The sequence below is a fragment of the Oncorhynchus clarkii genome, chromosome 31 (genome assembly GCF_045791955.1).
Source record: "Oncorhynchus clarkii lewisi isolate Uvic-CL-2024 chromosome 31, UVic_Ocla_1.0, whole genome shotgun sequence".
Taxonomy (NCBI): Eukaryota; Metazoa; Chordata; class Actinopteri; order Salmoniformes; family Salmonidae; genus Oncorhynchus; species Oncorhynchus clarkii.
Genome location: NC_092177.1, coordinates 176,670 through 248,758, shown reverse-complemented (window position 1 = coordinate 248,758; position 72,089 = coordinate 176,670). Strand labels below are relative to the sequence as shown.

The following is a 72,089-nucleotide window of genomic DNA, read 5'->3' as shown; positions in this document are numbered from 1 at the left end:
GAGAAACCGATGCCTCACAAGTCCTCAACTGGCAGCTTCATTAAATAGTACCCACAAAACACCAGTCTCAACGTCAACAGTGAAGAGGCGACTCCGGGATGCTGACCTTCTAGGCAGAGATGCAAAGAAAAAGCCATATCTCAGACTGGCCAATAAAAAGAAAAGATTAAGATGGGCAAAAGAACACAGACGCTGGACAGAGGAACTCTGCCTAGAAGGCCAGCATCCTGGAGTCGCCTCTTCACTGTTGACGATGAGACTGGACAGAGGAACCCTGCCTAGAAGGCCAGCATCCCGGAGTCACCTCTTCACTGTTGACGTTGAGACTGGACAGAGGAACTCTGCCTAGAAGGCCAGCATCCCGGAGTCACCTCTTCACTGTTGACGATGAGACTGGACAGAGGAACTCTGCCTAGAAGGCCAGCATCCCGGAGTCACCTCTTCACTGTTGACGTTGAGACTGGACAGAGGAACTCTGCCTAGAAGGCCAGCATCCCGGAGTCACCTCTTCACTCTTGATGTTGAGACTGGACAGAGGAACTCTGCCTAGAAGGCCAGCATCCCGGAGTCTCCTCTTCACTGTTGACGTTGAGACTGGACAGAGGAACTCTGCCTAGAAGGCCAGCATCCCGGAGTCACCTCTTCACTCTTGATGTTGAGACTGGACAGAGGAACTCTGCCTAGAAGGCCAGCATCCCAGAGTCGCCTCTTCACTGTTGACGATGAGACTGGACAGAGGAACTCTGCCTAGAAGGCCAGCATCCCAGAGTCGCCTCTTCACTGTTGACGATGAGACTGGACAGAGGAACTCTGCCTAGAAGACCAGCATCCCAGAGTCGCCTCTTCACCATTGAGGTCGAGACTGGTGTTTTGCGGGTACTATTTAATAAAGCTGCCAGTTGAACACTTGTTTCTCAAACTAGACACATGATTTTTTTAACAACTTAAATCTATAATCTTCATGTCCAACTATTTGTTTTAAATTGTGACGGACAAGAGGACAGACAGATGTTGATGGATGTCCTCCTAAACCTTTAGACTCCATTGTTCCTCGTCTCTGCATCACACACACAGGTCTTTACCTTGATGCTCTCCATCTTGTCCTTGTCTTCGTTTAGAACAGTGATGAAATCCTCTCGTCTCCGTCTGTGGGCCTCCAACGAATCCTTCTGTTGTTTCTGACAACACATAAAAATAACATGGTCAAAATGTTAGACTACTTCAAAAGAAACAGGTGAGGAAAGCGTTTTCTGTGTCTTAATTGGAAGAATATGGAACAGTTGATAGCAGGGACCCACACCCCTACCCCCATCCGTACAGTCCCAGCCAGCCCTAGCCTTTTGGGGCCCCCTCTCCTTGCGAGGAAAACATTTTAGCCAAATGTCCGTCTCATTCCTCTCCCGGGAACGACTCATCTGTAGCTGCTGTATCCACACTGTTTGGTGAAGTCATTTAAAGGTGAAGTCATTTAAAATGTCAGACTACAAAGTAACAAATAATCTATTTCAAAAGGTAGAAATAAATATATAAACATGTACTTTGGTGGTGGGGGGGGGGGTCAAATAGGTAAAAAAAAAATAATGGTTCTGTTCCGGACACAACTATTGGAAGATAACATGGGTTGATTGAGTTACTGTGACACAACAAGATAAAACCACAGGCCTGCAAGTTGCCCATCCCTGGTATCAGGGAATACAAGAGACCTTTGGTTTGAGACCATGTGTTCCAAATGGCACCCTATTCCCTATATAGTCCCTACGGCCCCGGTCAAAAGAAGTGCACTATAAAGGGTATAGGGTCATTTGGGATGAACCCTAGAGTGAATTATTGTCAGTTAGATTACACTGTGCTGCTTGGCGGAACATGCCTTCACTACCTTAACAGCGAGCGAGAGACGGGAACAGCGAGCGAGCGCCGGGAACAGCGAGCGAGCGCCGGGAACAGCGAGCGAGCGCCGGGAACAGCGAGCGAGCGCCGGGAACAGCGAGCGAGCGCCGGGAACAGCGAGCGAGCGCCGGGAACAGCGAGCGAGCGCCGGGAACAGCGAGCGAGAGACGGGAACAGCGAGAGCGAGAGCGAGAGACAGGAACAGCGAGAGACAGGAACAGCGAGAGACAGGAACAGCGAGAGACAGGAACAGCGAGAGACAGGAACAGCGAGAGACAGGAACAGCGAGAGACAGGAACAGCGAGAGACAGGAACAGCGAGAGCGAGAGACAGGAACAGCGAGAGACAGGAACAGCGAGAGCGAGAGACAGGAACAGCGAGAGCGAGAGACAGGAACAGCGAGACGAGGTGGTCACAGATACACACACACATTTGAAATGTCTTTATTATTTTGGAACTTGTGAGTAATGTTCACTTCATTTATTTTTGTAACTTTTGTTTATAATCTACTTCAATGGTTTGGTAATGTCAACATACGGGGGAGGGGGGAGCAAGATGAGGAACTAGAGGGACACATGTGAAGCCATTTTCCCCCCCATTTCCTTAACTCAAAGATCACTTTCCATCCATGTTCACATGACTTGAAACTTCTATTCGTTAAAGGTTTCAAACAGAATCCCTGAGTCAGCCGCAAGGCCCGCTACCGCGCAAGGCCCGCTACCGCGCAAGGCCCGCTACCGCGCAAGGCTGAACCAAAACTTCAGTGAAAGGCTTGAAGTTAGACACAAATATAAAACCAACTCCGTCATTTATTGGATAAACCAACAATGTTTGAGCATCACTGTGCCTTCAGGGGTCTGAAGGGGCCCCAAAACACATCACACTCCATACTACAACACATCACACTCCATACTACAACACAACACACTCCATACTACAACACAACACACTCCATACTACAACCCAACACACTCCATACTACAACCCAACACACTCCATACTACAACCCATCACACTCCATACTACAACACAACACACTCCATACTACAACCCAACACACTCCATACTACAACACAACACACTCCATACTACAACACAACACACTCCATACTACAACACAACACACTCCATACTACAACACAACACACTCCATACTACAACCCATCACACTCCATACTACAACCCAACACACTCCATACTACAACACAACACACTCCATACTACAACACAACACACTCCATACTACAACACAACACACTCCATACTACAACACAACCCACTCCATACTACAACACAACCCACTCCATACTACAACACAACCCACTCCATACTACAACACAACCCACTCCATACTACAACACAACACACTCCATACTACAACACAACCCACTCCATACTACAACACAACCCACTCCATACTACAACACAACCCACTCCATACTACAACACATCACACTCCATACTACAACCCATCACACTCCATACTACAACACAACACACTCCATACTACAACACAACACACTCCATACTACAACACAACACACTCCATACTACAACACAACACACTCCATACTACAACACATCACACTCCATACTACAACACAACACACTCCATACTACAACACAACACACTCCATACTACAACACAACACACTCCATACTACAACACAACACACTCCATACTACAACACACTCCATACTACAACACAACACACTCCATACTACAACACAACACACTCCATACTACAACACAACACACTCCATACTACAACACAACACACTCCATACTACAACACAACACACTCCATACTACAACACAACACACTCCATACTACAACCCAACACACTCCATACTACAACCCAACACACTCCATACTACAACCCATCACACTCCATACTACAACACAACACACTCCATACTACAACACAACACACTCCATACTACAACCCATCACACTCCATACTACAACACAACACACTCCATACTACAACACAACACACTCCATACTACAACACAACACACTCCATACTACAACACAACACACTCCATACTACAACACACTCCATACTACAACACACAACAGCTGAACAAAGAAAAAGACAACATAACTAACTCACCTCTATATTCTCAACATAACTAACTCACCTCTATATTCTCAACATAACTAACTCACCTCTATATTCTCAACATAACTAACTCACCTCTATATTCTCAACATAACTAACTCACCTCACCTCTATATTCTCAAACTAACTCACCTCTATATTCTCAACATAACTAACTAACTCACCTCTATATTCTCAACATAACTAACTAACTCACCTCTATATTCTCAACATAACTAACTAACTCACCTCTATATTCTCAACATAACTAACTCACCTCTATATTCTCAACATAACTAACTCATAACTAACTCACCTCTATATTCCAACATAACTAACTATTCTCATATTCTCAACATAACTAACTCACCTCTATATTCTCAACATAACTAACTCACCTCTAACTAACTCACCTCTATATTCTCAACATAACTAACTAACTCACCTCTATATTCTCAACATAACTAACTATTAACTAACTCACCTCTCAACATAACTAACTACCTCTATATTCTCAACATAACTAACTAACTCACCTCTATATTCTCAACATAACTAACTAACTCACCTCTATATTCTCAACATAACTAACTAACTCAACTCAACATAACTTCAACATAACTAACTCTCAACATAACTCTAACTCACCTAACTATATTCTCAACATAACTAACTAACTCACCTCTATATTCTCATAATATTCTCAACATAACTAACTAACTCACCTCTATATTCTCAACATAACTAACTCACCTCTATATTCTCAACATAACTAACTAACTCACCTCTATATTCTCAACATAACTAACTCACCTCTATATTCTCAACATAACTAACTAACCCTGTATATTCTCAACCCTCTCTTAAAATATCTAACTCACCTGTATATTCTGGACATAACAGTCCGAGGTGGAGGCCCTAACCTTCTCCACCATGGCCGTCACCAGATAGTTGGTCTGGAAGTGTTTGTTGGTGAACTCCTTCCTACACTGGGGACAGGAAACCGGTGTCTGGGTACCCCTCCAGTAGGTACTGATACAGTGCTTACAGAAGTGATGCATGCACCCCAGCATCACCGGCTCAGTAAAGAGGTCACAGCAGATGGCGCAGGTCAAGTCTTCTCTGAGACTGGACTGGCTCTTACTGTTGGGAGCTGCCGCAGACATGATGGGGACGGTCTGTTCTTTTAGAAATGAGGCACTTCAGTTCATAGACAGGCTAGAGGCAGACACAGGGCTGGTCGCTAAGAGACTGGAGGGTGAGAGAGAGAGACCCTGTCAGATAATGCTTCTTTTGTGTCACACACACACACACATCAGTACAGTAGCTGTACACCTAGCTACATTGAATCTCAATGACATCAACTGTCGGGAAGCTAATAGTTTAGCCTTCTAAACTCGTCACCATCTATAATGGAATTGATCAAAACACAAATGATGTTGTTTTCAGCCAGGCTACAGTAACAGCCTTCAGGGAGAGTGCACCCACAGCAAGCAAATAACATTTGGTCTGTTACATAGCTAACCTTTAGGGTAGGGCGGGGGTGTCCAGTAAAGAAAACATGCATTTACAGCTCATTAGTAGGCTGGACAATAAGGACGAATCTAAATTCACATAAGGCTGAAAAATTGGCAAAGGAACGTTGTCTGAGCCGAGCCCATAGCAGAGGAACGCCTGTTTAGACTGAAGAGACGCTTAGATACATTTCCCCTAAATGCCACCAAAAACAACATGTGTTATCCCATTATTATTTTACCACTACAAATCTGTTCTGGGGACAAAACTGGAAAAGAACTCGAGTAGAAAGTAAACCTGATGGTGCCAAGTTTGCTTATGTCTGCATAACGAGGAAGTGGGGGAGGGGGGGGGGGGGGGGGGACTATTTCTGGTCTAAGGATCGATGACAGCAGAGTAGCTGTCCAATCTTAATTATAAAGAGGAGAGTATCCTGACTAAAATGCTGTACGAGCTGGAATAAATACAAATCTAAACATTGCAGAATATTTAGTGAAATACAGAAGCATGCCTCTTCATAGGAAAACAATGGGGGGGGGGGGGGGGGGCTCAACGTTCAAAGGGCAAAAGGTATTTCGGAGCTGGCGTTTGGTGACAATGGAGTACGCTGCCCTGCCTTACATCATTAGAAAGATAAGATCATCATGTTTAAAATGGTGGCCAATTAAAACAAATATAAATTTACACATGGAGTTATTTGGCCAAATAGACATTTCCCCTATAGCAAAATAATGGGACGAGCTCAGAGTAACAGGAGTCATGTTCTTCACATCTTTACCGAGCAGTAACGTGGACAGGTCTCATTGCCCACAGTAGTAAAGTACTGCGCCCTACAACACACCGGGAACAGTCGGTTCTGACGGCGAGTCGGCGCGCAACTACTAATACAGGAGTTGGCAGGGTGAAAAACGGCCTTAAAATAAAGGCCTTGGGGTTGTTCTTTCCGTGTTTACTTCAAAACTACGGCAAGCAAGCTGGGACACATGGTAATATTATGAAGAGACGAAAATTAAAAAAACACATGTTAAAAATGTGAATGTGTCCAGCCTGTCATTAGTTACCTAATCACAAAATCATTTGAGTGGTTTTCGTAATAACACGTTAGCTGGTCACAGTTCTCTAAACTCGAAAGTAAGCTGGATATTGACTCAGTCAGCTGATATTAACGGGAACAGTTCAGCTGGGGGGGATAATAACTAAATACTTATCAAAGGATACAGTACTAAAGGTCGTTTTTTTTTTACACAAATTAAAACGTGTCAGTTTGTCAATGTCACGGGGTTGGTGTAATAACATGTTCAACTACTTTGTGATGCCTTTAGATTGAAAGAAAATTAACTACGAAGGGAATAATGTTGTACTTTCTAATTTAATTCTCAAACCCCGGCCTTGTTCGGTCTCTTTCGTAAGTTTCCCCCTTAGGTTTTCCTATTTGCACCTCTGGTTTTGAAACCTTGTGGTTATAGTTAGCTGGCAAGCATACTCCTAGTTAACTAATGCACGGTATCTAGCTACATGTTTTAAAAAAAACAACACACTAGCAAGCTACTATTTGATTATTTGGTATGCAAGCTACAACTTGTGTATAAAGAGTCGAAGGAATGTGACCTACTGTCTCTGCAGCCCGAGGTGGAGAGCTTTACCACGAGCTCTTCGCCAGATGTTAGTTAGTTAGTTAGCTGCTACTGAGCCCCGCCTCGCCAGGAAGTCCAGACTCGGGGTTGCCAGGTCTATTTACATTTATAGCCCATACCTAGTCCAAAACCCGCCCACAAGGCCTGAAAACCACTTCCATTTCAACTCCTTTAATGCGCCTAAAAATCGTTTCTGTGCTTTGTCGCCGTTATTTATTTGATGCGCGTTAATGTTTTATGGAGAAAAAAAGGGTAGGAAGTAGATATCTCTATTATGACAATTTACACAGCCTACCTTCAACTGGTAAACAAGTTGTCAAGATGTGTGCGCATGCGGCGCTGTCTCCTCTGAGTCAGGTGACCTAGCTACCTGCAGCAGTGCTGTCACAACACACACTCCTCCTGCCCTAACTTATTCACCCAGTAACAAACTGCCTGATAAGCATCAGCAGCAGGTCACAGTGAAATATATATATATATTTTAAGAAAAATGGCGTGGCGGCCACGGTGTAATTTAGAAGTAGGCAAAAAAAAAAAAAAACATTTTCACCCGATACATCGTTTTCTAAGTAGCTCAATGTAACAGAGGACATGATGTAATGTGCACGCCCCAAAAGTACAAAGGCTTCCGTGATTGTTTTTTATTTAACTTGACTAGGCAAGTCAGTTAAGAACAAATCTTATTTACAATGACGGCCTACACCAGCCAACTGTGCACCGCCCTACGGGACTCCCAATCACAGCCGGTTGTGATACAGCCTGGATTCAAACCAGGGTGTCTGTAGTGACGCCTCTTAGACCGCTGTGCCACTCGGGAGCCCAGGTTCATCTGACGGGGTCAGTAAACAGTGGGAAGCAAATGATCCAGTTGTGTCATTTCACTTCTCATGGCTGGATTTTGTTATACATTTGGACCTCTGGCTAGTTTGAAAAGAAGATCCATTCAAAGCAGTGTTTGTTTCAACATCAACGTTTTTAATTTATTTTATTTTTTATTTCACCTTTATTTAACCAGGTAGGCCAGTTGAGAACAAGTTCTCATTTACAACTGCAGCCTGGCCAAGATAAAGCATAGCAGTGTGACACAGACAACAGAATTACACATGGAGTAAACAAACGTACAGTCAATAACACAATAGAAAAGTCTATGTGCAGTGTGTGTAAATGTAGTAAGATTAGGGAGGTAAGGCAATAAATAGGCCATGGTGGCGAAGTAATTACAATATAGCAATTAAACACTGGAGTGATAGATGTGCAGAAGATGAATGTGCAAGTAGAGATACTGGGGTGCAAAGGAGCAAAAAATGATGAGGTATTTGGGTGGCCTATTTACAGATGGGCTATGTACAGGTGCAATGATCTGTAAGCTGCTCTGACAGCAGATGCTTAAAGTTAGTGAGAAAGATATAAGTCTCCAGCTTCAGTGATTTTTGCAATTCGTTCCAGTCATGGCAGCAGAGAACTGAAAGGAAAGGCGGCTAAAGGAGGAGTTGACTCTGGGGGTGACCAGTGAAATATACCTGCTGGAGCATGTGCTACGGGTGGATGCTGCTATGGTGACCAGTGAGCTGAGATAAGGTGGGGATTTACCTAGCAAAGACTTATAGATGACCTGGAGCCAGTGGTTTTGGCGACGGATATGAAGCGAGTGCCAACCAACGAGAGCGTACAGGTCGCAGTGGTGGGTAGTATATGGGGCTTTGGTGAAAAAAATGGATGGCACTGTGATAGACTACATCCAATTTGCTGAGTAGAGTGTTGGAGGCTATTTTGTAGATGACATCACCGAAGTCGAGGATCGGTAGGATAGTCAGTTTTCAAGGGTATGTTTGGCAGCATGAGTGAAGGATGCTTTGTTGCGAAATAGGAAGCTGATTCTAGATGTAATTTTGGATTGGAGATGCTTAATGTGAGTCTGGAAGGAGAGTTTACAGTCTAACCAGACACCTAGGTATTTGTAGTTGTCCACATATTCAAGTCAGAGCCGTCCAGGGTAGTGATGCTAGATGGGCAGGCAGGTGCGGGCAGCGATCGGTTGAAGAGCATGCATTTAGTTTTACTTGCAATTAAGAGCAGTTTGAGGCGACGGAAGGAGTGTTGTTTGGCATTGAAGCTCGTCTGGAGGTTTGTTAACACAGTATCCAAAGAAGGGCCAGAAGTATACAGAATGGTGTCGTCTGCATAGAGGTGGATCAGAGAATCACCAGCAGCAAGAGCGACATCATTGATGTATACAGACAAGAGAGTCCGCCCAAGAATTGACTGCCAGAGGTCCGGACAACAGGCCCTCCGTTTTGACACACTGAACTCTATCAGATAAGTAGTTGGTGAACCAGGCGAGGCAATCATTTGAGAAACCAAGGCTGTCGAGTCTGCCAATAAGAATGTTGTGATTGACAGTCGAAAGCCTTCACCAGGTCGATGAATACGGTTGGACAGTAATGTCTCTTATCGATGGCAGTTATGATATCATTTAGGACCTTGAGCGTGGCTGAGGTGCACCCATGACCAGCTCGGAAACCAGATTGCATAGCAGAGAGGGTATGGTGAGATTCAAAATGGTTGCTGATCTGTTTGTTAACTTGGCTTTAGAAGACTTTAGAAAGGCAAGGTAGGATAGATATATGTCTGTAGTAGTTTGGGTCTAGAGTGTCTCCCCCTTTGAAGAGGGGGATGACCGTGGCAGCTTTCTAATCTTTAGGGATCTCAGACTATACGAAAGAGAGGTTGAAAAGGCTAGTATAGGGGTTGTAACAATTGTGGCGGATCATTTTAGAAAGAGAGGGTCCAGATTGTCCAGCCCAGCTGATTTGTGAGGGTCCTGATTTCACAGCTCTTTCAGAACATCCGCTATCTGGATTTGAGTGAAGGAGAAATGGGGAGGCTTGGGCGGGTTGCTGTGGGGGGTGCAGAGCTGTTGACCGGGGTAGGGGTAGCCAGGTGGAAAGCATGGCCAGCCATATGAAAATGCTTATTAAATTCCATTTATCAGTGGTGACCGTGTTTCATATCCTCAGTGCAGTGGGCAGCTGGGAGGAGGTGCTCTTATTCTCCATGGACTTTACAGTATCCCAGAACTTTTGGGAGTTTGTGCTACAGGATGCAAATTTCTGTTTGAAAAGGCTAGCCTTTGCTTTCCTAACTGCCTGTGTATCTTGGTTCCTAACTTCCCTGAAAAGTTGCATATCGTGGGGGTTATTCGATGCTAATGCAATACGCCACAGGATGTTTTTGTGCTGGTCAAGGGCAGTCAGGTCTGTTTCCTGTTTAACGTCTACAGGAAAATCTGGAAGGTGTTGGAGGAAAGTGTGGAGTTGGTGAGAGTCACAACAAGTGGTCTTATTTTTATTTTTTTGTGTGTCTGAGGAGCAGAAGAAGCGTGTTTTAAGACTCAAAAAGATATCGGAGTGGAATGTTTCCCGTGTGGATTTTCGAAGCAGGGCGCCTATCAAGGGGGTTATTTCTGGGATGGTGCAAGAAATGAAGGCAGAGGGTATAACTGAAGACGTCAATCGAGTGGTTGGTGCTCGTCGACTGACCCGTATGTACTGACCCGTATGTACTGACCCGTAGGTACTGACCCGTATGTACTGACCCGTAGGTACTGACCCGTATGTACTAACCCGTAGGTACTGACCTGTATGTACTGACCCGTAGGTACTGACCCGTATGTACTGACCCGTAGGTACTGACCCGTAGGTACTGACCCGTATGTACTAACCCGTAGGTACTGACCCGTAGGTACTGACCCGTATGTACTGACCCGTAGGTACTGACCCGTATGTACTAACCCGTAGGTACTGACCCGTAGGTACTGACCCGTATGTACTGACCCGTATGTACTGACCCGTAGGTACTGACCCGTAGGTACTGACCCGTATGTACTGACACGTATGTACTAACCCGTAGGTACTGACCCGTAGGTACTGACCCGTATGTACTGACCCGTAGGTACTGACCCGTATGTACTGACCCGTAGGTACTGACCCGTATGTACTAACCCGTAGGTACTGACCCGTAGGTACTGACCCGTCTGTACTAACCCGTAGGTACTGACCCGTAGGTACTGACCCGTATGGTTGCTGGAGAATGTAAATCTACTTCATCCATGCTACTGTTCTTTGATGAAGAGTCTCTCCCTTCTCATATAAAGTTTGGATTCATGAAATACCCTGAAAGAGCTTTTGTGCACAAGCCCCTTCAATGTCATAAATGTAAAAGATGTGGTCATGTGTCAAGTGTGTGCAGAAGGGAAGAGTATTGTGTGCCAGATGAAGGGAAATGCTGCAACTGTGGGGGTGAACATGCACCTGAATTTCTGGAGTTTCCTGTTAGGGTTGAAGGAGATGGTAAGGAGTTTCCTGTTAGGGTTGAAGGAGAATGAGATGATAAGGAGTGCCCTGTTAGGGTTGAAGGAGAATGAGATGGTAAGGAGTGTCCTGTTAGGGTTGAAGGATAATGAGGTGGCAAGGAAGGTAAGGAGTTTCCTGTTAGGGTTGAAGGAGAATGAGGTGGCAAGGAAGGGTGAGGAGTTTCCTGTTAGGGTTGAAGGAGAATGAGATGGTAAGGAGTTTCCTGTTAGAACAGAGAAGCTACGTCTGGTAAGACGAGGGGTGGGGATGTGTGTCTATTTGTCAATAACAGTTGGTGTGCAATGTCTAATTTTAAAGAAGTCTCAAGGTATTCCTCACCTGAGGTAGAGTACCTTATGATAAGCTGTAGACCACACTATCTACCAAGAGAGTTCTCATCTACAGTGGGGTAAAAAAGTATTTAGTCAGCCACCAATTGTGCAAGTTCTCCCACTTAAAAAGATGAGAGAGGCCTGTCATTTTCATCATAGGTACACTTCAACTATGACAAACAAAATGAAAAAAAATCCAGAAAATCTAAATTGTAGGATTTTTTAATGAATTTATTTGCAAATTATGGTGACTGGCAAGTGTCTTCACTGACATTTTCAACCTCTCCCTGACCGAATCTGTAATACCTACATGTTTCAAACAGACCACAATAGTCCCTTTGCCCAAGGAAGTGAAGTAAGCTGCCTAAATAATTACTGCTCCGTAGCACTCACATCGGTAGCTATGAAGTGCTTTGAAAGGGTGGTCATGGCTCTCATCAACAGCATCCTCCCGGATACCCTATAGACCCACTCCAATTCGCATACCGCCAAAACAGATCCACAGATGACACAATCTCAATCACACGACACACTGCCCTTTCACACCTGGACAAAAGGAACACCTATGTGAGAATGCTGTTTGTTCATTGACTACAGCTCAGCGTTCAACACCATAGTTCCCACGAAGCTCATCATTATGCTAAGGATCCTGTGACTAAACACCTCTCTCTGCATCACTGGGGACAAGCTTCCTACCATCCAGGACCTCTATACCAGGCGGTGTCAGAGGAAGGCCCTAGAAATGGTCAAAGAATCCAGCCATCCTAGTCATAGCTTGTTCTCTCTGCTACCGCACGGCAAGCGGTACCTGCGCGCCAAGTCTAGGTCCAAGAGGCTTCGAAACAGCTTCTGCCCCCCAGAAGTCCTAAGACTTCTGAACATCTAACATCTAATGGCCACCCAGACTATTTGCTACCCCTTATACACTTCTGCTACTCTCTGTTATTATCATTTTATGTACATATTACCTCAATTACCTCGACTATTCGGTGCCCCCGCCCATTGACTCTGTACCGGTACCCCCTGTATAAAGCCTCGCTAATGTTATTTAGTGCTGCTCTTTAATTATTTGTTATTCTAATCTCTTAGAATTATTTTTATCTGTGTTTTCTTAAAACTGCATTTTTGGTTAAGGGCTTGTAAGTGAGCATTTCACTGTAAGGTCTATCTGTTGTATTCGGCGCATGTGACTAATACAATTTGATTTGATACTGAGATAGATTCTACCACTGGGGCGGCAGGGTAGCCTAGTGGTTAGAGCATTGGACTAGTAACCGGAAGGTTGCAAGTTCAAACCCCCCCAGCTGACAAGGTACAAATCTGTTGTTCTGTCCCTGAACAAGGCAGTTAAACCCACTGTTCCTAGGCCGTCATTGAAAATAAGAATTTGTTCTTAACTGTCTTGCCTAGTTAAATAAAGGTACATTTTAAAAATGGCAAACTATTTTACTACTTTAGACCCTATTCCCTATGTAGTGCACTACTTTAGACCCTATTCCCTATGTAGTGCACTACTTTAGACCCTATTCCCTATGTAGTGCACTGCTTTTGACCCTATTCCCTATGTAGTGCACTACTTTAGACCCTATTCCCTATGTAGTGCACTACTACCAGGGCATTGAGATAGTAAGGTGCCATTTGGGACGCATACTCATTCCTCAATGTATCTTTATCTTTTAATGTGGTTTACTCTGTCTTTACGATATTCTGAGGGTTTACTCTGTCTTTACGATATTCTGAGGGTTTACTCTGTCTTTACAATATTCTGAGGGTTTACTCTGTCTTTACAATATTCTGAGAGCTTACTCTGTCTTTACGATATTCTGAGGGTTTACTCTGTCTTTACGATATTCTGAGGGTTTACTCTGTCTTTATGATATTCTGAGAGCTTACTCTGTCTTTACGATATTCTGAGGGTTTACTCTGTCTTTCGATATTCTGAGGGTTTACTCTGTCTTTATGATATTCTGAGAGCTTACTCTGTCTTTACGATATTCTGAGGGTTTACTCTGTCTTTACGATATTCTGAGGGTTTACTCTGTCTTTACGATATTCTGAGAGCTTACTCTGTCTTTACAATATTCTGAGAGCTTACTCTCTTTACGATATTCTGAGGGCTTACTCTGTCTTTACAATATTCTGAGAGCTTACTCTCTTTACGATATTCTGAGGGCTTACTCTGTCTTTACGATATTCTGAGAGCTTACTCTGTCTTTACGATATTCTGAGAGCTTACTCTGTCTTTACGATATTCTGAGAGCTTACTCTGTCTTTACGATATTCTGAGGGTTTACTCTGTCTTTACGATATTCTGAGGGTTTACTCTGTCTTTACGATATTCTGAGGGTTTACTCTGTCTTTACGATATTCTGAGAGTTTACTCTGTCTTTATGATATTCTGAGGGTTTACTCTGTCTTTACGATATTCTGAGAGTTTACTCTGTCTTTATGATATTCTGAGGGTTTACTCTGTCTTTACGATATTCTGAGAGTTTACTCTGTCTTTACGATATTCTGAGAGTTTACTCTGTCTTTACGATATTCTGAGAGCTTACTCTGTCTTTACGATATTCTGAGAGCTTACTCTGTCTTTACGATATTCTGAGAGTTTACTCTGTCTTTACGATATTCTGAGAGCTTACTCTGTCTTTACGATATTCTGAGAGTTTACTCTGTCTTTACGATATTCTGAGAGCTTACTCTGTCTTTATGATATTCTGAGGGTTTACTCTGTCTTTACGATATTCTGAGGGCTTACTCTGTCTTTATGATATTCTGAGGGCTTACTCTGTCTTTACGATATTCTGAGGGCTTACTCTGTCTTTATGATATTCTGAGGGCTTACTCTGTCTTTACGATATTCTGAGGGCTTACTCTGTCTTTATGATATTCTGAGGGCTTACTCTGTCTTTATGATATTCTGAGGGCTTACTCTGTCTTTATGATATTCTGAGGGTTTACTCTGTCTTTACAATATTCTGAGAGTTTACTCTGTCTTTACGATATTCTGAGAGTTTACTCTGTCTTTACGATATTCTGAGAGTTTACTCTGTCTTTCGATATTCTGAGGGTTTACTCTGTCTTTACAATATTCTGAGAGTTTACTCTGTCTTTCGATATTCTGAGGGTTTACTCTGTCTTTACGATATTCTGAGGGTTTACTCTGTCTTTACGATATTCTGAGGGTTTACTCTGTCTTTATGATATTCTGAGAGCTTACTCTGTCTTTACGATATTCTGAGGGTTTACTCTGTCTTTCGATATTCTGAGGGTTTACTCTGTCTTTATGATATTCTGAGAGCTTACTCTGTCTTTACGATATTCTGAGGGTTTACTCTGTCTTTACGATATTCTGAGGGTTTACTCTGTCTTTACGATATTCTGAGAGCTTACTCTGTCTTTACAATATTCTGAGAGCTTACTCTCTTTACGATATTCTGAGGGCTTACTCTGTCTTTACAATATTCTGAGAGCTTACTCTCTTTACGATATTCTGAGGGCTTACTCTGTCTTTACGATATTCTGAGAGCTTACTCTGTCTTTACGATATTCTGAGAGCTTACTCTGTCTTTACGATATTCTGAGAGCTTACTCTGTCTTTACGATATTCTGAGGGTTTACTCTGTCTTTACGATATTCTGAGGGTTTACTCTGTCTTTACGATATTCTGAGGGTTTACTCTGTCTTTACGATATTCTGAGAGTTTACTCTGTCTTTATGATATTCTGAGGGTTTACTCTGTCTTTACGATATTCTGAGAGTTTACTCTGTCTTTATGATATTCTGAGGGTTTACTCTGTCTTTACGATATTCTGAGAGTTTACTCTGTCTTTACGATATTCTGAGAGCTTACTCTGTCTTTATGATATTCTGAGGGTTTACTCTGTCTTTACGATATTCTGAGGGCTTACTCTGTCTTTATGATATTCTGAGGGCTTACTCTGTCTTTACGATATTCTGAGGGCTTACTCTGTCTTTATGATATTCTGAGGGCTTACTCTGTCTTTACGATATTCTGAGGGCTTACTCTGTCTTTATGATATTCTGAGGGCTTACTCTGTCTTTATGATATTCTGAGGGCTTACTCTGTCTTTATGATATTCTGAGGGTTTACTCTGTCTTTACAATATTCTGAGAGTTTACTCTGTCTTTACGATATTCTGAGAGTTTACTCTGTCTTTACGATATTCTGAGAGTTTACTCTGTCTTTCGATATTCTGAGGGTTTACTCTGTCTTTACAATATTCTGAGAGTTTACTCTGTCTTTCGATATTCTGAGGGTTTACTCTGTCTTTACGATATTCTGAGGGTTTACTCTGTCTTTACGATATTCTGAGGGTTTACTCTGTCTTTATGATATTCTGAGAGCTTACTCTGTCTTTACGATATTCTGAGGGTTTACTCTGTCTTTCGATATTCTGAGGGTTTACTCTGTCTTTATGATATTCTGAGAGCTTACTCTGTCTTTACGATATTCTGAGGGTTTACTCTGTCTTTACGATATTCTGAGGGTTTACTCTGTCTTTACGATATTCTGAGAGCTTACTCTGTCTTTACAATATTCTGAGAGCTTACTCTCTTTACGATATTCTGAGGGCTTACTCTGTCTTTACAATATTCTGAGAGCTTACTCTCTTTACGATATTCTGAGGGCTTACTCTGTCTTTACGATATTCTGAGAGCTTACTCTGTCTTTACGATATTCTGAGAGCTTACTCTGTCTTTACGATATTCTGAGAGCTTACTCTGTCTTTACGATATTCTGAGGGTTTACTCTGTCTTTACGATATTCTGAGGGTTTACTCTGTCTTTACGATATTCTGAGGGTTTACTCTGTCTTTACAATATTCTGAGAGTTTACTCTGTCTTTCGATATTCTGAGGGTTTACTCTGTCTTTACGATATTCTGAGGGTTTACTCTGTCTTTACGATATTCTGAGGGTTTACTCTGTCTTTATGATATTCTGAGAGCTTACTCTGTCTTTACGATATTCTGAGGGTTTACTCTGTCTTTCGATATTCTGAGGGTTTACTCTGTCTTTATGATATTCTGAGAGCTTACTCTGTCTTTACGATATTCTGAGGGTTTACTCTGTCTTTACGATATTCTGAGGGTTTACTCTGTCTTTACGATATTCTGAGAGCTTACTCTGTCTTTACAATATTCTGAGAGCTTACTCTCTTTACGATATTCTGAGGGCTTACTCTGTCTTTACAATATTCTGAGAGCTTACTCTCTTTACGATATTCTGAGGGCTTACTCTGTCTTTACGATATTCTGAGAGCTTACTCTGTCTTTACGATATTCTGAGAGCTTACTCTGTCTTTACGATATTCTGAGAGCTTACTCTGTCTTTACGATATTCTGAGGGTTTACTCTGTCTTTACGATATTCTGAGGGTTTACTCTGTCTTTACGATATTCTGAGGGTTTACTCTGTCTTTACGATATTCTGAGAGTTTACTCTGTCTTTATGATATTCTGAGGGTTTACTCTGTCTTTACGATATTCTGAGAGTTTACTCTGTCTTTATGATATTCTGAGGGTTTACTCTGTCTTTACGATATTCTGAGAGTTTACTCTGTCTTTACGATATTCTGAGAGCTTACTCTGTCTTTATGATATTCTGAGGGTTTACTCTGTCTTTACGATATTCTGAGGGCTTACTCTGTCTTTATGATATTCTGAGGGCTTACTCTGTCTTTACGATATTCTGAGGGCTTACTCTGTCTTTATGATATTCTGAGGGCTTACTCTGTCTTTACGATATTCTGAGGGCTTACTCTGTCTTTATGATATTCTGAGGGCTTACTCTGTCTTTATGATATTCTGAGGGCTTACTCTGTCTTTATGATATTCTGAGGGTTTACTCTGTCTTTACAATATTCTGAGAGTTTACTCTGTCTTTACGATATTCTGAGAGTTTACTCTGTCTTTACGATATTCTGAGAGTTTACTCTGTCTTTCGATATTCTGAGGGTTTACTCTGTCTTTACAATATTCTGAGAGTTTACTCTGTCTTTCGATATTCTGAGGGTTTACTCTGTCTTTACGATATTCTGAGGGTTTACTCTGTCTTTACGATATTCTGAGGGTTTACTCTGTCTTTATGATATTCTGAGAGCTTACTCTGTCTTTACGATATTCTGAGGGTTTACTCTGTCTTTCGATATTCTGAGGGTTTACTCTGTCTTTATGATATTCTGAGAGCTTACTCTGTCTTTACGATATTCTGAGGGTTTACTCTGTCTTTACGATATTCTGAGGGTTTACTCTGTCTTTACGATATTCTGAGAGCTTACTCTGTCTTTACAATATTCTGAGAGCTTACTCTCTTTACGATATTCTGAGGGCTTACTCTGTCTTTACAATATTCTGAGAGCTTACTCTCTTTACGATATTCTGAGGGCTTACTCTGTCTTTACGATATTCTGAGAGCTTACTCTGTCTTTACGATATTCTGAGAGCTTACTCTGTCTTTACGATATTCTGAGAGCTTACTCTGTCTTTACGATATTCTGAGAGCTTACTCTGTCTTTACGATATTCTGAGAGCTTACTCTGTCTTTATGATATTCTGAGAGCTTACTCTGTCTTTACGATATTCTGAGAGCTTACTCTGTCTTTACGATATTCTGAGAGCTTACTCTGTCTTTACGATATTCTGAGGGTTTACTCTGTCTTTACGATATTCTGAGGGTTTACTCTGTCTTTACGATATTCTGAGGGTTTACTCTGTCTTTATGATATTCTGAGGGTTTACTCTGTCTTTATGATATTCTGAGGGTTTACTCTGTCTTTATGATATTCTGAGGGTTTACTCTGTCTTTACAATATTCTGAGAGTTTACTCTGTCTTTATGATATTCTGAGAGTTTACTCTGTCTTTATGATATTCTTATATTACAGTCTAGTGACTATTTTGATCAGAGATCGCAGGGTCAAGATTCCCTAGCTAAAACAGACAATGACGTTTAGTGACACTAACAATTCTATAATTGATCCTATTTTGCTGCTAGTTTTACACGAGAGAGAGAGAGCGAGAGAGAGAGAGAGAGAGAGAGAGAGAAGGCACACACACCATATGTGCGCTACACTCTGCTCAGTTCTCTTCTCTGCTCACGAGGAGCTTCAGGATTTTCACTTGTTCCAGGATTTTCACTTGTTCCAGGATTTTCACTTGTTCCGTGCAACATCTCATTTGAAGACTCGTTTACCAAGGAGCCTGCGACTCAGACGGGGGGAAAGGTGAGTATTTGAACGGGTGGATAGGTTACTGAAGACGTTTGCAGTTTACCTGTACAATAATATAGAACTGATTTGGAGCTTGACATGATTAAAAATGACTGTTGATTTTTCGGTTGATCATGTGATGATCAAAGTGAGACGGTATATATCACAGTTAATAGTTTAGGGATCAGAAAGACCCGCCCGTAGCTTAACGCAACCACTTCCATCATCTCCTGTTTCAGTGCTACACAGATGGATTCTGGTTAAATGTATTAGCGCTGCCTTTGGTAAATAGAGGCTACTGAGACATAATTAAATAACATCCACACAGACTAAACCCAACACACAATAAGGAGAATGAAATTACACATGAATCTTGAGGAGTAGTGTAATGGACATGCACACAAATATTCAAAATTGGTGAGGTGAAATGAAAAAAAATTACTTGTTTCAAAAAATTTAAAAAATTTAAAAACAGACAAGTGGTGGGTCCATATGTATTCAGCCTCTTTCCTATGAAGCCCCTAAATAAGATCTGTTGTAACCAATTACCTTCAGAAGTCACATCATTAGTTAAATAAAGTCCACCTGTGTGCAATCCAAGTGTCACATGATCTGTCACATGATCTCAGTATATATACAGCTGTTCTGAAAGGACCCAGAGTCTGCAACACCACTAAGCAAGGGGCACCACCAAGCAAGCGGCACCATGAAGACCAAGGAGCTCTCCAAACAGGTCAGGGACAAAGTTGTGGAGAAGTACAGACCAGTGTTGGGTTATAAAAAAACATCAGAAACTTTGAACATCCCACGAAGCACCATTAAATCCATTATTAAAAAATGGAAAGAATATGGCACCACAACAAACCTGCCAAGAGAGGGCCCCCCACCAAAACTCACAGACCAGGCAAGGAGGACATTAATCAGAGAGGCAACAAAGAGACCAAAGATAACCCTGAAGGAGCTACAAAATCTCCACAGCGGAGATTGGAGTATCTGTCCATAGGACCACTTTAAGCCGTAATCTCCACAGAGCTGGGCTTTATGGAAGAGTGGCCAGAAAAAAATAAGCAAACATGTTTAGTGTTCGCCAGAAAGCATGTGGGAGACTCAAACACATGGAATAAGGTACTCTGGTTAGATGAGAATAAAATTGAGCTTTTTGGCCATCAAAGAAAACACAAGCCACTGTAAATGGTGAGTTGACTTCTGTGTGGTATATACGTTTATTGGAATCAAATGCCTGCTCTTTACAAAGCCCTGGAGGCAATCACTAATCACCTAATACTTCAGTCTCAGTGTCACGCCCTGACCTTAGAGATCCTTATTATTCTCTGTTTGGTTAGGTCAAGGTGTGACTCGGGTGGGAAAGTCTATGTTTTCTATTTCTCTGTTTTTGCCCGAGTGTGGTTCCCAATCAGAGGCAGCTGTCTATCGTTGTCTCTGATTGGGGATCACATAAGTTGTCCTTTTTCCTTTTTGGGTTTAGTGGGATCTTGTTTTCTGTTTAGTGTCTGTGCCTGACAGAACTGTGCACTTTCGTTTTGTTGTCGTTGTTATTTTCGTGTTGGTGACGTCAATAAAAAGACGATGTGTATGCCTACCACGCTGCACCTTGGTCCACTCTTCATGCTACAAAAGGGAGCCGTTACACTCAGTATAGCCTGTGTAATAAACACAAACCCAGATGTTATGGTCTCAATCTCAGTATAGCCTGTGTAATAAACATAAACCCAGTTGTTATGGACTCAATCTCAGTATAGCCTGTGTAATAAACACAAACCCAGATGTTATGGTCTCAATCTCAGTATAGCCTGTGTAATAAACACAAACCCAGATGTTATGGTCTCAATCTCAGTATAGCCTGTGTAATAAACACAAACCCAGATGTTATGGTCTCAATCTCAGTATAGCCTGTGTAATAAACACAAACCCAGATGTTATGGTCTCAATCTCAGTATAGCCTGTGTAATAAACACAAACCCAGATGTTATGGACTCAATCTCAGTATAGCCTGTGTAATAAACATAAACCCAGATGTATTCATGTGCCTTATTTCTGACCCAGACGCATGCAGCATGCTTCTGATTCCATATTTCAGTCTGAATTCTTTCTGGCATTCCAGAACACATTCCATTTCTATCTGTGTTTGTCTCCCCTGGAGTAGGGAGGGATGGAGGCTGAGGCTGGAAGGGATGAGGTGCAGGGAGGGATGAGGTGCTGGGAGGATTGGAGGCTGAGGCTGGGAGGGATGAGGTGCTGGGAGGGTTGGAGGCTGGGAGGGTTGGAGGCTGAGGCTGGCAGGGATGAGGTGCTGGGAGGGTTGGAGGCTGGGGGGGATGAGGTGCTGGGAGGGTTGGAGGCTGAGACTGGGATGAGTTGCTGGGAGGGTTGGAGGCTGGCAGGGATGAGGTGCTGGGAGGATTGGAGGCTGGCATGGATGAGGTGCTGGGAGGGTTGGGGGCTGAGGCTGGCAGGGATGAGGTGCTGGGAGGATTGGAGGCTGAGGCTGGCAGGGATGAGGTGCTGGGAGGGTTGGAGGCTGGCAGGGATGAGGTGCTGGGAGGATTGGAGGCTGAGGCTGGGAGGGATGAGGTGCTAGGAGGGTTGGAGGCTGAGGCTGGGAGGGATGAGGTGCTGGGAGGGTTGGAGGCTGAGGCTGGGATGAGTTGCTGGGAGGGTTGGAGGCTGGCAGGGATGAGGTGCTGGGAGGATTGGAGGCTGGGGCTGGCAGGGATGAGGTGCTGGGAGGATTGGAGGCTGAGGCTGGCAGGGATGAGGTGCTGTGAAGGTTGGAGGCTGAGGTGCTGGGTAAGTTAGGGTCAAATATAAGTTAGCTCACCACTGCAGATCTTAGCTCTTATCAGATAATAGATCATATCAGATAATAGATCAGATCATATCAGATAATAGATCATATCAGATAATAGATCATATCAGATCATATCGAATAATAGATCATATCAGATCATAGATCATATCAGATCATATCATATAATAGATCATATCAGATAATAGATCATAGATCATATCAGATAATAGATCATATCAGATCACAGATCATATCAGATCATATCAGATAATAGATCATATCAGATAATAGATCATAGATCATATCAGATCATAGATCATATCAGATAATAGATCATATCAGATCATAGATCATATCAGATAATAGATCATAGATCATATCAGATAATAGATCATAGATCATATCAGATAATAGATCATATCAGATAATAGATCATATCAGATCATATCAGATAATAGATCATATCAGATCATAGATCATATCAGATCATAGATCATATCAGATAATAGATCATATCAGATCATAGATCATATCAGATAATAGATCATAGATCATATCAGATAATAGATCATATCAGATCATATCAGATAATAGATCATATCAGAATATAGATCATATCAGATCACATTTAAAGTAGTGCACTGTTTATTGAATAGGGTGCCATCTGGGACTCATTTTTATCTGATTGTTTTTGAGCCATTAATGATTCAGTATTTTCCTCAAGTTCACCGTCCAAGAATCTATAGGATCCAGACCAGCATGCATGTGGTGTCCACTGAATGGAAATTACTAGAAGCTAATTAGCGACCATCTACCTAGTTCTTCTTGTGCAATGAACACCCCCCCTCTCTCCCTCCCTCCTTCCTTCCTTCCCTCCCTCCCTCCCTCCCTCCCTCCCTCCCTCCCTCCCTCCCTCCCTCCCTCCCTCCCTCCCTCCCTCCCTCCCTACCACCAACAGCACGGCCGACCGAGCACCTGACCTGCCAGTCCACATGGAGACCACCTCCACCCACATGCAACAAGGCATCCTGGGTAACGACAGTCTCAGCCTCCACCTCGACCGGCCGGGGTTCCACTCTGACATCACCAAGCATGTAGGAGTCCAGGCTGCTTTGATCACAGCGTACAGTCTGATCATCCTACTGGGTCTAGTAGGCAACGCCCTTGTCATCTACACGATCATCCGCTTCCGGAACATGAGGACGGTCACTAACTTCTTCATAGCTAACCTGGCGCTGGCCGACCTGTTGGTGGACACGTTGTGTTTACCGTTCACACTGGTTTATACCTTGCTCGACGAGTGGAAGTTCGGCGCGGTGCTGTGTCACATGGTCCCGTTCGCCCAGGCGCTGAGCGTGCACGTATCGATCCTGACGCTGACCGTCATCGCTCTGGAGCGCTACAGGTGTATCGTGTTCCACCTGGGCCAACGCCTCACCTGGCGAAGCAGCCTGCTCATCGTGGCTCTCACCTGGACGCTGTCCGCCGTGCTGGCCGGCCCGCTCGCCATCTTCAGAGAGTACCGTCAGGAGGAGATCCCGTCCATCAACCTGAGGATCTCAGTCTGCTATGAGAAGTGGCCTTACGGCAGCAGCAGAGACGGAGTCATTTACAGCCTGTCTATGTTACTGCTGCAGTACGTGCTGCCACTCTCCATCATCAGTTATGCCTACATCTGCATCTGGGTGAAGCTGAAGAACCACGTGAGTCCAGCGAGCCGCATCGACGCCATCCAGCGCAGGAAGAAGACCACCAAGATGTTGGTTATGGTGGTTGTAGTCTTCGCCACATGCTGGCTACCCTTCCACGTGTTTCAACTAGCCAGTGACCTAGACCTGGTCCTCAGCTTAAGACAATACAAGCTCATCTATACTCTCTTCCACATCGTAGCCATGTGCTCCACCTTCGCTAACCCGCTCCTGTACGGCTGGATGAATAAGAACTACAGGAATGGGTTCGTCATGGTGTTCAGGTGTGAGGCTAAACCAGACAGTATTCACCCTGAGGGATCCTTCAGGACCCGGTCACTAAGGAGGATGTCTCTGAATGGAGGACACCCTCCTACGGCCGTCTGATTGGTTGATTGGTCTGCGGTCTGATTGGTTGATTGATCTGCCGTCTGATTGAGGCTGCTGTGTGGAGTGAAATTAGTAACATTACAAAGGGAATCTGAGGCTGCTGAATTTGTTTTTAAATAAACCTTGTCGGAGCCAGAAAGGCCCATCCTGTTTCTGTAGAGTGAACCAGAACGGCCCATAGGGCAGGAGTCCATCTCCTGTTTCTGTAGAGTGAACCAGAACGGCCCGTAGGGCAGCAGTCCATCTCCTGTTTCTGTAGAGTGAACCAGAACGGCCCGTAGGGCAGGAGTCCATCTCCTGTTTCTGTAGAGTGAACCAGAACGGCCCGTAGGGCAGGAGTCCATCTCCTGTTTCTGTAGACAGGACACTATACTGCTGTGTGGATTACACCCCCTGGACAGGACACTATACTGCTGTGTGGATTACACCCTCCTGTTTCTGTAAGGACACTATACTGCTGTGTGGAGTACACCCCCCTGGACAGGACACTATACTGCTGTGTGGAGTACACCCCGTGGACAGGACACTATACTGCTGTATGGATTACCCCTCCTGTTTCTGGACAGGACACTATACTGCTGTATGTAGAGTGAACCAGAACGGCCCGTGGGCAGGAGTCCATCTCCTGTTTCTGTAGAGTGAACCAGAACAGCCCGTACACCATCTCCTGTTTCTGTAGACCCTGGACAGAACACTATACTGCTGTGTGGATTACACCCTGCTGGACAGAACACTATACTGCTGTGTGGAGTACACCCCTGGACAGGACACTATACTGCTGTATGGATTACACCCCCTGGACAGGACACTGAACACTATACTGCTGTGTGGATTACACCCCCTGGACAGGACACTATACTGCTGTGTGGAGTACACCCCCTGGACAGGACACTATACTGCTGTGTGGAGTACACCCCCTGGACAGGACACTATACTGCTGTATGGATTACCCCCCCTGGACAGAACACTATACTGCTGTGTGGATTACACCCCTGGAAAGGACACTATACTGCTGTGTGGAGTACACCCCCTGGACAGGACACTATACTGCTGTGTGGATTACACCCCCTGGACAGAACACTATACTGCTGTGTGGATTACACCCCCTGGACAGGACACTATACTGCTGTGTGGATTACACCCCCTGGACAGAACACTATACTGCTGTGTGGATTACACCCCTGGACAGGACACTATACTGCTGTGTGGATTACACCCCCTGGACAGGACACTATACTGCTGTGTGGATTACACCCCCTGGACAGAACACTATACTGCTGTGTGGATTACACCCCCTGGACAGAACACTATACTGCTGTGTGGAGTACACCCCCTGGACAGGACACTATACTGCTGTGTGGAGTACACCCCCTGGACAGGACACTGAACACTATACTGCTGTGTGGAGTACACCCCCTGGACAGGACACTATACTGCTGTGTGGATACACCCCTGGACAGGACACTATACTGCTGTGTGGATTACACCCCCTGGACAGGACACTATACTGCTGTGTGGATTACACCCCTGGAAAGGACACTATACTGCTGTGTGGAGTACACCCCCTGGACAGGACACTATACTGCTGTATGGATTACACCCCCTGGACAGAACACTATACTGCTGTGTGGATTACACCCCTGGACAGAACACTATACTGCTGTGTGGATTACACCCCCTGGACAGAACACTATACTGCTGTGTGGATTACACCCCCTGGACAGAACACTATACTGCTGTGTGGATTACACCCCTGGACAGGACACTATACTGCTGTGTGGATTACACCCCCTGGACAGAACACTATACTGCTGTGTGGATTACACCCCTGGACAGGACACTATACTGCTGTGTGGATTACACCCCCTGGACAGGACACTATACTGCTGTGTGGATTACACCCCCTGGACAGAACACTATACTGCTGTGTGGATTACACCCCTGGACAGAACACTATACTGCTGTGTGGAGTACACCCCCTGGACAGAACACTGAACACTATACTGCTGTGTGGAGTACACCCCCTGGACAGAACACTATACTGCTGTGTGGAGTACACCCCCTGGACAGGACACTATACTGCTGTGTGGAGTACACCCCCTGGACAGGACACTATACTGCTGTGTGGAGTACAACTCTGGACAGGACACTATACTGCTGTGTGGATTACACCCCCTGGACAGAAAACTATACTGCTGTGTGGAGTACACCCCCTGGACAGGACACTATACTGCTGTGTGAAGTACACCCCCTGGACAGGACACTATACTGCTGTGTGGAGTACACCCCCTGGACAGGACACTATACTGCTGTGTGGATTACACCCCTGGACAGGACACTGAACACTATACTGCTGTGTGGATTACACCCCCTGGACAGGACACTTATTAGGTATAAACCCCAAATAAACAGAAATTGCTCTATGTTTGGATTGACAACTCAGTCGCTCAATAAAAGTGTGGCCTTTTAGGTGGTCATACACTGTCCCCTGCTGGTCAATATGAGGATAACATGGTCATACACTGTCACCTGCTGGTCAATATGAGGATAACATGGTCATACACTGTCACCTGCTGGTCAATATGAGGATAACATGGTCATACACTGTCACCTGCTGGTCAATATGATGATAACATGGTCATACACTGTCCCCTGCTGGTCAATATGAGGATAACATGGTCATACACTGTCACCTGCTGGTCAATATGAGGATAACACAGTCATACACTGTCCCCTGCTGGTCAATATGAGGATAACATGGTCATACACTGCCCCCTGCTGGTCAATATGAGGATAACATGGTCATATACTGCCACCTGCTGGTCGATATCAAATCAAATCAAATCAAATTTTATTTGTCACATACACATGGTTAGCAGATGTTAATGCGAGTGTAGCGAAATGCTTGTGCTTCTAGTTCCGACAATGCAGTAATAACAAGTAATCTAACTAACAATTCCAAAACTACTGTCTTATACACAGTGTAAGGGGATAAAGAATATGTACATAAGGATATATGAATGAGTGATGGTACAGAGCAGCATAGGCAAGATACAGTAGATGGTATCGAGTACAGTATATACATATGAGATGAGTATGTAAACAAAGTGGCATAGTTAAAGTGGCTAGTGATACATGTATTACATAAGGATACAGTCGATGATATAGAGTACAGTATATACGTATGCATATGAGATGAATAATGTAGGGTAAGTAACATTATATAAGGTAGCATTGTTTAAAGTGGCTAGTGATATATTTACATCATTTCCCATCAATTCCCATTATTAAAGTGGCTGGAGTTGAGTCAGTGTCAGTGTGTTGGCAGCAGCCACTCAATGTTAGTGGTGGCTGTTTAACAGTCTGATGGCCTTGAGATAGAAGCTGTTTTTCAGTCTCTCGGTCCCAGCTTTGATGCACCTGTACTGACCTCGCCTTCTGGATGATAGCGGGGTGAACAGGCAGTGGCTCGGGTGGTTGATGTCCTTGATGATCTTTATGGCCTTCCTGTGACATCGGGTGGTGTAGGTGTCCTGGAGGGCAGGTAGTTTGCCCCCGGTGATGCGTTGTGCAGACCTCACTACCCTCTGGAGAGCCTTACGGTTGAGGGCGGAGCAGTTGCCGTACCAGGCGGTGATACAGCCCGCCAGGATGCTCTCGATTGTGCATCTGTAGAAGTTTGTGAGTGCTTTTGGTGACAAGCCAAATTTCTTCAGCCTCCTGAGGTTGAAGAGGCGCTGCTGCGCCTTCTTCACAATGCTGTCTGTGTGAGTGGACCAATTCAGTTTGTCTGTGATGTGTGTGCCGAGGAACTTAAAACTTGCTACCCTCTCCACTACTGTTCCATCGATGTGGATAGGGGGGTGTTCCCTCTGCTGTTTCCTGAAGTCCACAATCATCTCCTTAGTTTTGTTGACGTTGAGTGTGAGGTTATTTTCCTGACACCACACTCCGAGGGCCCTCACCTCCTCCCTGTAGGCCGTCTCGTCGTTGTTGGTAATCAAGCCTACCACTGTTGTGTCGTCCGCAAACTTGATGATTGAGTTGGAGGCGTGCGTGGCCACGCAGTCGTGGGTGAACAGGAAGTACAGGAGAGGGCTCAGAACGCACCCTTGTGGGGCCCCAGTGTTGAGGATCAGCGGGGAGGAGATGTTGTTGCCTACCCTCACCACCTGGGGGCGGCCCGTCAGGAAGTCCAGTACCCAGTTGCACAGGACGGGGTCGAGACCCAGGGTCTCGAGCTTGATGACGAGCTTGGAGGGTACTATGGTGTTGAATGCCGAGCTGTAGTCAATGAACAGCATTCTCACATAGATATTCCTCTTGTCCAGATGGGTTAGGGCGGTGTGCAGTGTGGTTGAGATTGCATCGTCTGTGGACCTATTTGGGCGGTAAGCAAATTGGAGTGGGTCTAGGGTGTCAGGTAGGGTGGAGGTGATATGGTCCTTGACTAGTCTCTCAAAGCACTTCATGATGACGGAAGTGAGTGCTACGGGGCGGTAGTCGTTTAGCTCAGTTACCTTAGCTTTCTTGGGAACAGGAACAATGGTGGCCCTCTTGAAGCATGTGGGAACAGCAGACTGGTATAGGGATTGATTGAATATGTCCGGAAACACACCGGCCAGCTGGTCTGCGCATGCTCTGAGGGCGCGGCTGGGGATGCCGTCTGGGCCTGCAGCCTTGCGAGGGTTAACACGTTTAAATGTCTTACTCACCTCGGCTGCAGTGAAGGAGAGACCGCATGTTTTCGTTGCAGGCCGTGTCAGTGGCACTGTATTGTCCTCAAAGCGGGCAAAAAAGTTATTTAGTCTGCCTGGGAGCAGGACATCCTGGTCCGTGACTGGGCTGGATTTCTTCCTGTAGTCTGCTAAAGGGGCCCAGGGATGCTAACGGGCTCCAGGGCTGCTAAAGGGGCCCAGGGCTGCTAAAGGGGCCCAGGGCTGCTAAAGGGGCCCAGGGCTGCTAACGGGCTCCAGGGCTGCTAAAGGGGCCCAGGGCTGCTAACGGGGCCCAGGGCTGCTAGAGTTGGGCCCAGAGCTGCTAAAGGGGCCCAAGGCTGCTAGAGTTGGGCCCAGAGCTGCTAAAGGGGCCTAGGGCTGCTAAAGGGGCCCAGGGCTGCTAAAGGGGCCCAGGGCTGTTAGAGTTGGGCCCAGAGCTACTAAAGGGGCCCAGGGCTGCTAACGGGGCCCAGGGCCCCTAGAGTTGGCTCTGACACCTCCGTAGCTCTGACACCTTTCACCGCAGATGCGGAAGGCCGACATCAACTGATAACTGATATCGCTACAACTGATATCGCTACAACTGATATCTCTACAACTGATATCTCTACAACTGATATCTCTACAACTGATATCTCTAGCTAGAACAGACATATTTTGATGGGGATGTTAGTATTATGCCAAATAGATTTTTTAAGGTGCGGCTGGACTTCCGGCCCTATAACAAAAGGGTAATATTCCTGCCCAATAACAAGGGTCATATTCCTGCCCTATAACAAGGGTCATATTCCTGCCCAATAACAAGGGTCATATTCCTGCCCAATAACAAGGGTCATATTCCTGCCCTATAACAAGGGTCATATTCCGGCCCTATAACAAGGGTCATATTCAGGCCCTATAACAAGGATCATATTCCTGCCCTATAACAAGGGTCATATTCCTGCCCTATAACAAGGGTCATATTCCTGCCCTATATCAAGGGTCGTATTCCTGCCCTATAACAAGGGTCATATGCCTGCCCTATAACAAGGGTTATATTCCTGCCCTACAACAAGGGTCATATTCCTGCCCTATAACAAGGGTCGTATTCCGGCCCTATAACAAGGGTCGTATTCCGGCCCTATAACAAGGGTCGTATTCCTGCCCTATAACAAGGGTCATATTCCTGACCTATAACAAGGGTCCTATAACAAGGGTCATATTCCTGCCCTATAACAAGGGGTCATATTCCTGCCCTATAACAAGGGTCATATTCCTGCCCTATAACAAGGGTCATATTCCTGCCCTATAACAAGGGGTCATACTCCTGCCCTAATGTAGTTAATTAATTCATGGCGTTGACTCCCACGCTATGCTAAGCTAGCTAGCTAGATCTTTATCTTAGCATTCTAGGAAGACTCGAGGGACTGCGTGCGGACGTTTCCATTTCCTGTCAAACTGTCACTAACGATGTCCTTAGAAGAAATATGCTGCATATATACTACTGGTTATGATTCATTATTCCTGGTAGATACTACTGGTTATGATTCATTATTCCTGGTAGATACTACTGGTTATGATTCATTATTCCTGGTAGATACTACTGGTTATGATTCATTATTCCTGGTAGATACTACTGGTTATGATTCATTATTCCTGGTAGATACTACTGGTTATGATTCATTATTCCTGGTAGATACTACTGGTTATGATTCATTATTCCTGGTAGATACTACTGGTTATGATTCATTATTCCTGGTAGATACTACTGGTTATGATTCATTATTCCTGGTAGATACTACTGGTTATGATTCATTATTCCTGGTAGATACTACTGGTTATGATTCATTATTCCTGGTAGATACTACTGGTTATGATTCATTATTCCTGGTAGATACTACTGGTTATGATTCATTATTCCTGGTAGATACTACTGGTCATGATTCATTATTCCTGGTAGATACTACTGGTTATGATTCATTATTCCTGGTAGATACTACTGGTTATGATTCATTATTCCTGGTAGATACTACTGGTTATGATTCATTATTCCTGGTAGATACTACTGGTTATGATTCATTATTCCTGGTAGATACTACTGGTTATGATTCATTATTCCTGGTAGATACTACTGGTTATGATTCATTATTCCTGGTAGATACTACTGGTTATGATTCATTATTCCTGGTAGATACTACTGGTTATGATTCATTATTCCTGGTAGATACTACTGGTTATGATTCATTATTCCTGGTAGATACTACTGGTTATGATTCATTATTCCTGGTAGATACTACTGGTTATGATTCATTATTCCTGGTAGATACTACTGGTTATGATTCATTATTCCTGGTAGATACTACTGGTTATGATTCATTATTCCTGGTAGATACTACTGGTTATGATTCATTATTCCTGGTAGATACTACTGGTTATGATTCATTATTCCTGGTAGATACTACTGGTTATGATTCATTATTCCTGGTAGATACTACTGGTTATGATTCATTATTCCTGGTAGATACTACTGGTTATGATTCATTATTCCTGGTAGATACTACTGGTTATGATTCATTATTCCTGGTAGATACTACTGGTTATGATTCATTATTCCTGGTAGATACTACTGGTTATGATTCATTATTCCTGGTAGATACTACTGGTTATGATTCATTATTCCTGATAGATACTACTGGTTATGATTGCAGACAGAGCCCATAGAATGGGATGGCGCAATATTGAATTAGTCATTAGTTGATAAGGTGCATGGGGATGTCCACATCACCCAGAGATATGACCATGCTGTAGAGAGACACCTAGCGGACTGAAACTTCACCGTTGAAGACAGAATACAGCTGGTGCCATCTCGACTTGAGCTGGCAAACAGATCCCTTACATTAGCTACCTAAATGTGAAGTAAACTCAACTGAAGAGTAATAGAGAATGGAGATGTTTAATTTGAAAACGTGCAGGATACCTGTTTCTGGTTTCGCTGACTTCCGTTATATATATATGGGTGAAAAAAACATTGTGTAAAGTAGTCTGTTAAATACGAGGGCGCCTCTTCCTCTTCCACCTCCTCTTCTGTTAAATACGAGGGCGCCTCTTCCTCTTCCACCTCCTCTTCTGTTAAATACGAGGGCGCCTCTTCCTCTTCCACCTCCTCTTCTGTTAAATACGAGGGCGCCTCTTCCTCTTCCACCTCCTCTTCTGTTAAATACGAGGGCGCCTCTTCCTCTTCCACCTCCTCTTCTGTTAAATACGAGGGCGCTTGTATTGGTTCCGTGTGTTTCTGCTGACCAGAAGGAACATTTGTTGGCCTCGCTTGATTTCATTATTATCCTGTCGTGTTTTGAGCTACGGAACAGGACACCTGTCAAAATAGTAATTTTTGAAGTGTCAGATGATGTTGACATTTTAATGCAAAATAAATCAGTGGGTTTTGTCCAACATGTCTCTGGACCCACTCACTGTCACAGTCATACTCTGGACCTAGTTTTGTCCCATGGAATAAATGTTGTGGATCTTAATGTTTTTCCTCATAATCCTGGACTATCGGACCACCATTTTATTACGTTTGCAATTGCAACAAATAAACTGCTCAGACCCCAACTAAGGAACATCAAAAGTCGTGCTATAAATTCACAGACAACACAAAGATTCCTTGATATCCTTCCAGAGTCTACCCAAGGACGCCAGAGGACAAAAATCAGTTAACCACCTAACTGAGGAACTCAATTTAACCTTGCGCAATACCCTAGATGCAGTTGCACCTCTAAAAACTAAAAACATTTCTCATAAGAAACTAGCTCCCTGGTATACAGAAAATACCCGAGCTCTGAAGCAAGCTTCCAGAAAATTGGAACGGAAATGGCGCCACACCAAACTGGAAGTCTTCGGACTAGCTTGGAAAGACAGTACCGTGCAGTACCGAAGAGCCCTTATCATCCTATTTTTCTAACTTAATTGAGGAAAATAAGAACAATCCAAAATGTATTTTTGATACTGTCACAAAGCTAACTAAAAAGCAGCATTCCCCAAGAGAGGATGGCTTTCACTTTAGCAGTGATAAATTCATGAACTTCTTTGAGGAAAAGATCATGATTATTAGAAAGCAAATTACGGACTCCTCTTTAAATCTGCGTATTCCTTCAAAGCTCAGTTGTCCTGAGTCTGCACAACTCTGCCAGGACCTAGGATCAAGAGAGACGCTCAAGTGTTTTAGTACTATATCTCTTGACACAATGATGAAAATAATCATGGCCTCTAAACCTTCAAGCTGCATACTGGACCCTATTCCAACTAAACTACTGAAAGAGCTGCTTCCTGTGCTTGGCCCTCCTATGTTGAACATAATAAACGGCTCTCTATCCACCGGATGTGTACCAAACTCACTAAAAGTGGCAGTAATGAAGCCTCTCTTGAAAAAGCCAAACCTTGACCCAGAAAATATAAAAAACTATCGGCCTATATCGAATCTCCCATTCCTCTCAAATATTTTAGAAAAGGCTGTTGTGCAGCAACTCACTGCCTTCCTGAAGACAAACAATGAATACGAAATGCTTCAGTCTGGTTTTAGACCCCATCATAGCACTGAGACTGCACTTGTGAAGGTGGTAAATTACATTTTAATGGCATCAGACTGAGGCTCTGCATCTGTCCTCGTGCTCCTAGACCTTAGTGCTGCTTTTGATACCATTGATCACCACATTCTTTTGGAGAGATTGGAAACCCAAATTGGTCTACACGGACAAGTTCTGGCCTGGTTTAGATCATATCTGTCGGAAAGATATCAGTTTGTCTCTGTGAATGGTTTGTCCTCTGACAAATCAACTGTAAATTCCGGTGTTCCTCAAGGTTCCGTTTTAGGACCACTATTGTTTTCACTATATATTTTACCTCTTGGGGATGTCATTCGAAAACATAATGTTAACTTTCACTGCTATGCGGATGACACACAGCTGTACATTTCAATGAAACATGGTGAAGCCCCAAAATTGCCCTCGCTAGAAGCATGTGTTTCAGACATAAGGAAGTGGATGGCTGCAAACTTTCTACTTTTAAACTCGGACAAAACAGAGATGCTTGTTCTAGGTTCCAAGAAACAAAGAGATCTTCTGTTGAATCTGACAATTCATCTTAATGGTTGTACAGTCGTCTCAAATAAAACTGTGAAGGACCTCGGCGTTACTCTGGACCCCGATCTCTCGTTTGAAGAACATATCAAGACCATTTCAAGGACCGCTTTTTTCCATCTACGTAACATGGCAAAAATCAGAAACTTTCTGTCCAAAAATGATGCAGAAAAATTAATCCATGCTTTTGTCACTTCTAGGTTAGACTACTGCAATGCTCTACTTTCTGGCTACCCGGATAAAGCACTAAATAAACTTCAGTTAGTGCTAAATACGGCTGCTAGAATCCTGACTAGAACCAAAAAATGTGATCATATTACTCCAGTACTAGCCTCCCTACACTGGCTTCCTATCAATGCAAGGGCTGATTTCAAGGTTTTACTGCTGACCTACAAAGCATTACATGGGCTTGCTCCTACCTATCTCTCTGATTTGGTCCTGCCGTACATACCTACACGTACGCTATGGTCTCAAGACGCAGGCCTCCTAATTGTCCCTAGAATTTCTAAGCAAACAGCTGGAGGCAGGGCTTTCTCCTATAGAGCTCCATTTTTATGGAACGGTCTGCCTACCCATGTCAGAGACGCAAACTCGGTCTCAACCTTTAAGTCCTTACTGAAGACTCATCTCTTCAGTGGGTCATATGATTGAGTGGGAAGGTGAACGGAAAGGCTCTGGAGCAACGAACCGCCCTTGCTGTCTCTGCCTGGCCGGTTCCCCTCTTTCCACTGGGATTCTCTGCCTCTAACCCTATTACAGGGGCTGAGTCACTGGCTTACTGGGGCTCTCTCATACTGTCCCTGGAGGGGGTGCGTCACCTGAGTGGGTTGATTCACTGATGTGGTCATCCTGTCTGTCAACCCCTTGGGTTGTGCCGTGGCAGAGATCTTTGTGGGCTATACTCAGCCTTGTCTCAGGATGGTAAGTTGGTGGTTGAAGATATCCCTCTAGTGGTGTGGGGGCTGTGCTTTGGCAAAGTGGGTGGGGTTATATCCTTCCTGTTTGGCCCTGTCCGGGGGTGTCCTCGGATGGGGCCACAGTGTCTCCTGACCCCTCCTGTCTCAGCCTCCAGTATTTATGCTGCAGTAGTTTATGTGTCGGGGGGCTAGGGTCAGTTTGTTATATCTGGAGTACTTCTCCTGTCCTATTCGGTGTCCTGTGTGAATTTAAGTGTGCTCTCTCTAATTCTCTCGTTCTCTCTCTCGGAGGACCTGAGCCCTAGGACCATGCCTCAGGACTACCTGACATGACTCCTTGCTGTCCCCAGTCCACCTGACTGTGCTGCTGCTCCAGTTTCAACTGTTCTGCCTTATTATTATTCGACCATGCTGGTCATTTATGAACATTTGAACATCTTGGCCATGTTCTGTTATAATCTCCACCCGGCACAGCCAGAAGAGGACTGGCCACCCCAGATAGCCTGGTTCCTCTCTAGGTTTCTTCCTAGGTTTTGGCCTTTCTAGGGAGTTTTTCCCAGCCACCGTGCTTCTACACCTGCATTGCTTGCTGTTTGGGGTTTTAGGCTTGGTTTCTGTACAGCACTTTGAGATATCAGCTGATGTACGAAGGGCTATATAAATACATTTGATTTGATTTGATTTAAATCGTGTGGTTAATGGAAGGAAGGTACTCCAAACGGCCTGTGAGGTGTGCTACGCGAACATGCAGGCCGTTTGGAGTACCTTTTATTTTTGTAGGTGAGATGAAACTGCCGAAACTCAAAGGTATTATTGTATGTCAGAATTGCAACACAAGATTTGTTCAACCCTAAAATGTTAGTTTGTAATCGTAACATGGTGTTTGTATGTTCACAGATGCGCATGGCTTTTCTTACGATACGTTCAACCTTTTGGCAGCTTTCTGGCTCCATACCTTCCGTCTGCAGACACTTCTTGACAAAACATTTAACATCTTACACTGCAAGGGCCTGGATACAAAAGCTCTGACAGGGTAGTAGCCTACACATATCCCAATTGCACTCGGTTCGGGAGGGACTCCACAACAGAACAGAATAATTATTATCCTCCCTTCCATTAACCACACGATTTCTTTTGCATTAAAATGTCAACATCATCTGACACTCCAAAAATTACTATTTTGACAGGTGTCCTGTTCCGTAGCTCAAAACAAAATAATTGCACTTATTTTTCCATCCTTTTGGGGACAAAAGTCAATTCATCCTTATTTCCTCTACCATCAGATTCAAGCTTCTTCTTCGCTTACCCCATCGTCCCTCCCCAGAAACAACGCCGCCTGCTGGAAAAAGACAGATTTTTGGAGTCAGTTATACCTCTCGCGACGCCTCTTCCTTTTTTATTTTTCTCTCGCGACGCCTCTTCCTTCCTTACCCTCCTCGCACCGGATATGTCGTTGTTGCTGACCTTCCGCCCAAGTCAGTTTGTCATGTAGCTGCAAGCTACATTCTTCTAAAAGTAGTAGAAAATGCACTTATCTCCGCTGTAAATGGTGTTGCCAACGAGGTAATCATTATTATTATTTTTGTATTTCTTCTTCTTCATGAAAATCGGTCAAATTATGTAGTTAATTCATTCATGGCGTTGACTCCCACGCTATGCTAAGCTAGCTAGCTAGATCTTTATCTTAGCATTCTAGGAAGACTCGAGGGACTGCGTGCGGACGTGACCATTTCAGTTTGTATTCCATTACCTGTCAAACTGTCACTAACGATGTTCTTAGAAGAAATACGTTGCATATCGAGCGGTATATGTGGACATAAATATAGCTATATTATGAACAGGTAAACATTAGCTGTGACTAGTGCGCACGTTACTGATTTAATTTCACTACATTTGATTGACAGCTGTCATTTAAAACACACCATTCCACTTCCTATGCTTTATCTAGGAGTTTCGTTTATTTTTTAGTGCAGCCTTCTAATTTCACGATTGATTGGGCGAACGTGCATGCAATTGATAACGTACGAGCTAATTTGAGTTCTCACGTGTCCTGTTCTTCTAGCAGGTATTTGCCAAAGTGTAAGTTACATATGAAGTCATCATTTTTCGGGAACAATGGTGAAGTACTTTGCCTGCGTGGGTCATCTGAAAAGTTCCTGGGACCAAGTCTGCATCGCTTTCTGGGAGCGATACCCCAACCCCTACAGGTAAGAAAGATTACCCCCCCCCAACCCCTACAGGTAAGAAAGATTACACCCCCCCCAACCCTTACAGGTAAGAAAGATTACCCCCTCAACCCCTACAGGTAAGAAAGATTACCCCCTCAACCCCTACATGTAAGAAAGATTACCCCCCCCCCCCAACCCCTACAGGTAAGAAAGATTACCCCCCCACCCCTACAGGTAAGAAAGATTACCCCTCAACCCCTACAGGTAAGAAAGATTACCCCTCAACCCCTACAGGTAAGGAAGATTACCCCCCAACCCCTACAGGTAAGAAAGATTACCCCCCAACACCTACAGGTAAGAAAGATTACCCCCCCAACACCTACAGGTAAGAAAGATTACCCCCCAACCCCTACAGGTAAGAAAGATTACCCCCCAACCCCTACAGGTAAGAAAGATTACCCCCCCAACACCTACAGGTAAGAAAGATTACCCCCCAACCCCTACAGGTAAGAAAGATTACCCCCCCAACACCTACAGGTAAGAAAGAGAGACTCGTAGACATCGCAATGTTGTAGCATAGAGACGTATAGACATCGTTGTGACCTATAATCTTGCAGTATCCCTTTAAGTTGGAAAGTCTCTCTGAATCCAATCTAATTCACCCATCTCATCTCCTCTCTCCCCAGCATGTCTCTAACAGTAATACAATATTACAATAAACTCTCATCTCCTCTCTCTCCCGAAAGTCTCTGATACTGTTTTTACAATTGTCATCTCTTCTCTCACCACAGTAACCATGTCCTAACGGAGGACATCATCTTCAGGGAAGTAACTCCCGGTAACCGTCTGGTCTCTAGGCGACTGCTGACCAAAACTAACCGTGCCCCTCGCTGGATGGAGAAGTACCTGCCGGTTACCATGGCCAGGCACGCCTACATTATCGAGGATTCCATCGTGGACCCCCAGAACAGAACCATGACAACGCTGACTTGGAACATCAGCCACGCACGCATGATGGTACGTGTGACCGACTGGGGATTCGAACCGTGACCGTATTAGCCATGGTATGTGTGACCGACTGGGAATTGAACCGTGACCGTATTAGCCATGGTATGTGTGACCGACCGGGAATTGAACGTCGGTCTCCTGTTGGTCTGTGACTGTGTTAGCCCGCCGAGCTAAAGCCTAGGCATTCGCTTAGGGAGCCAACGCAAGTCTTCATCTTTCAATCTGAATCTATTTGAATTTGAGCCGTATTTCTCTGGTGGGAAGGTACCCTGAAGTCACAATGAAGACCAGCTCGTAATACTACTCTACATCTCCTACTCCAGTTGTTAAATCACATTATAAGACTCCATGGGCTGCATATACTATCATAATAAGGTCTTGCTATGTTTTGATTCCCCTGTCAGTCTGTGGAGGAGCGTTGTGAGTACAGAATTAACCCTGACAACACCAGCTGGACGGAGATTAACAGAGAGGCCTGGATCTCGTCTAACCTCTACGGGCTCTCCAGAGCTATACAGGTGTGTGTGTGTGTGTGTGTGTTATCCAGGCCAGTGGAAACCATATCCACACCCTGGTACTGGAAGGGTGGGGTCCCTAGAAAGCCCCTGACTTAAAAATCTTTCCACCACCATCTATCTACCCATCTATAGTGTGTAGCCATCTATAGTGTGTAGCCATCTATAGTGTGTAACTGTCTATGTAGATGTGTAGCCATCTATAGTGTATAGCCAGCCATCTATAGTATAGTATGTAGCCATCTGATGGCTGATGGGGAGTGATGGTCTTGTTGTGATGGTATGACTGATGGGGAGTGATGGTCTTGTTGTGATGGTATGACTGATGGGGAGTGATGGTCTTGTCTTGATGGTATGACTGATGGGGAGTGATGGCATGACTGATGGGGAGTGATGGTCTTGTTGTGATGGTATGACTGATGGGGAGTGATGGTCTTGTTGTGATGGTATGACTGATGGGGAGTGATGGTCTTGTTGTGATGGTATGACTGATGGGGAGTGATGGTCTTGTTGTGATGGTATGACTGATGGGGAGTGATGGTCTTGTTGTGATGGTATGACTGATGGGGAATGATGGTCTTGTTGTGATGGTATGACTGATGGGGAGTGATGGTCTTGTCGTGATGGCATGACTGATGGGGAGTGATGGTCTTGTCGTGATGGCATGACTGATGGGGAGTGATGGTCTTGTCGTGATGGTATGACTGATGGGGAGTGATGGTCTTGTCGTGATGGTATGACTGATGGGGAGTGATGGTCTTGTCTTGATGGTATGACTGATGGGGAGTGATGGTATGACTGATGTGTTAGTGAGGAAGCTTCTTCTGTGTCTAAACAGATTCCTGTTAGTGATAACTTTAATTAATGTCTGGCCTCATTTTACAGGAATTCGGCCTTGCCCGGTTCAAGACCAGTGTTACAAAGACCATGAAAGGGTTTGAATACGTCCTGGCCAAAATGCAAGGTAAGATGGAGGCCAGTTGATTTATTACGCTGTAAAATAAGGTGGGGCGATCAGTTCAGTTCCTTATTATTAGCAGTACTGTGTTGGGGTGGAAACGGGACTGTGTTGGGGTGGAAACGGGACTGTGTTGGGGTGGAAACGGGACTGTGTTGGGGCGGAAACGGGACTGGGTTGGGGCGGAAACGGGACTGTGGGTTGGGGCGGAAACGGGACTGTGGGTTGGGGCGGAAACGGGACTGTGGGTTGGGGCGGAAACGGGACTGTGGGTTGGGGCGGAAACGGGACTGTGGGTTGGGGCGGAAACGGGACTGTGTGTTGGGGCGGAAACGGGACTGTGTGTTGGGGCGGAAACGGGACTGTGTGTTGGGGCGGAAACGGGACTGTGTGTTGGGGCGGAAACGGGACTGTGGGTTGGGGCGGAAACGGGACTGTGGGTTGGGGCGGAAACGGGACTGTGGGTTGGGGCGGAAACGGGACTGTGGGTTGGGGCGGAAACGGGACTGTGGGTTGGGGCGGAAACGGGACTGTGGGTTGGGGCGGAAACGGGACTGTGGGTTGGGGCGGAAACGGGACTGTGTGTTGGGGCGGAAACGGGACTGTGTGTTGGGGCGGAAACGGGACTGTGTGTTGGGGCGGAAACGGGACTGTGGGTTGGGGCGGAAACGGGACTGTGGGTTGGGGCGGAAACGGGACTGTGGGTTGGGGCGGAAACGGGACTGTGTGTTGGGGCGGAAACGGGACTGTGTGTTGGGGCGGAAACGGGACTGTGTGTTGGGGCGGAAACGGGACTGTGTGTTGGGGCGGAAACGGGACTGTGTGTTGGGGCGGAAACGGGACTGTGGGTTGGGGCGGAAACGGGACTGTGGGTTGGGGCGGAAACGGGACTGTGGGTTGGGGCGGAAACGGGACTGTGGGTTGGGGCGGAAACGGGACTGTGGGTTGGGGCGGAAACGGGACTGTGGGTTGGGGCGGAAACGGGACTGTGGGTTGGGGCGGAAACGGGACTGTGTGTTGGGGCGGAAACGGGACTGTGTGTTGGGGCGGAAACGGGACTGTGGTTGGGGCGGAAACGGGACTGTGGGTTGGGGCGGAAACGGGACTGTGGGTTGGGGCGGAAACGGGACTGTGTGTTGGGGCGGAAACGGGACTGTGTGTTGGGGCGGAAACGGGACTGTGTGTTGGGGCGGAAACGGGACTGTGTGTTGGGGCGGAAACGGGACTGTGTGTTGGGGCGGAAACGGGACTGTGTGTTGGGGCGGAAACGGGACTGTGTGTTGGGGCGGAAACGGGACTGTGTGTTGGGGCGGAAACGGGACTGTGTGTTGGGGCGGAAACGGGACTGTGTGTTGGGGCGGAAACCGTTGAATCAGATGTATGAACTGCTGTAGGTGAGGGACAGGCTATTACTACTCTCTAGTTTTACAGTTCAATGTGTTATTAAAGGGACGGGCTATTACTACTCTAGTTTACAGTTCAATGTGCTATTAAAGGGACGGGCTATTCGCTAGAATCTTTCATAGCAACAAGACATGCTGGAGTCTAGTCTTCTCATCAATTACAATAATATTCAACGACTACATTTAATTCTTACCCTATGAGGTTCAGACTACTGCTGCTTTTCTGGCCTAAACCATGCCCTCATTACAGGGGAACAATGGCTGGTGTCCCAGGTCTAAACCAGGTCCTGATTACAGGGGAACAATGGCTGGTGTCCCAGGTCTAATCCAGGCCCTGATTACAGGGGAACAATGGCTGGTGTCCCAGGTCTAAACCAGGCCCTGATTACAGGGGAGCAATGGCTGGTGTCCCAGGTCTAAACCAGGCCCTCATTACAGGGGAACAATGGCTGGTGTCCCAGGTCTAAACCAGGCCCTCATTACAGGGGAACAATGGCTGGTGTCCCAGGTCTAAACCAGGCCCTGATTACAGGGGAACAATGGCTGGTGTCCCAGGTCTAAACCAGGCCCTGATTACAGGGGAACAATGGCTGGTGTCCCAGGTCTAAACCAGGCCCTGATTACAGGGGAACAATGGCTGGTGTCCCAGGTCTAAACCAGGCCCTGATTACAGGGGAACAATGGCTGGTGTCCCAGGTCTAAACCAGGCCCTGATTACAGGGGAACAATGGCTGGTGTCCCAGGTCTAAACCAGGCCCTGATTACAGGGGAACAATGGCTGGTGTCCCAGGTCTAAACCAGGCCCTGATTACAGGGGAACAATGGCTGGTGTCCCAGGTCTAAACCAGGTGCTGAAACCAGTCCCTTCTCTAACCACCATGTTTTTTTCTCTCCCCCCCCCCCCCCAGGTGATACCCCCTCCAGGACCCTGGCTGAGCATGCTACGGAGAGGGCCAGGGAGACGGCTCTGGCGGCTAAGGAGAAAGCCAAAGGCCTGGCCTCACAGGCTCACAAGAAACAACAGTATGTCTGAGCTGCCAGTGTAGGGTGAAGCTTCCCCTAGATGCCGATGTGTTTAGGATTGGCGCAGGCAAAGCTGATCCTAGAAACTTAAACCCAGAATGCGAGGTGCCAGTGAGAGGAAGTAGACGTTGGCCCCTGTCAGTCCTGCCTTGATTCAAAGACTTTATCTAGGATGGATTGAGCATGCCTGGCTGGCACTATTTGAACCCAGGTCTGGTTGTCCCTACTCAGATCTGGGATCAGATCTTATTGAGGTAGGGGAATCTGATCCTAGATCTGTGGTTGTGGGTGCAAAATCCGTTAACTAAAATTACCAGGTTTTCCAGAAATTGAAAGATTACCCTAAGAAGGAAAACCCGGAATCCTCCAACCAGGATTTCTGGAAAACCTGGAAATTGTGAATGTTTCTGTAATTTTGTGACTCTAGGTGTGACGGTGATCTAGGGGATGAACCATTACAGTTACAGACAATTTTATACTGAATCTGATCAAATGGTGGAGACCATATGGAGGGTGCAACGAGGCTCCGGAGGCGTGCAGAGTCCGAATCAAGCTCCATACCGCATCGCTGTGCACCTCTCAAATGTTGTAACAATGTGGGGGGCTCCATATAGCTCCGCATTGACATGATTGGTTGACGGTAGGTGAGGGCGGGAGGTCCTGAATAAACACAAACTCACTCTCTCGACAACTTCCTTCACAACAGCTCTGGGAAGCTCCAAAAAGTATGTTTGCTCTGACTTCTGCAGAGGCTGCATTACAGTAACGCGCTGTACTGCCGCGACACGGTAACGCGCTGTACTGCCGCGACACGGTAACGCGCTGTACTGCCGCGACACGGTAACGCGCTGTACTGCCGCGACACGGTAACGCGCTGTACTGCCGCGACACGGTAACGCGCTGTACTGCCGCGACACGGTAACGCGCTGTACTGCCGCGACACGGTAACGCGCTGTACTGCCGCGACACGGTAACGCGCTGTACTGCCGCGACACGGTAACGCGCTGTACTGCCGCGACACGTTAACGCGCTGTACTGCCGCGACACGTTAACGCGCTGTACTGCCGCGACACGTTAACGCGCTGTGCTGCCGCGACACGGTAACGCGCTGTGCTGCCGCGACACGTTAACGCGCTGTGCTGCCGCGACACGGTAACGCGCTGTGCTGCCGCGACACGGTAACGCGCTGTGCTGCCGCGACGCGGTAACGCGCTGTACTGCCGCGACGCGGTAACGCGCTGTACTGCCGCGACGCGGTAACGCGCTGTACTGCCGCGACGCGGTAACGCGCTGTACTGCCGCGACGCGGTAACGCGCTGTACTGCCGCGACGCGGTAACACGCTGTACTGCCGCGACACGGTAACACGCTGTACTGCCGCGACACAGTAACGCGCTGCACTGCCGCGACACAGTAACGCGCTGTACTGCCGCGACACAGTAACGCGCTGCACTGCCGCGACACAGTAACGCGCTGCACTGCCGCGACACAGTAACGCGCTGTACTGCCGCGACACAGTAACACGCTGTACTGCCGCGACACAGTAACGCGCTGTACTGCCGCGACACAGTAACGCGCTGCACTGCCGCGACACAGTAACGCGCTGCACTGCCGCGACACAGTAACGCGCTGTACTGCCGCGACACAGTAACGCGCTGTACTGCCGCGACACAGTAACGCGCTGTACTGCCGCGACACAGTAACGCGCTGCACTGCCGCGACACGGTAACGCGCTGTACTGCCGCGACACGGTAACGCGCTGTACTGCCGCGACACGGTAACGCGCTGTGCTGCCGCGACACGGTAACGCGCTGTGCTGCCGCGACACGGTAACACACTGTGCTGCCGCGACACGGTAACACACTGTACTGCCGCGACGCGGTAACACGCTGTACTGCCGCGACGCGGTAACACGCTGTACTGCCGCGACGCGGTAACACGCTGTACTGCCGCGACACAGTAACACAGTAACACTCTGTACTGCCGCGACACAGTAACGCTCTGTACTGCCGCGACACAGTAACGCGCTGTACTGCCGCGACACAGTAACGCGCTGTACTGCCGCGACACAGATGACAAATGGAAGAGGCTAAACGCTATAGAAGTGGTTACTGTACCAGCAGAGAATGTAAACTGAGTGATTGGGTTGATCTTGTTGGAGGCATGTGGTAGCATTGGGGACAGGACAACACCAGTCCCACCCAGCAGGTGATCTACTGGGCACGGCTGACGTTGGTGTTGGTCGGTTTTGTCCTTTTATTGGTGGCTAGCTAGTACAAGAGACTGGTTCATGTCTCCAGAAATGACTGTGTGACTCAAGTTATTTTCGTGACCTACTGAATACTGTCATAGCCGTAGGGGACGAGGGAGTTCCGCGCTGATATTGGGTCAGTTTTTAGTATTTTCCCAATAATGGCTAAGGTTAGGATTGGTTAGAGGGGAAGCTGATCCTAGATCTGTAGGCCTACCCACCATTTCCTTCCAACTCAGTGGCTGAGTCCCAAATGGCACCCTATTCTCTATATAGTGTACTACCTTAGACCAGGGACTTATGGACTCTTTTAACCCCTCGTGCACTTCTGTCTATTCCATTTACAAGAGTCGCCAACATTACAGGAAGCATTTCTCCTGTCGTAATTCCTTGACCTTCATATAGTTGTGTTTCTCACACTGTAGATGAGACTGGCTACGTATCTTCAGTTACTTTAGATTTAGGCTTACGATTTGAAAATATTTAAATCTTTTTCAAAATCATCTTTTGTTTTCTGTTAACTAGACTACTCAAAAAAAGCCAATCTCAAAGTAATCTCCCTGAATCTTGATTCTTCGCTACAGGTTAATTGATTTCAGTTATGGCGCTACTTTATATATATATATATATATTTTTTTAATTCAGAATGAAAATTCATTGCTTCAAATTGAAGTTGTTACTAGTGTGATGAGGGGGGGGGGGGGGGGGGTCCACGTTATTTTGCAGTCGTTACTTGGAAGTGATCATCCTTGGCTAGAGGGAGAGCTGCTACTTGGCTCTCTCTTGACATTGTGAAAAGACAGGATTGCTGTGGATATCAATGTCTGTCTGTATGCTTGAAGAAATTAGCTTCAGAAAATTTGCCAAATTTGCACAATTTTTTTGTTGTATAATTACACTTAAAGACATGCTCCGGAACTTTGACGGCTGTTTTGTTTTTTAAACCTCCCCGTTTTGGGCTGGATGTGTCAATGTGTAGTTAGTTTACGCAATAAGGCACGAGGGGGGTGTGGCATATGGCACGTCGCAACGCGGAGTGCCTGGACACAGCCCTTAGCCGTGGTATATTGGTCATATATCACAAACCTCCCTGAGATGCCTTATTGCTATTATAGACTGGTTACCAATGTAATTAGAGAAGTAAAAATGTATGTTTTCTCATACCTGTGGTATATGGTCTGATATACCATGGCTGTCAGCCAATCAGCATTCAAGGCCTCTGACCATCCCGTTTATAAACATGAGATAATCTATGAGCAGAATTACTATTTTTATCTCAATTAGCCACGAAATCCCTCGTTTGAAAGACTGTTTTTCTAACCCTTTTCCCCCTACATGGGCCAGCCCCCAAGCAATTAGAGTTCTGAGCTTCGGGCCCTCTCCATTTGAGTGACAGCTAGTAAGGTTGCACACACAGCAGAGCGAGAGGCGGGGCAATGACATAGTACACATGTATGATGTAGTACACCACTTTTGGCTCATGAGCGCTTACTTTCATAACTACTGGCTATAAAAGTACATAAGTACCTGAGAATCTTTTTTTTTTAAAGAAAATGAATGTATACAAATTATGAATGTGTAATGTTTGAGCAACAGTATGGACTTATTGATGAATACTAATAAATATTTTCTGTTTCTGGATAATTTTTTCGTTGTCTTCCTCAAATCATCTCATACTGCCTTTGAATAACAAGGAAGTGATTAGTGTTAAATATCACAAATATTTATTCATACAAAAGGCATACATACCTATACAAATGCTACATGATAGTACTGGGACAGAGGAAGACTAAGTGCATACAGATATACAGACATTTTCTTGTTGCGATGACAAGGTCATAAGGCATCTTGTTGGGGTATAAACATCCTGAAGGCAGTCGGTCAGTCACCTCGGTGGGTAACAGGCAGTCAGTCGGTCAGCACACCTCAGTGAGTAACAGGCAGTCAGTCGGTCAGCACACCTCAGTGGGTAACAGGCAGTCAGTCGGTCACCTCAGTGGGTAACAGGCAGTCAGTCACCTCAGTGGGTAACAGGCAGGCAGTCACCTCAGTGGGTAACAGGCAGGCAGTCACCTCAGTGGGTAACATCCAGTCAGTCACCTCAGTGGGTAACAGGCAGGCAGTCACCTCAGTGGGTAACATCCAGTCAGTCACCTCAGTGGGTAACAGGCAGGCAGTCACCTCAGTGGGTAACATCCAGGCAGTCACCTCAGTGGGTAACATCCAGTCAGTCACCTCAGTGGGTAACAGGCAGGCAGTCACCTCAGTGGGTAACATCCAGTCAGTCACCTCAGTGGGTAACAGGCAGGCAGTCACCTCAGTGGGTAACAGGCAGTCAGTCACCTCAGGGGGTAACAGGCAGGCAGTCAGTCACCTCAGAGGATCAAATCCACAGTGAGTTTTGTTTTAGTAGACCGGTACATTAGTCTCTCGGAACCATCCTTCCAAATCTGGTCTCGTTGGCTACGCCTGGTATCCACGGCTACAGTTGCATACATGTGAATTGCAAGTACTGTATTACATTTCAAAATAATGCTTTCTGCCCGAACATGTACTACTTTCCTAACATGGTGGCCTCTATTGCAGGTATAATAATCAAGATATACTGAGTAATGCACATTCAATGGCTTTAAGTTCATACGAGCAATTGTCAATCAAATGTTTGCAGAATATGCATCATTAAAGCACCCCTAGGGACACTTAGCAAAGACGCCTGCATTTCCTATGAGTTCCATAATGTCCACGTCAGAAACATGAAACTAATTAAATACGAACAAGTCTGTTACAATATGGCTAGGTAACTGAAAGATGGTGGTTTCCTGGGCACACCATTTAGACCGGATTAAATCCGATCGCGGGTTATAAGCATTGCGTTTTTTAAAGGTAATTTCCGATTGAGCTGAAACGTAGCGTTTACTGTGAATGGGGTTCTCCACGGGCGTGGGGACATTGCCTTTAAAAACTGCAATGCCTTGTAACCTGTGACCGGGTTAAATCCCTGCCTCAGCTGTGGATTAAAAAGCAAGGTCAAAGGAAAATCTATATCAAAAATACTGTTTTGTCCAGGACTATTAATCTTAATTTGTGTCTGGGAAAGTTCAGGGGTACGTTTCCTAAAAACATAAAATATCATCTCAAGTCCAAGACAATGATCTGAAGGCTAAAGATAATCTTTGTTTTCTGGAGAAACTCACCCGCAGTTCAGTAGAAGCATCGCTCAGAGTGATATTACCCACAACCTTTACAAGATATAAGGGGTACATCACCAAATAGCACCCTATCCCCTATATCAGGGGTTCTCAAAGTGGGGTCTGTACTGCAGGGGGTCAGCAGCCAAACCAGGGGTTCTCCAAGTGGGGTCTGTACTGCAGGGGTTCAGCAGCCAAACCAGGGGTTCTCCAAGTGGGGTCTGTACTGCAGGGGTTCAGCAGCCAAACCAGGGGTTCTCAGAGTGGGGTCTGTACTGCAGGGGTTCAGCAGCCAAACCAGGGGTTCTCAAATATACATGTTTTTTTTTTTTGTTGGAATGAATATTACTTACAACAGATTAAACACATTTTGTCCAAGGGATCCGTGGAATCATTTTTGAGATTGTAATTCAATGCATGTTCTTAAGCGACAATTTATGCTGGATCTGAAAATGTGGTCGGAGGCTCCATGTGGAGGGAAGCCATGCACTGCCCTTGTCCTAGTATAGTTACTTGAATTATATTTTTCTGTTTTTGATCACACTCTAGTTCTGATTATGAGGGGGGTCCCTGATGAAAGTTTGAGAACCCCTGTCGTATATATAGTGCACTACTTTAACTGAAGCCTTATGGAGCCTGGTCAATAGTAGTGCACTAGAAAAGGGAATTATTGTGCTTTTTTGGGACGCAAAGAATAAGTGCTGTGTGGATAGTTTTGTGCAACAAAACAAAATAACAAATATAAATGAAATCAAATGAAGGACAGACTCGGTCACAATAACAGAACAGACAGACTCGGTCACAATAACAGAACAGACAGACTCGGTCACAATAACAGAACAGACAGACTCGGTCACAATAACAGAACAGACAGACTCAGTCACAATAACAGAACAGACAAACAGACTACAGACTTAATAAGTGCTGTACATGGTGACAATACGTTATAATATTCCTGAAGCTTGTTATCTGGAGCGAAAGGCTGGAGAGTTTAAGGCATCGATATTGTGAAGAAGACCTTAGAGCAACAGATTGTAGCACCGCTCGGTGAACTGGTACGGGTTCCTAAGGGTTCCCTGTTCCCTATGTCAGAGAACATCAACGAGATTCAGCCGCGGACAAAAACAATTCTTGAGCGGATGGTCAAGGGGCCAGATAATTAGTAGACTGGGGCCAGATTATAATTACAGATAATTAGGAGACTGGGGCCAGATCATAATTAGTAGACTGGGGCCAGATTATAATTAGTAGACTGGGGCCAGATTATAATTACAGATAATTAGGAGACTGGGGCCAGATCATAATTACAGATAATTAGGAGACTGGGGCCAGATTATAATTACAGATAATTAGTAGACTGGGGCCAGATCATAATTAGTAGACTGGGGCCAGATTATAATTAGTAGACTGGGGCCAGATTATAATTACAGATAATTAGTAGACTGGGGCCTGATCATAATTACAGATAATTAGTAGACTGGGGCCTGATCATAATTACAGATAATTAGTAGACTGGGGCCAGATTATAATTACAGATAATTAGTAGACTGGGGCCAGATTATAATTACAGATAATTAGTAGACTGGGGCCTGATTATAATTACAGATAATTAGTAGACTGGGGCCAGATTATAATTACAGATAATTAGTAGACTGGGGCCAGATCATAATTACAGATAATTAGTAGACTGGGGCCAGATTATAATTACAGATAATTAGTAGACTGGGGCCAGATTATAATTACAGATAATTAGTAAACTGGGGCCAGATCATAATTACAGATAATTAGTAGACTGGGGCCAGATCATAATTAGTAGACTGGGGCCAGATTATAATAACAGATAATTAGTAGACTGGGGCCAGATCATAATTAGTAGACTGGGGCCAGATTATAATTACAGATAATTAGTAGACTGGGGCCAGATCATAATTAGTAGACTGGGGCCAGATTATAATTACAGATAATTAGTAGACTGGGGCCAGATCATAATTACAGATAATTAGTAGACTGGGGCCTGATCATAATTACAGATAATTAGTAGACTGGGGCCAGATCATAATTAGTAGACTGGGGCCAGATTATAATTACAGATAATTAGTAGACTGGGGCCAGATCATAATTAGTAGACTGGGGCCAGATTATTATTACAGATAATTAGTAGACTGGGGCCAGATCATAATTAGTAGACTGGGGCCAGATTATAATTACAGATAATTAGTAGACTGGGGCCAGATCATAATTACAGATAATTAGTAGACTGGGGCCTGATCATAATTACAGATAATTAGTAGACTGGGGCCAGATTATAATTAGTAGACTGGGGCCTGATCATAATTACAGATAATTAGTAGACTGGGGCCTGATCATAATTAGTAGACTGGGGCCAGATTATAATTAGTAGACTGGGGCCTGATCATAATTACAGATAATTAGTAGACTGGGGCCAGATTATAATTAGTAGACTGGGGCCAGATTATAATTACAGATAATTAGTAGACTGGGGCCAGATTATAATTACAGATAATTAGTAGACTGGGGCCTGATCATAATTACAGATAATTAGTAGACTGGGGCCTGATCATAATTACAGATAATTAGTAGACTGGGGCCAGATTATAATTACAGATAATTAGTAGACTGGGGCCAGATTATAATTACAGATAATTAGTAGACTGGGGCCAGATTATAATTACAGATAATTAGTAGACTGGGGCCAGATCATAATTAGTAGACTGGGGCCAGATTATAATTAGTAGACTGGGGCCAGATTATAATTACAGATAATTAGTAGACTGGGGCCAGATTATAATTACAGATAATTAGTAGACTGGGGCCAGATTATAATTACAGATAATTAGTAGACTGGGGCCTGATCATAATTACAGATAATTAGTAGACTGGGGCCAGATTATAATTAGTAGACTGGGGCCAGATTATAATTACAGATAATTAGTAGACTGGGGCCAGATTATAATTACAGATAATTAGTAGACTGGGGCCAGATTATAATTACAGATAATTAGTAGACTGGGGCCAGATCATAATTAGTAGACTGGGGCCAGATTATAATTAGTAGACTGGGGCCAGATTATAATTACAGATAATTAGTAGACTGGGGCCTGATCATAATTACAGATAATTAGTAGACTGGGGCCAGATCATAATTAGTAGACTGGGGCCAGATCATAATTACAGATAATTAGTAGACTGGGGCCAGATTATAATTAGTAGACTGGGGCCAGATCATAATTACAGATAATTAGTAGACTGGGGCCTGATCATAATTACAGATAATTAGTAGACTGGGGCCTGATCATAATTACAGATAATTAGTAGACTAGGGCCAGATTATAATTAGTAGACTGGGGCCAGATCATAATTACAGATAATTAGTAGACTGGGGCCAGATCATAATTACAGATAATTAGTAGACTGGGGCCAGATTATAATTACAGATAATTAGTAGACTGGGGCCAGATCATAATTACAGATAATTAGTAGACTGGGGCCAGATTATAATTACAGATAATTAGTAGACTGGGGCCTGATCATAATTACAGATAATTAGTAGACTGGGGCCAGATTATAATTACAGATAATTAGTAGACTAGGGCCAGATCATAATTAGTAGACTGGGGCCTGATCATAATTACAGATAATTAGTAGACTGGGGCCTGATCATAATTACAGATAATTAGTAGACTGGGGCCAGATTATAATTACAGATAATTAGTAGACTGGGGCCAGATCATAATTACAGATAATTAGTAGACTGGGGCCAGATTATAATTACAGATAATTAGTAGATTAAACCTAATTGATTTGCTGGTATTTTTGTAGTCTGACGTACAACAATAAATCAATACAATCAGCTACGGGAAACCCTGTCCTATATAGTGCACTACATTATTGGGCCCTGTCTAAAGTAGTGCACTACATTATTGGGCCCTGTCTAAAGTAGTGCACTACATTATTGGGCCCTGTCTAAAGTAGTGCACTACATTATTGGGCCCTGTCTAAAGTAGTGCACTACATTATTGGGCCCTGTCTAAATTAGTGCACTATATAGGAAACAGGGTTCCATTTGGGACAGAATCCCGGTGTCACGGTCGTGGACAGTGAGCAGAGCACCTATTCGATCCATGACGCTCGGTGGAATCGCCTTCATCACACGGATCGTATTCATTAGAGCACACGGTGGCAAAACGCTTTGCAACGGAAAACAAACCAGAGCTCTTCTTATTGGACAGGTAGTCTCTCCTTGTTTCAGTATGTTTTCTAATGAATACTACCCTGTTGTGTCTATTTGAAGTCAATGATACTGTGGTAAGAAAGTATAATGGAGCTCAATGATTCCTACCGCCATTCATACGACGGCAGCCAGTCTAGCGGTTAGAGTGTTGGGCCAGTCACCGAAAGGTTGCTAAGTTTGAATCTGCAAGCAGACGAGGTGAAAAATCTGTCGATGTGCCCTTGAGCAAGGCACTTAATGATAATGGCTAACCTCCAGGCTGTGACTCTGAAGGTGTCTCAGGGGAGAGTTGAGACATGGAAACAAAACACATTTCCAATTCACACATGCTGATAATACACACGGGTGTAAAAGAAGACAAAAAACCATCCACCAAATTATGGTTGGACTGTCCTTGAGTGGATGCTGTTTAAGAGGTCAGACTAAGATTTTTTTTTTTTTAAAACCTGCTCAGAGATTTGAGCAAAATATATATTTTAAAAACAGATTCAGCTCACAGTAAGTGAGCTGAACGAGAAGTTAGATCAAATGAAATGTTTTAAAAAGTGATCACTTTTCCCCCGTTTGTTGTTGTGTGTAGTCCTCCTGTACAGTAATGTTGTTGAGGTTGTTCCTCCTGTTCAGTAATGTTGTTGTTCCTCCTGTTCAGTAATGTTGAGGTTGTTCCTCCTGTTCAGTAATGTTGAGGTTGTTCCACCTGTCCTGTTCAGTAATGTTGTTGAGGTTGTTCCACCTGTCCTGTTCAGTAATGTTGAGGTTGTTCCTCCTGTCCTGTTCAGTAATGTTGAGGTTGTTCCTCATTCTCTTCTTTCCTTATTTCTTTGTCTTATTTGGAATGTTTTTCCTCCTTTGTGTCCCCGGCGTCTTCCGTCAGGTGACGTCACGCCGACGCTCGTCCCTTTAAAGCCCGACGTAAGACGCCGGTGTGTCCCTCCAGAGGCGTGTGTGTCCCTCCCAGAGGCGTGTGTGTCCCTCCCAGAGGCGTGTGTGTCCCTCCCAGAGGCGTGTGTGTCCCTCCCAGAGGCGTGTGTGTCCCTCCCAGAGGCGTGTGTGTCCCTCCCAGAGGCGTGTGTGTCCCTCCCAGAGGCGTGTGTGTCCCTCCCAGAGGCGTGTGTGTAGTATACAGTGGTAGGTAGGTCATAGCCCGGCCCAGGCGGGGCTGCTGGAGTAACAGTGATCTGTGCCTGTGTGAGGGACCGTCCCCAGTCCATCAGAGTCCAGACAGTCAAACACTATACTCTCCACATCGACCTCCACGTCTTCTGCAAAAAAACAAAACAAAAACCAACACATCTCAGGTTATCAAAGACGATCTATAATCTGTCAAATATGAAATTTCTCCTAAAATCAATGTGTGTTTTAGTTGTACTTGAGACACCGTATTTCTGATATGAAACATTAAGCTGAATAACTTTAAACATGAACACCTCCGGACACTTCAGTCAACTAAACCTGAAGTTGAAGACCTACATCCCTAACGTGGAGATGAACACTGAGAAGAGCTGGGACCGAGACCATCAACCTGAAGTTGAAGACCTACATCCCTAACGTGGAGATGAACACTGAGAAGAGCTGGGACCGAGACCATCAACCTGAAGTTGAAGACCTTACATCCCTAACGTGGAGATGAGCACTGAGAAGAGCTGGGACCGAGACCATCAACCTGAAGTTGAAGACCTACATCCCTAACGTGGAGATGAACACTGAGAAGAGCTGGGACCGAGACCATCAACCTGAAGTTGAAGACCTACATCCCTAACGTGGAGATGAGCACTGAGAAGAGCTGGGACCGAGACCATCTCAGTGTGAAAACACTTCCGTCAACAAAACCTGAAGATGTACTCCCTAACAAATGGATATTCCCAGGTTACATTTTGAGAGAGATACTAAACATGGGTAAAAGAGCTGTGATTGGTTACTAAACATGGGTAAGAGAGCTGTGATTGGTTACTAAACATGGGTAAGATAGCTGTGATTGGTTACTAAACATGGGTAAGATAGCTGTGATTGGAGAAGAGAGCTGTGATTGGAGAAGAGAGCTGTGATGACTGTGAGACTCACCTCTGTCAGAGTCAGATCTCTCTGAAGAGGACATGGCTGCTGATCCCAGGCTGTCGTTCCTCATCCTCTCGGAGACCGCTCCAGCTCCTCCCTGACCCCCAGGGCCCAGACCAGTCAGACCCCCAGGGCCCAGACCAGTCAGACCCCCCAGGCCTCCATGTCCCTGGAGCTGCTCTAGCCTCACCCTCAGCTCTCTCTGCTCCCAACGCAGACGACCCTTCAACTGCTCCGCACGTTCATCCTGATCCTGCAGCTTCTGATGGGGGCGAAGGAGAGAGAGATGAGGACAGTTATACAGAGAGAGACATGAGGACAGTTATACAGAGAGAGACATGAGGACAGTTATACAGAGAGAGAGAGAGACACGAGGACAGTTATACAGAGAGAGACATGAGGACAGTTATACAGAGAGAGACATGAGGACAGATATACAGAGAGAGACATGAGGACAGTTATACAGAGAGAGACATGAGGACAGTTATACAGAGAGAGACATGAGGACAGTTATACAGAGAGAGACATGAGGACAGTTATACAGAGAGAGAGAGAGACATGAGGACAGTTATACAGAGAGAGAGAGAGAGACACGAGGACAGTTATACAGAGAGAGAGAGACACGAGGACAGTTATACAGAGAGAGAGAGACATGAGGACAGTTATACAGAGAGAGAGAGACATGAGGACAGTTATACAGAGAGAGAGAGACATGAGGACAGTTATACAGAGAGAGAGAGAGAGACATGAGGACAGTTATACAGAGAGAGACATGAGGACAGTTATACAGAGAGAGAGAGACATGAGGACAGTTATACAGAGAGAGAGAGACATGAGGACAGTTATACAGAGAGAGAGAGAGACACGAGGACAGTTATACAGAGAGAGAGAGAGACACGAGGACAGTTATACAGAGAGAGACATGAGGACAGTTATACAGAGAGAGAGAGACATGAGGACAGTTATACAGAGAGAGAGAGAGACACGAGGACAGTTATACAGAGAGAGACATGAGGACAGTTATACAGAGAGAGACATGAGGACAGTTATACAGAGAGAGAGAGACATGAGGACAGTTATACAGAGAGAGACATGAGGACAGTTATACAGAGAGAGACATGAGGACAGTTATACAGAGAGAGAGAGACATGAGGACAGTTATACAGAGAGAGAGAGAGACACGAGGACAGTTATACAGAGAGAGAGAGAGACACGAGGACAGTTATACAGAGAGAGACATGAGGACAGTTATACAGAGAGAGAGAGACATGAGGACAGTTATACAGAGAGAGAGAGACATGAGGACAGTTATACAGAGAGAGAGAGACATGAGGACAGTTATACAGAGAGAGAGAGACATGAGGACAGTTATACAGAGAGAGAGAGAGACACGAGGACAGTTATACAGAGAGAGAGAGAGAGACATGAGGACAGTTATACAGAGGGGGAGAGACACGAGGACAGTTATACAGAGAGAGAGAGAGACATGAGGACAGATATACAGAGAGAGAGAGACACGAGGACAGTTATACAGAAAGAGAGAGAGAGACATGAGGACAGTTATACAGAGGGGGAGAGACACGAGGACAGTTATACAGAGAGAGAGACATGAGGACAGTTATACAGAGAGACACGAGGACAGTTATACAGAGAGATATGAGGACAGTTATACAGAGAGACACGAGGACAGTTATACAGAGAGATATGAGGACAGTTATACAGAGAGACACGAGGACAGTTATACAGAGAGACATGGACAGTTATACAGAGAGAGAGAGACACATGAGTAAAGCTAGTAATGGTTAGGGTTTAGGGTAGTGGTTAGGGTAATGGGTAGTGGTTAGGGCTTAGGGTAGTGGGCAGGGTAATGGGTAGTGGTTAGGGTTTAGGGTAATGGTTAGGGTTTAGGGTAGTGGTTCGGGTTAGGGTAGTGTTTAGGGCTTAGGGTAGTGGGCAGGGTTTAGGGTAGTGGTTAGGGTAATGGGTAGTGGTTAGGGTTTAGGGTAGTGGTTAGGGTTTAGGGTAGTGGTTAGGGTAATGGGTAGTGGTTAGGGTTTAGGGTAGTGGTTAGGGTTTAGGGTAGTGGTTCGGGTTAGGGTAGTGGTTTGGGTTTAGGGTAGTGGTTAGGGTAATGGTTAGGGTTTAGGGTAGTGGTTCGGGTTAGGGTAGTGTTTAGGGTTTAGGGTAGTGGTTCGGGTTAGGGTAGTGTTTAGGGTTTAGGGTAGTGGTTCGGGTTAGGGTAGTGTTTAGGGTAGTGGGCAGGGTTTAGGGTAGTGGTTCGGGTTAGGGTAGTGTTTAGGGTAGTGGTTAGGGTTAGGGTAGGGCTTAGGGTAGTGGGCAGGGTTTAGGGTTTAGCTGTGTGTTCATCTCACCTTGATGTGTGTCTGAGCCCGTCTCAGCAGGTTCAGGGTGGTGTTTCTCATGGAGTCAGACACCTGAGGAACCTGCTGCTTCAACTGTTCCAGGTGGTGTCTCAACTGAGCACGTCTGTTACAACAACACAATGAGACAATGTTACAACAACACAATGAGACAATGTTACAACTGAGCACGTCTGTTACAACAACACAATGAGACAATGTTACAACAACACAATGAGACAATGTTACAACAACACAATGTTACAACAACACAATGAGACAATGTTACAACAACACAATGAGACAATGTTACAACTGAGCACGTCTGTTACAACAACACAATGAGACAATGTTACAACTGAGCATGTCTGTTACAACAACACAATGAGACAATGTTACAACTGAGCACGTCTGTTACAACAACACAATGAGACAATGTTACAACAACACAATGAGACAATGTTACAACTGAGCACGTCTGTTACAACAACACAATGAGACAATGTTACAACTGAGCACGTATGTTACAACAACACAATGAGACAATGTTACAACTGAGCACGTCTGTTACAACAACACAATGAGACAATGTTACAACTGAGCACGTCTGTTACAACAACACAATGAGACAATGTTACAACTGAGCACGTCTGTTACAACAACACAATGAGACAATGTTACAACTGAGCACGTCTGTTACAACAACACAATGAGACAATGTTACAACTGAGCACGTCTGTTACAACAACACAATGAGACAATGTTACAACTGAGCACGTCTGTTACAACAACACAATGAGACAATGTTACAACTGAGCATGTCTGTTACAACAACACAATGAGACAATGTTACAACTGAGCACGTCTGTTACAACAACACAATGAGACAATGTTACAACTGAGCACGTCTGTTACAACAACACAATGAGACAATGTTACAACTGAGCATGTCTGTTACAACAACACAATGAGACAATGTTACAACTGAGCATGTCTGTTACAACAACACAATGAGACAATGTTACAACAACACAATGAGACAATGTTACAACTGAGCACGTCTGTTACAACAACACAATGTTACAACAACACAATGAGACAATGTTACAACACAATGAGACAATGTTACAACAACACAATGTTACAACAACACAATGAGACAATGCTACAACTGAGCATGTCTGTTACAACAACACAATGAGACAATGTTAAAACTGAGCACGTCTGTTACAATAATATAACTATTCATAAACTAGACCCTGCCCTGTCCAGGGGATGTACTGTACATTAAGCTGCATCACTCTACAGAAACAGGAGATGGACTCCTGCCCTACGGGCCGTTCTGGTTCACTCTACAGAAACAGGAGACGGACTCCTGCCCTATGGGCCGTTCTGGTTCACTCTACAGAAACAGGAGATGGACTCCTGCCCTATGGGCCGTTCTGGTCCACTCTACAGAAACAGGAGATGGACTCCTGCCCTACGGGCCGTTCTGGTTCACTCTACAGTAACAGGAGATGGTCTCCTGCCCTATGGGCCGTTCTGGTTCACTCTACAGAAACAGGAGATGGACTCCTGCCCTACGGGCCGTTCTGGTTCACTGTACAGAAACAGGAGATGGACTCCTGCCCTATGGGCCGTTCTGGTTCACTTTACAGAAACAGGAGATGGACTCCTGCCCTATGGGCCGTTCTGGTTCACTCTACAGAAACAGGAGACGGACTCCTGCCCTATGGGCCGTTCTGGTTCACTCTACAGAAACAGGAGATGGACTCCTGCCCTATGGGCCGTTCTGGTCCACTCTACAGAAACAGAAGATGGACTCCTGCCCTATGGGCCGTTCTGGTTCACTTTACAGAAACAGGAGATGGACTCCTGCCCTATGGGCCGTTCTGGTTCACTCTACAGAAACAGGAGATGGACTCCTGCCCTACGGGCCGTTCTGGTTTACTGTACAGAAACAGGAGATGGTCTCCTGCCCTATGGGCCGTTCTGGTTCACTCTACAGAAACAGGAGATGGACTCCTGCCCTACGGGCCGTTCTGGTTCACTGTACAGAAACAGGAGATGGACTCCTGCCCTACGGGCCGTTCTGGTTCACTGTACAGAAACAGGAGATGGACTCCTGCCCTATGGGCCGTTCTGGTTCACTGTACAGAAACAGGAGATGGACTCCTGCCCTATGGGCCGTTCTGGTTCACTGTACAGAAACAGGAGATGGACTCCTGCCCTATGGGCCGTTCTGGTTCACTCTACAGAAACAGGAGATGGACTCCTGCCCTACGGGCCGTTCTGGTTCACTCTACAGAAACAGGAGATGGACTCCTGCCCTATGGGCCGTTCTGGTTCGGACAAGGCTACATACTTTATTTAATCAAACTCAAGCCCAGTTGCACTTAAACATGAAATTAAATAAGATGTAAAGGAGTGTCTGTCTTTAAAAAGCAACAGATCCCTTTGAAAACGGCAGAGACAGTTTTCACAGTTATTCTTGTGTCCAAATTGACTACTTAGTGTAAATAGGATCATTTTGGTAATAAAGTCATTATCTGCCTCTCCAGTGCTAGCTGTGCCACTAGAGATCCTGGTTCGAGTCTAGACTCTGTCGCAGCCGGCCACAACCGGGAGATTCATGAGACGGCGCACAATTGGCCCAGCGTTGTCCGGGTTAGGGGAGGGTTTGGCCCAGCGTTGTCCGGGTTAGGGGAGGGTTTGGCCCAGCGTCGTCCGGGTTAGGGGAGGGTTTGGCCCGGCAGGGATGTTCCTATCCCATCGCACACTAGCGACTCCTGTGGCGGGCCGGGTGCAATGCACGCTGACACTGTCGCCAGGTGCACAATGTTTCCTCCGACACATTGGTGCGGCTGGCTTCCGGGTTAAGTGGGCGTTGTGTCAAGAAGCAGTGCGGCTTGGCTGGGTTGTGTTTCGGAGGACACATGGCTCTCGACCTTCGCCTCTCCCGAGTCCATACGGGAGTTGCAGCGATGGGACAAGACCGTAACTACCAACTAGATACCACGAAATTGGGGAGAAAAAGGGGATTAAAAAAATAAATAAATAAGAACTAAATACATTTTAAAAATAAAGTCAGTCATCTAAAACTAAGTTTGGAACATCTGTGCGTCACAAGAAGTAAGTGAAGGCCCACTAATGTCCATTTGCCCACTAACATGGGGTGAACCTCTATTCAGTTCGCTGCAGCTAGCGCCTGGAACGAGCTGCAACAAACACTCAAACTGGACCGTTTTATCTCCATCTCTTCATTCAAAGACTCAATCATGGACACTTACTAACAGTTGTGGCTGCTTTGTGTGATGTATTGTTGTCTCTACCTTCTTGCCCTTTGTGCTGTTGTCTGTGCCCAATGTTTGTACCCTGTTTTTGTGCCGCTACCATGTTGTACTGCTGCCATGTTGTGCTGCTACCATGTTGTACTGCTGCCATGTTGTGCTGCTACCATGTTGTACTGCTACCATGTTGTGCTGCTACCATGTTGTACTGCTACCATGTTGTGTTGCTACCATGTTGTACTGCTGCCATGTTGTGTTGCTACCATGTTGTGCTGCTACCATGTTGTGTTGCTACCATGTTGTGTTGCTACCATGTTGTGTTGCTACCATGTTGTGCTGCTACCATGTTGTGTTGCTACCATGTTGTGCTGCTACCACGTTGTGCTGCTACCATGTTGTGCTGCTACCATGTTGTGCTTCTACCATGTTGTGCTTCTACCATGTTGTGCTGCTACCACGATGTGTTGCTCCAATGTTGTTGTCATGTTGTGCTGCTACCATGTTGTGTTTCTACCATGTTGTTGTCATGTTGTGTTGCTACCATGTTGTCATGTTGTGTTGCTGCCTTGCTATGTTGTTGTCTTAGGTCTCTCTTTATGTAGTGTAGTCTCGTCGTTTGTGTGTTTTGTCCTATATTTATATATTGTTTTAATTTTTAATCCCTGTCCCCACAGGAGGCCTTTTGCCTTTTGGTAGGCCGTCATTGTAAATAAGAATTTGTTCTAAACTGACTTGAATAGTTAAATAAATATAAATAAATGAACAGCTGCTGGGATCGCTCTCTATCCACTAGCACAGACAGTGAGACAGACCTCTCCAGCAGCTCCAACTTTGTTTACAGAAGACAACACATTGCAAAAAAATGTAACTTGTGAAATACTGCACCAAACAACTTAGATAGATTTCAATTGCCTAACTAAAACATCCTTGGGAAAAAAACGTAAAAATTAATTACAGACTTCTTGAGTTGTTTTAGATTAATCCTGGGGATTTTGAGGAAGTGAATTAGGCTTCCGCGTCTACATTGTCTGATGAGGGACAATCCTCATTAACCAAACGCAGAATCTGTCAGGAAACACACCTCCAAGTGCTGAAATTAGATTTTTTTTCTAATGAACAACAGAAAAACACGCTTGTTAATCGGCGTGTTCAGTGGCTCTTTAAGAGTTATCTTTAGTTTTATGCCTGTGTTGTTACTATTATAATTAGACATGTACCAATGGAAATCTACACAGTGGTTGCCGAAGGTAGAATGTCACAGGACTGATAGAATGGCTCTTTACCTGTGCTTCTCCAACTCGTTATGGACTGTCCTGTGGACGAAGAAAGCACAATTCATTATTAGTGAGTTTATAAACACTAAAGCATAAAGTCATTATTACGTATTTCAGATTCATAATATATAATTTTAACAATAAAAAGTAGACTTGTCAGCACACATTCTTCAGTGAAACCAAATGCTGAATATGGCCGTCCCTAGCTAGCTGTCAGACAGACTAGTAGTTTCAGAGAGCCAGAACCCCGTCCCTAGCTAGCTGTCAGACAGACTAGTAGTTTCAGAGAGCCAGAACCCCGTCCCTAGCTAGCTGTCAGACAGACTAGTAGTTTCAGAGAGCCAGAACCCCGTCCCTAGCTAGCTGTCAGACAGACTAGTAGTTTCAGAGAGCCAGAACCCCGTCCCTAGCTAGCTGTCAGACAGACTAGTAGTTTCAGAGAGCCAGAACCCCGTCTCTAGCTAGCTGTCAGACAGACTAGTAGTTTCAGAGAGCCAGAACCCCGTCCCTAGCTAGCTGTCAGACAGACTAGTAGTTTCAGAGAGCCAGAACCCCGTCCCTAGCTAGCTGTCAGACAGACTAGTAGTTTCAGAGAGCCAGAACCCCGTCCCTAGCTAGCTGTCAGACAGACTAGTAGTTTCAGAGAGCCAGAACCCCGTCCCTAGCTAGCTGTCAGACAGACTAGTAGTTTCAGAGAGCCAGAACCCCGTCCCTAGCTAGCTGTCAGACAGACTAGTAGTTTCAGAGAGCCAGAACCCCGTCCCTAGCTAGCTGTCAGACAGACTAGTAGTTTCAGAGAGCCAGAACCCCGTCCCTAGCTAGCTGTCAGACAGACTAGTAGTTTCAGAGAGCCAGAACCCCGTCCCTAGCTAGCTGTCAGACAGACTAGTAGTTTCAGAGAGCCAGAACCCCGTCTCTAGCTAGCTGTCAGACAGACTAGTAGTTTCAGAGAGCCAGAACCCCGTCCCTAGCTAGCTGTCAGACAGACTAGTAGTTTCAGAGAGCCAGAACCCCGTCTCTAGCTAGCTGTCAGACAGACTAGTAGTTTCAGAGAGCCAGAACCCCGTCTCTAGCTAGCTGTCAGACAGACTAGTAGTTTCAGAGAGCCAGAACCCCGTCCCTAGCTAGCTGTCAGACAGACTAGTAGTTTCAGAGAGCCAGAACCCCGTCCCTAGCTAGCTGTCAGACAGACTAGTAGTTTCAGAGAGCCAGAACCCCGTCCCTAGCTAGCTGTCAGACAGACTAGTAGTTTCAGAGAGCCAGAACCCCGTCCCTAGCTAGCTGTCAGACAGACTAGTAGTTTCAGAGAGCCAGAACCCCGTCCCTAGCTAGCTGTCAGACAGACTAGTAGTTTCAGAGAGCCAGAACCCCGTCCCTAGCTAGCTGTCAGACAGACTAGTAGTTTCAGAGAGCCAGAACCCCGTCCCTAGCTAGCTGTCAGACAGACTAGTAGTTTCAGAGAGCCAGAACCCCGTCCCTAGCTAGCTGTCAGACAGACTAGTAGTTTCAGAGAGCCAGAACCCCGTCCCTAGCTAGCTGTCAGACAGACTAGTCAGTTAGAGAGTTATATAATCACCTGTTACTACCGGCAGCCTGCAGCTTCTTGTTCTTCTGTTTACTCTTCTTCTCAGAGTCCCCTGGACAGTAGACGGGCAACACTGATGCATAGCCATGCTCTGCCTCTGGAGAGAGAGAGAAAGGAGAGGATCGTTTCAATGGGACGTCGTGACATCAAGTCCTTACTTTGGGTTGCAACTAAACTGATGTTTTCATAGGCTATTGTAAATGGGAAAATCAATGACAGGCCAAAATTAACAAATCAATGTGATTGTAAACACAAAGTTTAATTTTAGGCGTTTGACTGATGCATAGCCATGTTCTGCCTCTGGATAGAAAAGAGCGAAAGGACCATTTTTAATTGACACTCACAGAGCCTTCAGAACGTATTGATACCCTAGACTTTTGCACATCGTGTTGTTGTTACAGGCTGAATTTAAAATGGATTCAATGCAGATGTTTGTGTCACTGGACTACATACAATACGCCATAATGTCAAAGTGGAGTTATGTTTTTAGAAATGTTTACAACAACAACAAAATAAAAAAATTAAATAAAGAAAATCTGAAATGTCTTTAGTCAATAATTATTCAGCCTCTTTTTTGTTATGGCAAGCCTAAACTGGTTCAGGAGTACAAATGTGCTAGACAAGTCACATAATAAGTTACATGGAATCACTCTGTGTGCAATAATAGTGTTTAACATGATTTTTGAATGACTACCTCATCTCTGTACCCCACACATACAGATAATTGTAAGGTCCCTCAGTTGAGCAGTGAATTTCAAACACAGATTCAACCAAAAAGACAAGGGAGGTATTCCTTAGCTCCCCTGAATCCAACAAAAGTCTAACTTTGGGGATGGTCTCTAAATAAAGACATTGAACCATTCTCCTATTATTTATAATACAGTGGTGAATATGTTTTACAGTGGTGAATATGTTTTACAGTGGTAAATATGTTTTAGTGGTAAATATGTTTTAGTGGTGAATATGTTTTAGTGGTGAATATGTTTTAGTGGTGAATATGTTTTAGTGGTGAATATGTTTTAGTGGTGAATATGTTTTAGTGGTGAATATGTTTTACAGTGGTGAATATGTTTTAGTGGTGAATATGTTTTACAGTGGTAAATATGTTTTACAGTGGTAAATATGTTTTAGTGGTGAATATGTTTTACAGTGGTGAATATGTTTTAGTGGTAAATATGTTTTAGTGGTAAATATGTTTTAGTGGTAAATATGTTTTAGTGGTAAATATGTTTTAGTGGTGAATATGTTTTAGTGGTAAATATGTTTTAGTGGTGAATATGTTTTAGTGGTGAATATGTTTTAGTGGTGAATATGTTTTAGTGGTAAATATGTTTTAGTGGTAAATATGTTTTAGTGGTGAATATGTTTTAGTGGTGAATATGTTTTACAGTGGTGAATATGTTTTACAGTGGTGAATATGTTTTACAGTGGTGAATATGTTTTAGTGGTAAATATGTTTTAGTGGTAAATATGTTTTAGTGGTGAATATGTTTTACAGTGGTGAATATGTTTTAGTGGTAAATATGTTTTACAGTGGTGAATATGTTTTAGTGGTGAATATGTTTTAGTGGTGAATATGTTTTACAGTGGTGAATATGTTTTACAGTGGTGAATATGTTTTACAGTGGTGAATATGTTTTACAGTGGTGAATATGTTTTACAGTGGTGAATATGTTTTACAGTGGTGAATATGTTTTACAGTGGTGAATATGTTTTAGTGGTGAATATGTTTTACAGTGGTGAATATGTTTTAGTGGTGAATATGTTTTACAGTGGTGAATATGTTTTAGTGGTGAATATGTTTTAGTGGTATATATGTTTTAGTGGTGAATATGTTTTAGTGGTGAATATGTTTTACAGTGGTGAATATGTTTTACAGTGGTGAATATGTTTTACAGTGGTGAATATGTTTTAGTGGTGAATATGTTTTACAGTGGTGAATATGTTTTACAGTGGTAAATATGTTTTAGTGGTGAATATGTTTTAGTTGTGAATATGTTTTAGTGGTAAATATGTTTTACAGTGGTAAATATGTTTTAGTGGTGAATATGTTTTAGTGGTGAATATGTTTTAGTGGTGAATATGTTTTAGTGGTGAATATGTTTTAGTGGTGAATATGTTTTACAGTGGTGAATATGTTTTAGTGGTAAATATGTTTTACAGTGGTGAATATGTTTTACAGTGGTGAATATGTTTTAGTGGTAAATATGTTTTACAGTGGTGAATATGTTTTAGTGGTGAATATGTTTTAGTGGTGAATATGTTTTAGTGGTAAATATGTTTTACAGTGGTGAATATGTTTTAGTGGTGAATATGTTTTAGTGGTAAATATGTTTTACAGTGGTGAATATGTTTTACAGTGGTGAATATGTTTTAGTGGTAAATATGTTTTAGTGGTGAATATGTTTTAGTGGTGAATATGTTTTAGTGGTGAATATGTTTTAGTGGTGAATATGTTTTAGTGGTAAATATGTTTTAGTGGTGAATATGTTTTAGTGGTAAATATATTTTAGTGGTGAATATGTTTTAGTGGTGAATATGTTTTACAGTGGTAAATATGTTTTAGTGGTGAATATGTTTTAGTGGTAAGTATGTTTTAGTGGTATATATGTTTTACAGTGGTAAATATGTTTTAGTGGTGAATATGTTTTAGTGGTGACTATGTTTTAGTGGTAAATATGTTTTAGTGGTGAATATGTTTTAGTGGTAAATATGTTTTACAGTGGTGAATATGTTTTAGTGGTAAATATGTTTTAGTGGTAAGTATGTTTTAGTGGTATATATGTTTTACAGTGGTAAATATGTTTTAGTGGTGAATATGTTTTAGTGGTGACTATGTTTTAGTGGTAAATATGTTTTAGTGGTGAATATGTTTTAGTGGTAAATATGTTTTACAGTGGTGAATATGTTTTAGTGGTGAATATGTTTTAGTGGTAAATATGTTTTACAGTGGTGAATATGTTTTAGTGGTAAATATGTTTTAGTGGTGAATATGTTTTAGTGGTAAATATGTTTTAGTGGTAAATATGTTTTAGTGGTGAATATGTTTTAGTGGTAAATATGTTTTAGTGGTAAGTATGTTTTAGTGGTATATATGTTTTACAGTGGTAAATATGTTTTAGTGGTGAATATGTTTTAGTGGTGACTATGTTTTAGTGGTAAATATGTTTTAGTGGTGAATATGTTTTAGTGGTAAATATGTTTTACAGTGGTGAATATGTTTTAGTGGTAAATATGTTTTAGTGGTGAATATGTTTTAGTGGTAAATATGTTTTAGTGGTAAGTATGTTTTAGTGGTATATATGTTTTACAGTGGTAAATATGTTTTAGTGGTGAATATGTTTTACAGTGGTTAATACAATGGTAAATATGTTTTAGTGGTGAATATGTTTTAGTGGTAAATATGTTTTACAGTGGTAAATATGTTTTAGTTGTGAATATGTTTTAGTGGTGAATATGTTTTAGTGGTGAATATGTTTTAGTGGTGAATATGTTTTACAGTGGTGAATATGTTTTAGTGGTATATATGTTTTACAGTGGTGAATATGTTTTAGTGGTAAATATGTTTTAGTGGTGAATATGTTTTAGTGGTGAATATGTTTTAGTGGTGAATATGTTTTAGTGGTAAATATGTTTTAGTGGTGAATATGTTTTAGCGGTGAATATGTTTTAGTGGTGAATATGTTTTAGTGGTGAATATGTTTTAGTGGTGAATATGTTTTAGTGGTGAATATGTTTTAGTGGTGAATATGTTTTAGTGGTGAATATGTTTTAGTGGTAAATATGTTTTAGTGGTGAATATGTTTTAGCGGTGAATATGTTTTAGTGGTGAATATGTTTTAGTGGTGAATATGTTTTAGTGGTGAATATGTTTTAGTGGTGAATATGTTTTAGTGGTGAATATGTTTTAGTGGTAAATATGTTTTAGTGGTGAATATGTTTTAGTGGTATATATGTTTTACAGTGGTGAATATGTTTTAGTGGTAAATATGTTTTACAGTGGTGAATATGTTTTAGTGGTAAATATGTTTTACAGTGGTGAATATGTTTTAGTGGTAAATATGTTTTAGTGGTAAGTATGTTTTAGTGGTATATATGTTTTACAGTGGTAAATATGTTTTAGTGGTGAAAATGTTTTAGTGGTAAATATGTTTTACAGTGGTGAATATGTTTTACAGTGGTGAATATGTTTTAGTGGTGAATATGTTTTAGTGGTGAATATGTTTTACAGTGGTTAATACAGTGGTGAATATGTTTTAGTGGTAAATATGTTTTAGTGGTGAATATGTTTTAGTGGTAAATATGTTTTACAGTGGTGAATATGTTTTAGTGGTAAATATGTTTTAGTGGTGAATATGTTTTAGTGGTAAATATGTTTTAGTGGTAAGTATGTTTTAGTGGTATATATGTTTTACAGTGGTAAATATGTTTTAGTGGTGAATATGTTTTAGTGGTGACTATGTTTTACAGTGGTAAATATGTTTTAGTGGTGAATATGTTTTAGTGGTAAATATGTTTTAGTGGTGAATATGTTTTAGTGGTAAATATGTTTTACAGTGGTGAATATGTTTTAGTGGTAAATATGTTTTAGTGGTGAATATGTTTTAGTGGTAAATATGTTTTAGTGGTAAGTATGTTTTAGTGGTATATATGTTTTACAGTGGTAAATATGTTTTAGTGGTGAATATGTTTTAGTGGTGACTATGTTTTACAGTGGTAAATATGTTTTAGTGGTGAATATGTTTTAGTGGTAAATATGTTTTACAGTGGTGAATATGTTTTAGTGGTGAATATGTTTTAGTGGTGAATATGTTTTAGTGGTGAATATGTTTTAGTGGTAAATATGTTTTAGTGGTAAATATGTTTTAGTGGTGAATATGTTTTAGTGGTGAATATGTTTTACAGTGGTAAATATGTTTTACAGTGGTGAATATGTTTTAGTGGTAAATATGTTTTAGTGGTGAATATGTTTTAGTGGTAAATATGTTTTAGTGGTGAATATGTTTTAGTGGTGAATATGTTTTACAGTGGTGAATATGTTTTACAGTGGTAAATACAGTGGTGAATATGTTTCACAGTGGTGAATATGTTCCACAGTGGTAAATATGTTTTAGTGGTAAATATGTTTTACAGTGGTAAATATGTTTTAGTGGTGAATATGTTTTAGTGGTCAATATGTTTTACAGTGGTGAATATGTTTTAGTGGTAAATATGTTTTAGTGGTGAATATGTTTTAGTGGTAAATATGTTTTAGTGGTGAATATGTTTTAGTGGTAAATATGTTTTACAGTGGTAAATACAGTGGTAAATATGTTTCACAGTGGTGAATATGTTTTAGTGGTGAATATGTTTTAGTGGTGAATATGTTTTACAGTGGTAAATATGTTTTAGTGGTGAATATGTTTTAGTGGTGAATATGTTTTAGTGGTAAATATGTTTTAGTGGTGAATATGTTTTAGTGGTAAATATGTTTTAGTGGTGAATATGTTTTACAGTGGTGAATATGTTTTAGTGGTGAATATGTTTTAGTGGTAAATATGTTTTAGTGGTAAATATGTTTTAGTGGTAAATATGTTTTAGTGGTGAATATGTTTTAGTGGTGAATATGTTTTAGTGGTAAATATGTTTTAGTGGTGAATATGTTTTACAGTGGTAAATATGTTTTAGTGGTGAATATGTTTTAGTGGTAAATATGTTTTAGTGGTGAATATGTTTTACAGTGGTGAATATGTTTTACAGTGGTGAATATGTTTTACAGTGCTTAATACAGTGGTAAATATGAAAATAAAAGCTTCCAAATGAAAGGAACACCTCCCACCTCTGTGTCTTGGTTTAAACCACGTGTTTCTATGTGGCTCCATCTTCTTGTTGACGAATGGTCCAGCCCTCAGTAGTGCTGAATTTCAGCCTCAGCTGAGCTCCTATAAGAACAGATATCCCTTTGTACTTCTTCTTCCTTTGTTTTTGTCCTTAGCCTTTATTCCATTAGATTTATACATTGATTTATCACTGTCTGCTTTTGTCAGTCAGCCGTTTAGAGCGCTGATTGTTTTTACAGGTGCACCGTGGGTATTGGTGTTCTCTGTGAAATCCGTGGCCACAAGAAGTAGTTCACTTATTTTACTTTTTTTGTTTTCTATGAGTATTTGTTTTATTTCCTGGATCAGCTGATGATGGTCAACAACATCACTGATATTAGCCTACAGCTAGACACCAATATCACTAGACAACTAGCCTACAGCTAGACACCAATATCACTAGACAACTAGCCTACAGCTAGACACCAATATCACTAGACAACTAGCTTACAGCTAGACACCAATATCACTAGACAACTAGCCTACAGCTAGACACCAATATCACTAGACAACTAGCTTACAGCTAGACACCAATATCACTAGACAACTAGCCTACAGCTAGACATCAATATCACTAGACAACTAGCCTACAGCTAGACACCAATGTCACTAGACAACTAGCCTACAGCTAGACATCAATATCACTAGACAACTAGTCTACAGCTAGACACCAATATCTCTAGACAACTAGCCTACAGCTAGACACCAATAATATCACTAGACAACTAGTCTACAGCTAGACACCAATAATATCACTAGACAACTAGTCTACAGCTAGACACCAATAATATCTCTAGACAACTAGCCTACAGCTAGACACCAATATCACTAGACAACTAGCCTACAGATAGACACCAATAATATCTCTAGACAACTAGCCTACAGCTAGGTGTAACAGTATAACTTTAGACCGTCCCCTCGCCCATACCCGGGCGCGAACCAGGGACCCTCTGCACACATCAACAACAGTCACCCACGAAGCATCGTTACCCATCGCTCCACAAAAGCCGCGGCCCTTGCAGAGCAAGGGGAACCACTACTTCAAGGTCTCAGAGCAAGTGACGTCACCGATTGAAACGCTATTTAGCGCACACCACCGCTGACTAGCTAGCCATTTCACATCCGTTACATGAAACCAATATCACTAGACAACTAGCCTACAGATAGACAACAATATCACTAGACAACTAGCCTACAGCTAGACATCAATATCACTAGACAACTAGCCTACAGCTAGACACCAATAATATCACTAGACAACTAGCCTACAGCTAGACATCAATATCACTAGACAACTAGCCTACAGATAGACAACAATATCTCTAGACAACTAGCCTACAGCTAGACACCAATAATATCACTAGACAACTAGCCTACAGCTAGACACCAATAATATCACTAGACAACTAGCCTACAGCTAGACATCAACATCACTAGACAACTAGCCTACAGATAGACAACAATATCACTAGACAACTAGCCTACAGCTAGACATCAATATCACTAGACAACTAGCCTACAGATAGACAACAATATCTCTAAACAACTAGCCTACAGCTAGACACCAATATCACTAGACACCAATATCACCAGACAACTAGCCTACAGCTAGACACCAATATCACTAGACAACTAGCCTACAGCTAGACACCAATATCACTAGACACCAATATCACCAGACAACTAGCCTACAGCTAGACACCAATATCACTAAACAACTAGCCTACAGCTAGACACCAATATCACTAGACAACTAGCCTACAGCTAGACACCAATATCACTAGACAACTAGCCTACAGCTAGACACCAATATCACTAGACAACTAGTCTACAGCTAGACACCAATATCACTAGACAACTAGCATACAGATAGACAACAATATCACTAGACAACTAGCCTACAGCTAGACACCAACATCACTAGACAACTAGCCTACAGCTAGACACCAATATCACTAGACAACTAGCCTACAGCTAGACAACAATATCACTAGACAACTAGCCTACAGCTAGACACCAATATCACTAGACAACTAGCCTACAGCTAGACACCAATATCACTAGACAACTAGCCTACAGCTAGACATCAATATCACTAGACAACTAGCCTACAGCTAGACAACAATATCTCTAGACAACTAGCCTACAGCTAGACACCAATATCACTAGACAACTAGCCTACAGCTAGACACCAATAATATCACTAGACAACTAGCCTACAGCTAGACACCAATATCACTAGACAACTAGCCTACAGCTAGACACCAATATCACTAGACAACTAGCCTACAGCTAGACACCAATAATATCACTAGACAACTAGCCTACAGCTAGACACCAATATCTCTAGACAACTAGCCTACAGCTAGACACCAATATCACTAGACAACTAGCCTACAGCTAGACACCAATAATATCACTAGACAACTAGACAGCTAGACACCAATAGACAACTAGCCTACAGCTAGACACCAATATCACTAGACAACTAGCCTACAGCTAGACACCAATATATCACTAGACAACTAGCCTACAGCTAGACACCAATAAGACAACTAGCCTACAGCTAGACAACTAGCCTACAGCTAGACACCAATATCTCTAGACAACTAGCCTACAGCTAGACACCAATAATATCACTAGACAACTAGCCTACAGCTAGACACCAATATCTCTAGACAACTAGCCTACAGCTAGACACCAATAATATCACTAGACAACTAGTCTACAGCTAGACACCAATAATATCACTAGACAACTAGCCTACATCTAATAGATATTTCCGTATTTAATTTTCAATAAATTTGCTAACATTTCTAAATGTTTAGACTTTTTCATTATGGGGTATTGTGTGTAGATGGGTGAAATAATTGTTTTTAGCCATTTAGAATTCAAGGCTGCAACACAACAAAATGTGGAATAGGTCAAGGGGTATTGAATACTTTCTGAAGGCACTGCAAACTGTAGGATGTTTCAGATGACAAATATACACAAGTCCCCAGAACTTAACCGCAACATGGGATATTCAACAACACTCAATAAAGAGGTAAAGTGAGGAAATAGCTGTGATTGCAAACACAAAGATCCATTTTATGCGGCTGGCTATTGTGCAGAAGAAAGAAAGCCGGGTGTCGTCTGTTCTATTCTTCCATCCAAGTGTCAGACACAGATGCTGCTAACGTTTGGTTTTTTCGGGGGTTTTGGCGCGATCACCCAATTGTATCACAGTACATCAATATGTGCTATTTTGGTTATTCGTGCCAGTTGGCTACAAAGAACAACTGCTGTTATTGCAAAATCTGTATTGGTTCATTCATTGTCATTCATACATTCTATCGCTGCTCTGGCTTTATTTTCAAACCGCTCCAGACTTGGCGCCTTTGTGTACAACGATGAGTCCCGTATCTAGGTCACAGAGTCAGATATGAAGCGCCGCATTAAACCCAGGCTCCCTTAACTGCTTACTGCATCGAGTTATTACTGAATAGTAACGATCTTAACCGTAACATGCACAATCTATGTCAGATATTTGCAGTTAATTAATAGATATTCGCTATTTGTGTACATTTCGTTATTGTGCCCCAGCTGGTTGACAAGTGAAGTTGACAGACAGAACAGAACCCTTACGTTACCTCGTTCTCTTCTCTCCAAGAACTCAGCAGCTTGCAGAAGAACCTGTATGTTGCAAGTGTTCGCGTCCATTGTAAATAGTTGAAATATAGGTAAATATAGCAATCAAAATGTATCTCAACGACAGAGTGCTGCAGTAGTATGTGCTTGGTCTTCTGCACTTCAGTGAGGAATCACCTTCTCTGACGACGTGATTGACGTCAGTCCGCCGCCTCCCAGACTACCGCTCCCTTGTTTTCCAGCCGCCTCGGTCCGAGAGCGCGCGATTTTCACTTTGAAATATGAACAGCCTAATAATAGAACAGAACAACAGATCGACACATTTTCTCGAAATATGACCTTAATAAACGGTTATATATATTTTTAATCCAGAACATGTTGTATTGACATCTAAAAAAAATAAGTTTTCACTGTTTTTATTTATATATTTTTGTATAATGAGACAATGAGATAATGAGAAAACAACTTCAATTGAGAAGTTCTTATGCCGTCAGTCGTTTTGTCTTCTGTTTTGGTGTTCAAGAGGATTGTGTCTGTATATTTATAATCATTCCACAATAGTCTAGGGCAGGGATCGTC

The 72,089-nt window shown here is 43.7% G+C and overlaps 4 protein-coding genes across 5 annotated transcripts in view; 2 read left to right on the top strand and 2 right to left on the bottom strand.

Moving 5' to 3' along the window:
- Positions 1–7,205, bottom strand: part of LOC139391172 (tripartite motif containing 105) — a 17,383-nt gene extending 10,178 nt beyond the window's left edge. Inside the window, exons 1-3 of the mRNA XM_071138742.1 lie at positions 7,121–7,205; positions 4,875–5,244; positions 1,083–1,178 (exon numbers count right to left, since the gene is read on the bottom strand). Of these exons, the coding sequence (XP_070994843.1) occupies positions 1,083–1,178; positions 4,875–5,159 (381 nt within the window). The 5' untranslated portion in view covers positions 5,160–5,244; positions 7,121–7,205. The remainder of the gene's footprint in view (positions 1–1,082; positions 1,179–4,874; positions 5,245–7,120) is intronic.
- A 15,653-nt stretch (positions 7,206–22,858) lies between these two features.
- Positions 22,859–23,941, top strand: LOC139391067 (neuropeptide Y receptor Y7). The gene has a single exon (XM_071138561.1). It carries the CDS (start codon positions 22,859–22,861, stop codon positions 23,939–23,941), a length of 1,083 nt encoding a protein of 360 aa, XP_070994662.1.
- A 12,199-nt stretch (positions 23,942–36,140) lies between these two features.
- LOC139391123 (PRELI domain-containing protein 1, mitochondrial-like) lies at positions 36,141–45,662 on the top strand. 2 transcript variants are annotated; one of them, XM_071138667.1, is made up of 7 exons: positions 36,141–36,256; positions 36,759–36,900; positions 37,653–37,878; positions 38,274–38,387; positions 39,270–39,348; positions 41,654–43,024; positions 43,736–45,662. In XM_071138667.1, the coding sequence occupies exons 2-6, from the start codon at positions 36,809–36,811 to the stop codon at positions 41,776–41,778; spliced, it is 636 nt and encodes a 211-aa protein (XP_070994768.1). In that variant the 5' UTR covers positions 36,141–36,256; positions 36,759–36,808; the 3' UTR covers positions 41,779–43,024; positions 43,736–45,662. The 2 variants fall into 2 exon arrangements, with proteins under 2 accessions (XP_070994768.1, XP_070994767.1); XM_071138666.1 differs by having other exon boundaries at positions 36,149–36,256; positions 36,756–36,900; positions 43,736–45,657.
- A 6,612-nt stretch (positions 45,663–52,274) lies between these two features.
- LOC139391005 (MAX dimerization protein 3) lies at positions 52,275–71,717 on the bottom strand. Its single transcript, XM_071138463.1, has 6 exons — positions 71,513–71,717; positions 62,014–62,119; positions 60,447–60,476; positions 55,886–56,000; positions 53,520–53,775; positions 52,275–52,720 (listed from the first exon to the last, which is right to left on the bottom strand). Exons 1-6 carry the CDS (start codon positions 71,580–71,582, stop codon positions 52,596–52,598), a joined length of 702 nt encoding a protein of 233 aa, XP_070994564.1. The 5' UTR covers positions 71,583–71,717; the 3' UTR covers positions 52,275–52,595.
- Positions 71,718–72,089: the final 372 nt, after the last annotated feature.

What these genes read in the sequence shown, in the direction of transcription:
- LOC139391005 (XM_071138463.1), bottom strand. Translation starts at nt 71,582, where the DNA reads ATGGACGCGAACACTTGCAACATACAGGTTCTTCTGCAAGCTGCTGAG. An exon ending in CAGGCTGCCGGTAGTAACAG is followed by an intron (nt 60,477 to 62,013) that starts GTGATTATATAA and finishes CTTCGTCCACAG; the next exon opens with GACAGTCCATAACGAGTTGG. An exon ending in GAGATCTGACTCTGACAGAG is followed by an intron (nt 52,721 to 53,519) that starts GTGAGTCTCACA and finishes GTTTTTTTGCAG; the next exon opens with AAGACGTGGAGGTCGATGTG.
- LOC139391123 (XM_071138667.1), top strand. Translation starts at nt 36,809, where the DNA reads ATGGTGAAGTACTTTGCCTGCGTGGGTCATCTGAAAAGTTCCTGGGAC. An exon ending in CGATACCCCAACCCCTACAG is followed by an intron (nt 36,901 to 37,652) that starts GTAAGAAAGATT and finishes CTCTCACCACAG; the next exon opens with TAACCATGTCCTAACGGAGG. An exon ending in TCAGCCACGCACGCATGATG is followed by an intron (nt 37,879 to 38,273) that starts GTACGTGTGACC and finishes TTCCCCTGTCAG; the next exon opens with TCTGTGGAGGAGCGTTGTGA.
- LOC139391067 (XM_071138561.1), top strand. Translation starts at nt 22,859, where the DNA reads ATGGAGACCACCTCCACCCACATGCAACAAGGCATCCTGGGTAACGAC.